The 71,386-nt window shown below is 37.6% G+C and overlaps 7 protein-coding genes across 11 annotated transcripts in view; 4 read left to right on the top strand and 3 right to left on the bottom strand.

The window, feature by feature from the left end:
- aatka (apoptosis-associated tyrosine kinase a) overlaps window positions 1-26,451 on the bottom strand; it is a 34,658-nt gene extending 8,207 nt beyond the window's left edge. The window contains exons 1-8 of one of the 5 annotated variants that reach the window (XM_028456239.1): window positions 26,103-26,451; window positions 25,902-26,023; window positions 10,493-10,626; window positions 4,483-4,624; window positions 737-816; window positions 366-484; window positions 191-278; window positions 1-88 (exon numbers count right to left, since the gene is read on the bottom strand). The exon at window positions 1-88 is cut by the window's left edge and continues 46 nt beyond it. In XM_028456239.1, the coding sequence (XP_028312040.1) occupies window positions 1-88; window positions 191-278; window positions 366-484; window positions 737-816; window positions 4,483-4,624; window positions 10,493-10,626; window positions 25,902-25,983 (733 nt within the window). In that variant the 5' untranslated portion in view covers window positions 25,984-26,023; window positions 26,103-26,451. Of the gene's footprint in view, window positions 89-190; window positions 279-365; window positions 485-736; window positions 817-1,025; window positions 1,555-4,482; window positions 4,625-10,492; window positions 10,627-25,901; window positions 26,024-26,102 lie in introns of those variants that run through there. The other 4 variants (XM_028456240.1, XM_028456238.1, XM_028456242.1 and 1 more) reach the window with 4 other exon arrangements.
- Window positions 26,452-34,174: 7,723 nt separating this feature from the next.
- tspan10 (tetraspanin 10) lies at window positions 34,175-36,790 on the top strand. Its single transcript, XM_028455785.1, has 3 exons — window positions 34,175-34,552; window positions 35,103-35,680; window positions 36,468-36,790. The coding sequence occupies exons 1-3, from the start codon at window positions 34,463-34,465 to the stop codon at window positions 36,772-36,774; spliced, it is 975 nt and encodes a 324-aa protein (XP_028311586.1). The 5' UTR covers window positions 34,175-34,462; the 3' UTR covers window positions 36,775-36,790.
- A 1,647-nt stretch (window positions 36,791-38,437) lies between these two features.
- Window positions 38,438-41,924, bottom strand: LOC114468737 (retinal cone rhodopsin-sensitive cGMP 3',5'-cyclic phosphodiesterase subunit gamma-like). Its single transcript, XM_028455787.1, has 4 exons — window positions 41,840-41,924; window positions 39,578-39,736; window positions 39,464-39,504; window positions 38,438-38,567 (listed from the first exon to the last, which is right to left on the bottom strand). The coding sequence occupies exons 2-4, from the start codon at window positions 39,730-39,732 to the stop codon at window positions 38,491-38,493; spliced, it is 273 nt and encodes a 90-aa protein (XP_028311588.1). The 5' UTR covers window positions 39,733-39,736; window positions 41,840-41,924; the 3' UTR covers window positions 38,438-38,490.
- A 1,868-nt stretch (window positions 41,925-43,792) lies between these two features.
- On the top strand, window positions 43,793-49,302 carry ccdc137 (coiled-coil domain containing 137). Its single transcript, XM_028455786.1, has 6 exons — window positions 43,793-44,083; window positions 44,920-45,071; window positions 45,165-45,387; window positions 45,480-45,562; window positions 47,898-47,977; window positions 48,224-49,302. The coding sequence occupies exons 1-6, from the start codon at window positions 44,013-44,015 to the stop codon at window positions 48,422-48,424; spliced, it is 810 nt and encodes a 269-aa protein (XP_028311587.1). The 5' UTR covers window positions 43,793-44,012; the 3' UTR covers window positions 48,425-49,302.
- A 1,906-nt stretch (window positions 49,303-51,208) lies between these two features.
- Window positions 51,209-55,801, bottom strand: LOC114468733 (G-protein coupled receptor family C group 5 member C-like). The gene is made up of 4 exons (XM_028455784.1): window positions 55,514-55,801; window positions 53,463-54,442; window positions 52,002-52,105; window positions 51,209-51,919 (listed from the first exon to the last, which is right to left on the bottom strand). Exons 1-4 carry the CDS (start codon window positions 55,555-55,557, stop codon window positions 51,788-51,790), a joined length of 1,260 nt encoding a protein of 419 aa, XP_028311585.1. The 5' UTR covers window positions 55,558-55,801; the 3' UTR covers window positions 51,209-51,787.
- A 3,297-nt stretch (window positions 55,802-59,098) lies between these two features.
- btbd17b (BTB (POZ) domain containing 17b) lies at window positions 59,099-62,066 on the top strand. Its single transcript, XM_028455558.1, has 3 exons — window positions 59,099-59,269; window positions 60,316-60,601; window positions 60,795-62,066. The coding sequence occupies exons 1-3, from the start codon at window positions 59,176-59,178 to the stop codon at window positions 61,867-61,869; spliced, it is 1,455 nt and encodes a 484-aa protein (XP_028311359.1). The 5' UTR covers window positions 59,099-59,175; the 3' UTR covers window positions 61,870-62,066.
- Window positions 62,067-64,477: 2,411 nt separating this feature from the next.
- The window catches only part of LOC114468348 (dual specificity mitogen-activated protein kinase kinase 6-like), a 19,541-nt gene continuing 12,632 nt past the window's right edge, over window positions 64,478-71,386 (top strand). Inside the window, exon 1 of the mRNA XM_028455189.1 lies at window positions 64,478-64,806. Within this exon, the coding sequence (XP_028310990.1) occupies window positions 64,788-64,806 (19 nt within the window). The 5' untranslated portion in view covers window positions 64,478-64,787. The remainder of the gene's footprint in view (window positions 64,807-71,386) is intronic.

Here is a 71,386-nt window from a genome sequence, read left to right as displayed (position 1 = left end):
TGTCACACACCATTCTCTGAAGGATCAGAGGGTCCGGAGTCTCAGAATCAGTCAGTCGATAAGTACGAAGGTAACTCTTGAGATCGCCCTGAGAAAAGATGAGGAGTTAACTCTTCTGTGTGTGTCTGAAACAAATGAGTCAAAACTGAGGGAAGTGGAAAAAGTTCACAATTATAAATTTGTGTCCTACCATAGGACAAAACTCCATGACAAGCAGGTATGGAGTGACCTCTGAGCACTGAGCCAGGCACTGCAGAAGGGCTGGATGTTGGAGAGTCCTAGAAAGTCACACACAGTGCACAGCAATTAACATGAACGTTGTTCTGTTTTAAACACTGCAGTACTGTGCGTTTCAGACTGTGTACCTGAATGGATGGACTTCTTCAAGGAATTGCATCTGATCCTGGACGCTGGCACTGGCCTTCAGTTCTTTGACAACCACCTGAGTAGTGCTGAGGCCTGCGTTAACCTCACCCAGCAGAACCTTCGAGGGACAACAGGAAAACAGGCTGGAATTTACTACAAACCACTTCCATTATGCAGATTTAAAAAAAGTCAAACTTAATAATCAAAGCAATGGACAAGCTTGGCTAGAGGGACACCATGCTTTTGGCAAAGAAAAGAAAACATCTCAAGTTACATTTTGAGTAAGATGGATGCAGCTAAAACAACTGTGTTGAAATGTTGTGTGAAGAATAATAGTGACTGAAGGTGTTTCAAGAAATATGAACCAAACCTTTCCGAACCAGCCATGTCCAATCTCCTTCAGATACAGCAAACTGTGGCGACCGATGTCCGAAGACTTCAGCAGCTGAACTGGAAAGAATCAATGACAGACGGAGGTATTGTTACAGGGCTAGGAAAGGAAAACACCGATATGTCACAACTTTGCTTTCCAAACACTCTCTGAAACCAATTTAAAGCAACGCTATAAACATACAAAACATTCTCGACCTAAAGTTTTTGGACTAAATGGATCTTTAGAAATGAGAAAACAAGCTGGAAACATCTAAACTCTGTAGTACCTCTTCGGATCGTCATGTTTTAGGATCCGAGATGTTAAAGACGGGTAAAAACAAGTTGATGGACCAGCGGAGCGGCCAGCCACTCTGGGATGAAGTGATGGTTCAGAATGTGAGAACCAAGAGCCCATGGTCTCAACCCCAGGCATCTTCACCACGTTGTGTGTTTGTGAGAAAGAACTCACGGTCACAGTATGTGTGTGAGAACCTCGGCAGGATTTAACCCTCCGAGCCCTCGCACAGCTGAACAAGCTCCCCATGCTGCTGCTCCCCTTCTGCAGCGAGATCATTCTCCTACTGGGACACACACAAACACACATACTGTCCTCGCCCCGGCCTGTCCAGCTGTCGCACACCAAATCCTTGCTTCTTATAGATGGTATGTTTGAATCTAGAGGATGGAGAAGAAAAACTATTCTCGATATACCAATCAGCCGGTGGGTTGATGCAGGTTGAGGTTGTGCCTATGTATCACGCCTGAAGTCCGTCACTCATGATGGTCGTGTGCAGTCTGACGAGCCAGCTCTGAGACGGCCAGTAGTGACACGGTGATGACATAAGGTCCACATAATGCCCCCCCCCGTCACCCAAGACAGCAGCATTCCTCACTCAAGCAGGACACAAACCCTGCTCTGTCCCATGCAGAAAAGACCTCTGTCACACACAGCCATATCTCAGCCCCCACACCCTGCTCCTCGGTCCCTGTGCATGCCACCACTCTTCCTCTGTCTCTTTCTATCCTGTCACAGAGACCTCACTGTATTCTGTCAATAATGCCAGTCCTCCACAAGCGCGTTCCATGAACGCCTCAGCCCAGGCTTAAAGCAGCCTAAAGCAGGCCATTGTTTGGTCTGATCACTGACACGCTCACGCCGTGTCCCCTGGTACCACCAACCAGACACACACAGGCTTCATTCTCCACTGGAACGCAAAGGCAGAGGTTGTCCCGGTGATAACAGATTTGGACATTTCCACCATAAACCACAGTGGTATTATATGTAGCGTGGTCTGTGTGAGCGTGAATGTGCATTCTTCTCCTCCTGATGGCATTTTAAGAGAGCATCCAGTGGGGTTTTAGGAATGAGACACACACAGTCACTTCACACACTAACATCACACTCTCTCTTTGATGCATCGAGTCCCAGCAGTGGGTCTGAAAGCTTTACACAACCTCCTGAATAAAAGATCAGCGCTACAAGTGGATAAACAGGGCTGTCAGATCAATAGCAAACACTGTACAGCATACTCACATGGATACATAATTAATCATTAATTTACATAAAGTACACCATTCATGATTACTGTACAAACAACATATTTACTATTTCTACTATTTATGACTTTCATTCAATTGAGCTAATTACGTGTGTGTGTACATTGAAGTTACACACTGTTGCACACATATTGTAGTTATGCCCATAATGTATCAATATATGCTTCACTTAAAAGAAAAAGAAACACATTAAGTAAAATCATCATCTGCACTAAGCAGATTTAAAAAAAAAAAAAAAAACAAAACTTCCACATTTTTAACCAAAAATAAATTCAGGGATCTTCTTTTTAGGATTCTCCTGTTTCTTCATGTGTTCCTCACCCTGCAACACCTGCACCAATCACACAGCGGTAGCTATGGAGGACAAAGGCGAGAGCAGGGATTGGCTGGAAGCCTCGTGCTGCCTAGACCAATCATTGGTGGCGCTCGCATCCTGGGATCTGACTGAACTCTTCTCCTTTCTGGCTGAACACAGAGCAGCACAGACTGCTGGCTGTGAGTCATACAGGGTGAGGGTGTCACAGCACACACACATTTACACACAGGCTTTTTTAAACAATCAACTGAAGGAGTATGAGCAGAGTACATCCCGCCATAAAAGGATTAGATTTTGAAATGAAATGAACTAAAATAACTTGGATGTATGTAAAGGCAAAACATCAAATAAAAGAAAACACGTTTTATGAGCACAGCAGGGAGCAGTTCGTTTCCTGCCTCTGCAGCAGACTATAGCTTTTTATATACATTGAACTATGCACACACCACAGTGGGCTGAATACTAAATATATTACACAACCAACAGATGTCCCTCAGAGAGAAAACTGTTGTGAGGGAGAAATTCCGTATACATTTCATCACTGGTTGCGGAATAAAACTTTCATGTGAGGAGATTTAGGTTTAATTTCTGGTTATTCGGTAATATCCAGGTCAAATGCAGCAGTTAATCCATCCATCCACTTTCTTTCTTTTTTTTTTTTTGTTGCTTATTTCAGCACTTAAATACAATTTTCTATTTCTAGACAATAGAATTGAAAACAATCAAATTTATAGTGACTAAATGTGAAATTGAAATAACTTTATATGAATACATTTATTGAAAGAATGTTTAAAACTTAACAATTTTGTCCTTAAAAAAATGTCGGTAGCACTTTACTGGAAGTTTCATACATAAAACACGTGACATACATGACACCGGTCATTAGCATAAAGAAGGTGTCATTAAGTGATGTTCGGTACCCTAACCCCTAATCCAGACATAGACAACTGGAGGCCCTTTTTCTAATTTTATGCGGCCCCCAAACTAAATGTACAAAATGACAGAAAAATACATGAAACAAGAGCAGGACTATATTAACAAATACAAAGAATTACAACATTGCAGGAAAATACAGAAAAAGACCAGGGGAAAAACACACAAACCTACTACAAAAATGAACAAAACAACAGTCATACACAAAATTACTCAGAAAAATATACAGAATTACAGAAAGTGACAACAAAAGTGCACAAAAAAAAATGACTCCGCAAACCCACAGTACTAACAAACAAGCAAAACAACAACAGAAATACACAAAAATCACTCCAAAAAAATGCAAAATGGCAGCACAAATACACAACATGGCTCCAAAAACACATATATTTTACAGGAAAAATATGCAAAAGGACAACAGAAATGCACAAATGCTTCACAACAAGCAAGACAACAACAAACATACACAGAATGACAGAAAAACACACAAAATTACTATAAAAACTATTTGTTCTTTCCTGTATTGATGCTCAGATCACTCATTATTCTAAATGCTGACATGAATGTTGATCAAACAAACACTTTTTTGTGGCCTCGCTGTGATAAAAGTTGCCTACCTCTGCCCTAACCTCACTAGATCCCTCCACCTAATCCAAAAAATGCCAACATAGCTCCAAAGGTGTCATAATTTAGTGAACGACACTTAATGACGGCCTCCATGACACCTTATTCATGCTAATGACAGCGTAATGTTAGCCTTATGTATAAAACTTCAAGTAAAATGTTACCAAAATGTCTTAGAGCTGAAAATGCTTGGTTATTTCATGTGTTTATCAATATATTTGCTCACATCTATTGAATAAATAAATAACTTGTGTTACTTCAGTAAAAGGGAGGATGATAGATGGAGTTGTTTGGATTGAAGTCAAGTGTCTTACTGGATCTGCCAGGCTGTTTAGAGACAGGCAGGGAGACCTCGGTGAGAGGAAGGATGTAAACCTCAGGGCCGTTCTTGGAGGAAGGTGAGGCCAGGGTGGACAGATCTGCCTGGTACTCATCTCCTTCTGTGTTCTCAAACTCCTGGAGCAGAAGAAACACACAGGGCTTAATCATCTGCTCACAGCCAGCCTTCCAGGCGCAAACTTGGAGACAATGGTTCAACTGTCAATGCGCAGAGGCACTTCCGCCTACCCGTATATACATAAGGAGTGCACATTGTGGGGTGCACTGTGTGGGTCACTGCTCTGACGCTGTGGGGGAGCACGCTAATGAATACTATTCAAAATGTACAGAAAAATCTTTGGTCTTTCTTTTCTTTGTTCAATCCTGGTGCTCACACTGGACCCATAGTAGAAATATTGTTCATTATTAATACACAAGGCAAAGAAGAAGGCCATAGTGAGCTGATATTTCACTACACATGTACCGCCTTGTCTCCTTTATTCCCGCAAAGACTGATAAGGAGGAGGAAAACTATTAACCTTTTCAATCTTTGCTTTGAAAGAAAAAAATGTATTCTACAGTCTAGTGCAGTGTCCCTGTGCTCTCATCATTGTGGAGCGTCTCTTCAAAGTCCAATACAGTACGAGACCTCATCTCAAACTGAAAGGTCACCTAGAACAGTGGTTCACAAAGTTTTTTGGATCAAGTCCCCCCTTTTCTCTTACTTTTGAATCCAGGTACCCCCTTACGTCTGACTACTACATTTTGCTCAGAATTCTGTGAAAAAACTACTTTAGAGCATAATGATGGAACGAATGAGTGATAACACACATTTTAAAAAATCTCATTTTGCACTCACGCAGACCTCCGCCAAGCATTTCCATCCATATTGTGATTTCCACCCTCTGTTGTTGTTTATATGCACTATTAGATTCATTGATAACCAAAACATACATGTAGCATTTGAAATAAAAATGATATTATTCATTGTCAAATAGTTATTAAAATATTGCAACCTTGTTACAAATCATGCTCTGTGAGGGCCAGTTATAATTTTTGTCACTGAGAGTTCCACAGTGTGGATGGGAAAATATTTGGCATATATACTGTATATTTACTTTTTTTTTTTTTTGGTAGCCAGAACATCACCAAAATGCAATCACCTGTTCCTTGTACCATTTATCAATTTTCCTGAAAATTTCATCCAAATCCGTTCATAACTTTTCAAGTTATCTTGCTAACAGACAGACAGACAGACAAACAGACAGACGAAGGGTGAAACATAACCTTTGCATTTTCTCATAATTACACAAAACACACCCAATACATACAGTACTGTACAGGGTTATTCTACCAACTACTCACAAATGCTACAATGAATCCAGTTGAAAATTTGCATAGATGTCCTTGGGAGGCTGTAGAACATGAATGTGGTGGAGTTTGCTGAAAACAATTTGATTTTCAATGAAATTTTGGCTTCTGACGACTTTACTGTAATACGCGATGTAAACGGGCATTCTAGTTTTAAACCGCTGATGGCGTTACCGCAGTCTCGTGTCTCCTATCAACGCTCAGAGGAGGTCGGCCTATGAAAATGACTCATTAGGTTACGTCACGACAGGAGCGCCGTTTTACCAGTGGGTGGGCTGCAGAGGCCATGCAGGAACCATTCTGGTAGTTGGCAGGCTCAGGGAGGACCAGTTTATAGATGTAGAGACCAGAAAAAAACGTGCTTTTCATAATACGTGACCTTTAACTCTGACTCACTTATCAAGTGAGCTGCAGGGAAAATGAATATTCAATATTCAAATGTCGAGATGGCTGAGAAAAGTACACTTGTGCTGTTTACCCTGTGTTACCAAACAGTGCTGTGTGAACATAGAATGTATTTATATGTGGTTTTCATTCAGAGGAACCATCTGCCACTCTCCTCTGAGTAAAGAGTGAAAGTGAGCACCTGGCTGTGAGTCAGCGCTGCATCTCCCCAGAGTGCCTTCAGTTTAGAAGGCATTTAATACCCAGCCTCACTCCACACACTCCGGCAGAAGCACCGCCATTCAATGCAATAATAAAGCTTTTTTTGGAGGTGCAGCAATGCATTCTTGGTGTCCCACTTGAGCGCACACTCAACGATGAGTTGTTGCCAAGGACAGAGATCCAAAGAGAAAACATTCCATCACTCAGAGATGTGAAGCACTCATCTTCAAGGGCAAGATAGAGTAAGTTTAAAGCGGATTATTATTTTACACGTGCAGGCTACATAAGACAATTTCTAAAATGACGAATACATTCTTTTTTTGGTACATTTAATTATTCATTTGCAAAGTTTGCATTCAATACTTGACCCCCCAGAGTGGTCAACAGTTTTCATTAGAGTTTTCCCAAATTCATTCGAAAAAAATATTTCTCTAATGAAATAGTTTTCTGTTACTTTGATTCTCACATATTTCCGTTAGTTTCATGTCACAGATGTTAGTTCTACCTCAGGTGTGTCGTATAAGTTGTCAGTGAAATGGTGCCAAACGGTTGGGACTTTAGGTTGGTTCTTCTTCTGTTGCACAATTCTTCTTCACAATGTAAACGGTTTTCTGGTACTGCAGCCAAAGTCAAGCAGAAAGCGGCGGCTGGTCTGATTTTATCATTAATTTACAAAAGTAAACGATTTGGAGTCAACATAATCAATTATGTCACTAATCACCTCTGCATTATTGTATGTTATGCAAATTGTGGTTGGCGCGAATCTCGAGACAGTCCATACATTTAGTTTTTTTTATGCCCCGCCTAGCTTGAACCTCAAACTCCGCCTATGCTAGTATTCTACATCTACACAAAACGTTTCATGACTTTTTTGCCCTTTTTTGGTTTTCTACAGTCAATTACGGATTATGTTTAGCAATTAGGGTTTTGCAAACATTTAGTCTATTTCAAAGTGTGGTATTTTTTTTGTGAAATTAGTTGATATAAAGCCACAAACATTATATATTTTATCTTTAAAAGTGCAACATAGCTTTAAGCTAACATCAGGCTTTGGACTTTGATATTAGCTCAAAACTAGAGCCGGACCAATTACAGTAAACGGTGTAGCCAACAAATCTGGCTGATTTTAGCTATAATCGATTTATTGACATCTGTCAAAAGCCCAGCCAATTAATGGGTCGGCCTCTAATAGGTAACTTTTTGCTGTGTGGAAGTTCTGTGGCGGTGTACTGTGCTTTTTGCATTATAAACTGCCACTTTAGAATCAACAGAAGAAGTTCATTGCTTATAGTAACATTTAGCTCTTTTTAAAATGCAGTTATCCATGTTTACTGTTTGCGATTTGTGGAACTTTCTTTTGTAATAATATTTCTTACATTGTATTCCAGAAGTTTGCCTAAAGTTCTTTATTTTAATTCAGTAGTGTTTTGCTTCTTTGTCTTAAATCATATTTTGGTGTTATAAAAATGTGTGTTCATGTACAGTATGTGTCCTGCGTATATCAGCTGATCTTATTTCATAGATCAGCTGATATATCAGTTATCGGCTTTAAAAAATATATATATGTATATATATATATATATATATATATATATATGTTTTTTGTATCTGCCCTCAGTTTAATCTCACACATTATACCTTAAGAAATGTTCGTCATCTGTCACTACAAAGATGTTTATTGTGTATTCTTTTCTTTATACCAATTGTGCATCTTCCACATATTGCCTCACAGGATGCTGTCAATCATCCTCGGGTGGTACATAAGTCGTAAATTACTTTCAATTAGCTCCGCCCCCGATCTCTATAATAACCAAAGGAGCAGTAATCTGTAATCTAATGTAATAAACCTCATGTGGGGACAAGAACTCATGATGGTTTTTCAGGAGCTCGTGTCCTGTTTGCTATTTCATTGGACAAATACAAAGCATACTGTATACTGTATGTTACTTTACACAGGTTAGTTAAATGAGGGAGGAGAAATCTGGTGTGGGACAAAGGGCTGGGCGATATGGCCCAAAATCATTTAAAATCAAAATCTGGGTTAAGTTTTCTGATGCAAAATGCCACACAGGCACATATATTAACAAACTGCTGCACAATATGTGCCACTTTTAGTTTTTTCTCCTCTAAAGGACAGCACGTGTGAGTGAGTCCTGTAGTGTTTGGGGAAGATCTGGGTTAGGATGCACACAGAAATCCATCTAACTGAGCTTTTTATGCTGTTAGAAGTGAAAGAAGCAACTCCTAAAACAAGTATTTTGATACAAAATAAGCTATAAAATATATATATATATATATATATATATATGAAATATAGGTGATATTTTAGTTTTCTATATCGCCAAATTAGAAAACTCGATATATCTTGAATGTGGATATATTGCCCAGCCCTGGTGGGACACACATACACTGTACATGGACAATAAGGCACAAAATGCCCACTAGTCTTAAAATGCCTTTTTGAGCCTTTTTTGATGTGATTTCTATACCTTTGTCTCAACATCTTCTGTCAAGTTTAACTTAGATCATTTGTTCTTAAATGGAGGTATGTGTCCAGCTTTAGTTACATTTTGGCATTTTTATTGAAGCTTACATGCATCTCAGTAGATGCATAAGTAGTATGACCTTTAAAAATAATAGATGAAATATACAGTATTAGTAGATAGTTTGGCAGGCTATGGGGTTCTGTTCCCTGTTGGTGACTGGGGTGATGTTCCGCACAGTGAGGCTGAGTCACTTTTCCGACCCAAAGCGACATAGAAATAAGAAGTGACAGCTCAGGACGGATAACAGCACTTAGCCTAATCACTTTCCCAACAATGAGAACATAATCCTAATGAGGACCTCGGCCTGCGTCGCAGCCATGTGCTCCTTTCAATGAGTTTTTACTTTTCTATTAAAAGTTTGCTTTTTGAAACCAGAAGTCAACCTCAAGTTCATTGAGTCAAGAGGCAAAAATCAGCTTTACAATCAGCACAATTTCCATTCTATTTACTACAGAAAGGTATATCTTTAGGTAAACAAATCCAAGTAAACTAACCAGGATGAACGGCAGCAATAGAAATTTTAGTATTTTGATTTTAACAGATTTTCACAATTAAATGCCTACATTCCCAACTAAAAATCTGTTCCTCTTTTGATCAAATTCATTAAAAAATCTATACGGTCCTATTTTGGGGAAAAGTGAAGGAAACATTCAGTGAGTATTAGATTATTGGCTCATTGTTATTCTGTCCTATTTTAGCATGGGGACTTCCTAACCAATAATATACATACTGTGTAATGATATTATAAACCAGGGGTCACCAACCTTTCTGAAACTGTACACTACTTTATAGGTACTGAATAATCCAAAGGGCTACCAGTTTGAAAATCACTTCTTAAATACTAAATGTTTATGGTTTTACTTTAATTAGAGGCTAAGATAATAAGGAAGGCTAGCAGTAAACTTTAAAAGTAGGAAATGTTCAAGTTTCAACATCTTTTAACTAATCGTATAACTTTTGTAAAATTTAACAATTATGTCATTTTTGACGAAAATCTAACTCGCGTTTTGTGTTATATATCGTATTATATATATACAACCCATACACCAAATCTGCAACATTTGTCACAAAGTTTCAGTGAAAATAAACATTTAAAGATGGATAATTTAATGCTAAAACTTTATCACTTGCAGCAGTATTTAACAGTATATACTAACTACATCTCTTATATGTATTTTTATTTGTGAGTTTGAATCCCTGAAAATGAATCAGACCCCTGTTATAAACACTATCACAGTATTCACTTCATCTACTGTTCTCTTAGTGAAATGTACAATTGTACACTTCATTATGCTCACAATTACACATTGAGACACATTCATCAATCATTCATTCCTATGAACAATTGATGGACTCCAGTTCCAGAGGGCAAACACAGTGCTTTCCTGCTGTGAAACAGATCTAATGACCACTACACTTATGTGCTGTTGATCTTGTGCACTCGTGCCTGACTGGTTGACGTAGCAGCACGCACTCGGCTCACCTTGAAGCCGATTTCTCCTTTCCTGCAGCAGAGGCACGCCAACATGAGGAACACAAAGGTGAAAAGGCCCGAGAAAGAGACGGCGACGACAGCCAGAGATGAAGGCCAGGACAGCTCGCTCAGTGGAGCCCCATCTGCAACAAGAGAGCACAGAGCGCTGAAAACATGCCAACTGAGAACGCTAGGGACGTTTAAACCCCAAAAAGGGATTAAAAAGAAAAGGAACTGTTTTTGGTTTGTGTTCAACTTTTTAGAATGTTTGATCAAAACCAGCACGACTCATTATCAACCCTCGTTGGTCTGAACGTAAAGCTGCTGAACAACAATCGTCACAACATGTCACAAGAAGAAAAAGGTTTAAAACCATACACATACATACATGACTTAAATCTAAGGATGTCCCGATCTGATCTCGTGATCAGAAACTGGGCTCGATCACATGGTTTCAGACTCGATCGTAATCTGACGATCAGGACTCGGATATATGTATATTTATTATCATTATAGGGGTGGGCGGTATACCGGTTCATACCAAATATCAGTATATATTTTTGTTATGATTTTTTAATATACCGTTGGGTATTTTAAGATGAGGCACTATTCATTTTTATATTAGACATTTTTATTTAATATTATTTAACCTTGCACTAAAATCTAACGTGAATTTTTTTTTGTATTTATTGCTTGATTGATCAAGCTACGTCACAAAAGTGCTCTGTTTAGGGTTAAATGTTAAAATAAGGTGAATAAAGTAAATAAGGGACATCCTGGATCTGTTTTTTTGCTCTTCTTTATGTTTTTAATGTATTATAGAAGTATCGGGTCGGGACTCGGTATCGGCCAATTCTCAAAATCAAAGGACTCGGAATCGGGGGCAAAAAAACCTGATCGGGACATCCCTACTAAAATCTGCAGATTTTTCATGATGCATGGCTTTAAATCTCAATAAAATATTGTAATCTTTGTTAAGATGAACATGTGTCAGCGATTTTTTGTTTCTTGACATTCTTGCACAGTCACATCCAGACAGTGAAACCAAACCATGGAGACTCTTCACGGTCTCAAGAACACACAAGTCAATTAACCTCAATCAATAGACTATTGGCAGCTATTTCATTACCAGCAAGCCTCAGAGGTCTGTAGGGCGTGAAGAAAAAAACGGCTTCTGTTTAAAAGTAGAAAAACATAATGACCAAAGCTGTCGGAGCATCTTGAAGGCATCAGAGTATCCTAAAATGTCCTCTAAATTTAAGATTGGAGGAGCAACTCAATTAAAAAAGTATTTAGTATCATTTATAATGATTTTCTATCACATTTTAAAGTGATTTCTTTAACACGTTTGGTCATATCAGTTCTGAGTTTTCCATGAGGGAGGAAGTGCCTGTCAAATTTGAAGGATTTCGATATCTTTCTATAGTGCAGTCAATAGATAAAAAATATTGTGTGATTAATTAATTATGCTCTGTGATTAATTATTCTAATTAATCTCTTTTTTTTAATCTCACTGAGAAACGCCATCAACTTGAGGTATTTTCATTTAAATTACATTGATGTGGCAGATCGAAACATTTATGTATAACAAAAGTGTCTTTATAAAGTCATTTATTGTTTGTTTTTAACAGACTTGAACCATTTCCATTCCACTGTATGTAGGACTATAAAGAGCTGCTGACATCACGGGAAATATGGATGTGTACTTTAGTCGATCTACAAATAATAGACAATGCAAATGAAATAAAACATCAGGTCCACATGAAGTGCTATAAGTTAGCACATCATAAACAGTAAGAACACTTTTATGATCAATACAATCAATACACCAAACATGTTGCGTTTTCTCTCCTTCAGATAATATAAAATGAATAAAACAGACCCATCAATCACAGTGCTGCAAATTAGCACATCAAAAATAACATTGTTCAGTAGTAGTAGGGCGACCGTGGCTCAGGTGGTAGTGGGTCGTCTTCTGATCGAGAGGTTGGGGGTTCGATCCCAGTACCTGACTATGTGTCGAAGTGTCCTTGGGCAAGACACTGAACCCTAAGTTGCTCCCGGTGGTCGACTAGCGCCTTGCATGGCAGTCCTGTCCCACTGGTGTGTGAATGTGAGAGTGAATGGGTGAATGAGCTGATATGTAAAGCGCTTTGAGACTGCTTCAGTGTGGGGATAAAGCGCTATATAAAATCAAGTCCATTTACCATTTAGTCCATTTAGTAGTAGTAGCCCCGCCCACATCCTCTACCACTGAGAGTGGTCGACTGTCCACTACAATCATTTATTTACTACCTATTTATTTTGTATATCATCTTGTCCAGCGTGGATTGGCCACTCGGTCTTGTGTGGTGTCCGTAGGACCGCAGTCCGTGCTAGCTGCTACATAGTTAGCATTAAGGTGGAAAAGCGTCGCTGGATGAGGAAGAGCTTTGATGCTCCACAAACTTGTTCTTGCACAAATTGCACACGACTGGGCTTCATGTTTCCATCCGGTGTGTGTTTTTTTAAAACGAGAATTAATGCCCACAAAGACTCAGGTTCTACCGTTGTAGCCGGTGCATCAGTATTAAGGGTATACCGGAAATGAATAAGGTTCCGCACTGTTTGGGATGCAAAAAAAAGAAGCGATTAATTTTTTTAGCGTCCAATTTTTTCCCGTCATTAATTAATCGCAATTAACACGTTAAAGTGACAGCCCTATTTTTTGACATGCATTATCTACATTTCTCAATCAATATAAATAACAGACTTTTGGAAAGGCTTTCCACAATGTTAAGGAGTGTTTATGGTTGAATTTTTGACCATCTTTGTTTTAGGCTTGGTCTCCCAACTTCATTGATGTTTTATCAGGTCTGTAATCTTTACAAAACCAGTCATTTCTTCCTTGCCAAATCCATACATGTCTAAATGTGTTCCCACAAAGTTGGGAGCATGAAATAGTCCACAACATCTCGCTGTGCTTTCACTAGGATGAATGGGCCGTGTCCAACTCCTGAGACAGAGTTGCGCGCTACGATCCGACTTCCAACAGATGTTTCGACAGCTGTAGATACTTGAACCGATGGTGAAAGCAGTGAAAGACACATCGCTGAATCAAAAGTCATGTTGACTGACTCATTGCTCACTTAAAGACACATCATATAACACTTTATAGGGAGACTTCTTGTGAAAGAAATGATTGATGAGCTTCGGGATGGGTCGATTGCCTATTATTCTGCTTTTTCTATGAACCGAACAAAACATCCTGGATTAGAGAGTGGCGTTTCTTCACCAGCTGAAAGTAAAACTGAAAGTAGGACAGTTGGATTCAAGCACTTGATTTATGCAGAGAATGACAGAGAATGGACTAAAATGCTTTTAGACTTTTGAGGAAAACATAAGCGTATCATGTCAAAAGTTCATGGTCCAGTTTGCCTGATGAGATACTGTAACTCTAGTGCTGTGAGTGTGTGATGATGCTTATACAGTATAACTGAATTTATTTGCTGAGTCGCCACGTTTGAAGCTTACAATGTGTGCAGGATAATAAATAGTGTGTCTACAGTGCTGTAACTGTAAGTCCACCTCCTTGCACTGGAATATCTTCGACAAATAGCAATTAAAGGAGGCTGCGAAGCAAAAAAAAAGAAGTGCATTACATTACAAACTGCAGCTGCTACTAGACATACTGCACACACAGGCAGGGAGCAGTAAAAGGATGGCTGGATATATAGAGGAGGAGAGAGTGTGCACGAGTTAGTGTGTGCGTTAAGCAAAGCCGCTGAGTTTTTCCTCCCAGGGCCATAAATAAAGCATGTGCAGCTAAAACAACTCAGCATCAGGTGCACCACAGCCTGTAGTGAATACAGAGCGGGGGACGGTTGGTGCACGTGCATTCAACCAATCATCCATCGTCTCACATGTATGAACAAAAAGCGGGAACGGCTTTTCTGTTTTCTGCACCCACAGACAGAGCTAACTCCCCTCGTTCTCCCCAGCGAATGCATCAACAACACACAACCAGCTCTAGTATTTGACTGAGGGACCTGCAGGGTGGGCGCTTTGCCAAGCTCCACACCACTGCAATCTGTCCTGACAAAGGGATGCGGAGGAGAAAGAATCAAGGGTGAGATGTGCTTCCTTCTGCAATTAGGCTGAATGCAGAGTTTAAAAAGTGTGCCTAAAGGAACATCATTGAGTAAGCAGCCAGCAGATGGGCCATGCACGGTTAGATGGTTGGCTTTGTCTTACTGCATTGTAAAGTAATTGAGCAATAAAGTCCCTCTCCTCGCCCAGATCTACACTTACAGCTATGTAGGGCATCGCTGGAAAATGGACAGAAAGACGGAATCCATGTTCTAATACTGAGAAAGCAGTACGACTCAGTTTATCTCTCTCTTTATTTAAAATCAGCCCCAACACGACAAGGAAATGCCTCACATGCATGTTTTGGGGCAATATCACGCATTTACAAGCTTTTTTTCCCCGGTAAATTTTATTGCCATGTATTGCCTGTAATGTAATGTTTGGGCCCCTTGCTTTGTGTCTGGGGGCAGTTTTGGCTCCCTGGTCTTTGCAGGTTTTTACTGGTTTTTTTTTTACATACGTGTCGGAAAGACACTGATTGACTCTAAAGTGTCGTTCGAAATATAGATTAAAATATGAAATTGGATAGACCAAGGAGGGGTTGATATGTGATTACAGGATATTCTCCTGGTCAGTTCTGGTCAGACTGACCTATGCAGGCCAGATACCATCGTACACTGATAGCATTTGTCAAGGTCTCTGCCAGAGGAGGCTCTGCTATGTTATGGCTACTAGGCTTTAACCGATCTAATCAGCTGTATCTGATCAGCCGATGTTTTGCATGTGATCGGCTGTAATGTCTTAATTCGCCGAGCCGATCAATTATGTCATTGTCGTGATGAAACTTTCTGTAAATGCTCCCATTGTATTGTTTTATCGTCTCATTTACACCCAAGAGTTGTTTCCTTTACATGACATGGCTTTATTCACTCACATTTGTGCACAAAGGTGAAAACCTATGAGCGAACGGCAAAAATGTCTCTTGGTTTGAGCGAAGCAGCTGAGTCCAGGACTAGTTCCCCGGTCTACTGGCTCTGAAAGCGAAGGGAACGTCTGCTGTTAGTGTCTGTGTGTGTTTGTATGTGTGTGCGTACTTGTTAAAATGGGGAGTCCGAGAGCGGAGCGGAGCACTTTCATACCGGACATTTCTGTCCGTTTCAGGATGGTGGCGGACACAGAAGCAGGCGTGTGTGTACGCCCCACCTCCGCTGTACACCTAGAGGTCTAACCTCGCTCCGGGGGACGAAGCTATCCTCAGCTTCGGAGTTAACCCCCTTCTTGCTTCACAGCAGTCATTGAGTATGAAATGGGACAGTGGTTTAATTCAGCAGCTGCAACGTTTATTTTGCCAATCATTCAAATCTGTTCCGGTCACACATGCTCCCTCACTTCGTACATGGTCGAGCTACTAGGACATTTGTTCGCAGTTAAAGGGCCACGCGCACACGCACGCACTGACAACAAATGTTGTGTTCATGTCGTGCATGGAAATTCTTCAACTCTTCCTCTCCCTCACAGTCAAGGCTGCGTTTAGGTCCTGAAACACGATACCGTTTGATTTTCTGTGAATCTGTATCAGGTAGTACCAAAGGAATTCGGTCGGTACCTAAAAGAAACAACCTGAATTCGTGATCTTTTTTTTTTTTAAACTCACTGATCGGTGATCGGCCCAAAAGTCCCTATCGTGTAAAGCCTCATGGCTAACGCTATCCGCAACAAAACCCTGAGAGCACTGAACACCAGCAGATTCACTGGGACACACACTGAAAGCCTGTTCACCTCCAAAAACCCTTTGACCAGCAACCCTACAGCTTGACACCGTTTTGTTCATCCACAACATTACGGTTAAACTATATTGATCGTGTTATGTTAAGCACTTCAGATTATTACTATGACTGCATTCAAATCTGAAAAGGCACTAAACCCTGAAACAGAAGTGGGGAAATGCCTTAAAAAGAAAATCTAAAGTCTTTGAAGGACAAAGCAAATGAAACCCCTGCACAGGCCCACGGAGAACATGCAAACCCTGTCTCTGTAAACACCTCGGTTATATGAATCAGTTGATTCTTTTAATTATCAAATGTTTCACGTAGCACTTAAATAATTATCATTCAGCTCAGCTGTAGAGTTATTTCAGTTATTTCACAGCTTGGAAACAAGAGCCCGTGGTTATTATTACCAATATGTAACGCAGGGTAACACAAATTTACATTTTAAATTTAACTTGAGATTACACTGCCAGTGTAAACAAGAAACGTGATAGAAAAAATATGGCAATTAAAGAACACCGTGGAAAGCAAAGCCAAAGCATGTCCTTATTTCCTTCATGTGTCATGATATGTGTGTGTGTGTATATATATATATATATATATATATATATATATATATATCCATCCATTTTATGAATATATATATATATATGTATATATAAATATAGTTACAGCTTAGTACATGTTAGTCCCTCATAATGAATATTCAGGATTATGATGGAATAATCACTTTTAATAGTTTATCCTATTAAAAAAAAAAACCATGTTACTTCCCTATTCAAAATGATCTACTGTCTATGTTTTTGGAGTGTGAGCGTTAGACAAAGAGAAGAGAAGTGTCATGAGACGATACAGTTTTCTCTTCTGATGTTTCTGAAAAAAAAAAAAAAAAAAAGGGAACCAAAAAAAGGTGCAGAGTTACAGAATTTGACCCAAGAACAAAAATAAAAAAGGAGATCAAGCCACGCACACATAATAATACACGACCACGCACAAGCACGCAGGAAATTTTAAAAATAGAACATGGGAAGGTACAGAGAAGACAGCCTAGCTTCTACACACATGTGCACTGTTGTCATGTTCGGAGGAGCAGAAAGAACAGGGAGACATTAATGGCAGGTTAGAACCTCCTTGACATTCAGTAATGATGGCAGAGCTGTGCTGGCCTGCAGAGAACCATGATGACTATCATTAAGTGGGACGAGAGCCCAACAATGACGCGATAGCTTGCTGTAACTGAAACAATGCATAAGACAGTTTCAATGCACATTTTTGAAAAATATATCTCGAAGAGCAAAGTTAGTGCAGAGTCAAGGTTTAGTGACATATTTTAAATTAAAATGAATATATTTTTTCCCGTTTTTAATATCATAATACAAAGTAAAGTTATCCTCTTGGGTCAAACGATCATTGTAGGTGTGTCCATTTTGAGGAGCACATAATAATTCCACACCTTCCCTTCATTTGCTGACAATATTAGACGTTAACTAGTAATTTAATGTGACGACTTAAGATGTGTCAATGGTGGTAAAGGGGTTGAACTAGTTTAAATATATATATATATATATATATAAAAAACATATATATATAAAACATATATATATATATATATATATATATATATATATATAAAACATATATATATATATATATATATATATATATATATATGTTTTTTGTTGTTAAATAGAATGACCTGCTGATGCAACAACTAGATAAATTATTTTTAACCCGGTTTTAATTATTTCAGAAACAGGCCGCTTCAGTGTTCACTGCAACATTTGATTCAAACAACGTCATTCAAGTCGTTGTGTTGATGTCAAAACAGGAAACATTAGAGGGGAAAGTGCTGAATGTGAATTTTTACTATCACAAAAATAAGTAAAGATGCTGTTCAGCAAAAACTCTGTAAGGGCTCGAAGCGATGAAGAAAATAGCACAGAAAGCAAAAATAGAACGCATCAGTTTTTAAAGATCAGAAACCGTTTTGTTTACTTTAATGATAAATGATCTTCCTCTCTTACTTTTTCATCTGTAGATACTCTATCGTCCTGTTTTTAGATCCCAATCAACCTTATTTGCTGTCCTTAAATGTAACTTTATTTAACATGAAGGGAAAAATAATTTCTCATAATTAATCTTGGCTGATAGTTTACAAATAGTAAAAATAAATCTGGTTCCCACAGATCTGCTAAAATGCTACACACACCATTAGGTGGAGACTTCAGAAATGAACTCTACTTTATTAGGTCTGTACATCACTGGGTTGGAATTTTTAAACAGGAAGTCAACATGTTGTCCTCAGTCATAGGTCAAAGGTCATAGCAACAAAAGCAGCAATGTTCACAGGCTGACATGGTATCAGAATCATGAACAAAATGTGTCAGACGAGACTAGGCCCGATTCTCAAAAAGATTGCTGGAACTCGCGGTTAGCGACAAATTGGGGAACATGCTGGTTTTAGAACATGCTGATTCCAAAAATCCATGAATTCCAAGTCATTTACAGTTTAAAACTGATAATGGACATGTTAGCTTAGACATTATTTCATGCTTGTGCCAAAATCTGTGACGCAAATGTCAGAAAACTCAGCTATGATGTACAGCACTATGAGGGTGTAAAAAAAAAAAGTGAGGATTTCACTCAGGGCCGGCCTTCCTGACAGGCAACACAGGCGGCCGCCTATGGCGCCATCTGCTGGAAGGGCGCCAAATTGAACCCCCATTTATTTATTTTTAAACTAATAATTCAAAAAGGTATTATAAATGTGAAACCCACCCTTTACAATCACTGTACATGTTTTCTCTTAATTGAATATTAATATTAAAAATCTGTAATTATACCTGATAATCTTCTGCCCATATTTATATTTATTTTATGTTAATTTTGATTTCACTGTTTTGCATTGCTTTTGGATTTTGCACCATTTTTTTTATTGTTCCCCCGAGACATTAGCACTATACCTGTAGGTGTTATATTGTATTATATTATTATTCTACATTTTAAAATAGGTTTTTTTTTTTTTTTTTCTTTCAATGGTCTGTTGTGACACACACTGTGTATAGACTTGGGGGGAAAAAAAACTTGATGATTTCATTCACATGTATTGCTAATATCATCCATGATTGTCTCTGCTCCTCAGATATTTTCCTGCACTGTAATGTAACAGGCTTTAAGGACATCCCAAATTCATTTGACTAAAATTTCAACAAATAAACCGACAATATCACACTCTGAATACCACCTGCTTGTTTGTGAAATGCTAAAGATTGGCCAAAATCTGCTGTTTTGGCAGCAATTTTGATTTTCAGTGTAAGAGGTAAAGGGCTCAACACATCTCACTTTTCTCATATTTATTTAACATTTAGATTTAACATTTAACATTTAGATATAAGATTAAGCATTTAGATATGATATATAACATTTAGATTTATATTTAAACATTTAGATTTAACATATTTAGATTTAACATATTTAGATTTAACATATTTAGATTTAGCATTAAACATATTATTTAGATTTAGATTTAAACATTTAGATTTAGATTTAACATTTATATATAAGATTTAATATTTAGACTTAGATTTAACATTTAGACTTAGATTTAACATTTAGACATAACATAACATATAACATTTAGATTTAAAATTTAGATATAGATTTAACATTTAGATATAACATATACCATTTAGATTTAAATATTTAGATTTAATGCTTTTTTTTATTTCTATATATGTGGTTAAATGTTGTGTTAAATGTAGGAAAATGTGCTAAATATGAGAAAAGTGAGATAAATAATGAAAATGTGTTAGCTACAACTTTTATACTAAATTTTTACACTTGGCACCCTATACTTGGGAACATTGATATTCTGAATCAGCATATCCAAGTTGACCAAATAAGCGTGGTTCCCCACTTTTACCCTCAAATGCTCCTAACATTCACCTTTTTGAGAATCGGGTTTCGTCCAGAATATGAAGTGTTTTGTATCCTCCAGAGCTGCAGAAAGGTCCGTGTGTTCATGCTGACCTCAGGCACCAAAACTACCAACAATGAACACTTTAAAACATCAGTGCTGGTGTGCAGGGGAATGAAAGACGAGTCCCATCAAATACATTAATAAAAATCAGCTCTATTGCACTGCGTTTTAAAAGCTATTTATATGCAAATATGAATCATTGCATGTCCAGATGATTTTTAATGTGATTTCCTAATACAAAGTTCAACTCTGTTGCCAATAAATGCGACTACATAACAGTGCTACACTATACAGGATGTAAGATTTGTGCAGCCTCATCTCTCCAATACCATAATATTCAACGTAAATAAGGATAAACATTTGAAAATTGTTAATTTATTTTATTTTATTTAAATGATCAAGTGCAACAGTATTTAACTCTAATAATCGCTGCCTACGTCTATCATTTATATTTATCTTTTATAATTTTTCAGTCACATTTTAGAGTTGATTGGTGACTAGTGTTCCACCTCACATGGTCCATATGTGGGCGACCTGGTGCTCTTGACCCCTTCCAAACATATTGTCCTCCCAGAGACTTGAAAGAACTTAGCTCAGCAATTATTGTCCAGCACCCTCGTGCGTTCATTCCTCTGGCTGCACACCACCAATTAGATGCATGTGCACACAATGCACAGACATACAAAAATGCACTTGAGTTGGTATTTGTACAATTGGTCTAGTGTTGCAGACAAAGGAAGACTTTAGCACATGAATGTGTGCATGCATGTGTTTCGTTTGTAATGCAATTATAATGGGAGAAATACTACTGACTCTTATTATGAGCACATTCCTATTTCATTATTTTCTGTTTTCTTTACGAGTCCTTCAAGTCCTTTCATTTCCAAACCGCCAAATAAATCACGTGCAACAGCACACATGCAAACGCTCAGTGCTTAAGATGCAAAGAGCGCAAACTGGCTCCGCTCCCCCTCGTTGCCTAAAAACAATCACGTTCCTGCTTTTTCTCGTTCCCCCAAAGTTAGACTTATGTAACTAAAGTACTGGCTGTTACAATCTCAGAGATCAATAATCAAGGAGTGGGCGGGGCTTGGTTGTACTGACTGATTCAGTGGGAGGAGCTTAGTGAGCAGGTCAACAAACGAGGCCGTGCAGCAGGATGTGTCCGTGTGTGTGTGTTTGTGTGTGTGTAGGTATATCTTACATGTCTAAGTGAAAGAAAATGTGTGTGTTTATTTGAGGCTACATCAATATTGAATTCTTATCGCGCACATTTCTTGCTACCACCTCCTCCAGACATGAGAGAGTGCTGAGAACAGCAGTTGACACATTGTTGATCTGAAATTAAAATAAATAAATTACTGATGCAGAACTCCAGAATTAGGGCTTTGCGATATGGACCAAAATTCATATCTCAATATTTTTTCTTAAATTAATAATATACAATATAAATCTCAATATTATTGACTCAAAAAAGTCTTACCAGAAAGACAATTCTGGGTTAAATTTGATGATGCACAATTCGTACCACTTTTGGCTTTTTCTCCTCTAAGGGACAGCACGTGTGAGTGAGTTCTGTAATTTACCTTTTTCAGTAGAAGATCTGGTTAACTTTTCTTTTTTTATCATGCTGTCCTCAGAAGCAGTGACTCCTAAAATAAGTATTTTAATACAAATTAAGCTATGAATAAAAATATATTGATACAAGCGATATTGTAATTAGGCTTTACACGATCAGGATTTTTGGATCGATCACCAATCACCGAGTTTAAAAAAAAAACAATCACTGAGAACCAATCACCGATCACAGATCTGATCATATGAATTCAGGTTGGTTTTTTTTAGGTACCGACCAAATTCCTTCGGTACTGCCTGATACAGATTCACGGAAAATCGAACGATACCTAAACGCAGCCTTGTGACTCTGAGGGAGTGGAAGAGTTGAAGCATTTCCATGCAGGACTTGAACATAACATATGTTGTCAGAGTGCGTGCGTGTCAGTGCGTGGCCCTTTAACTACTCGACCAGTGTGCGGAGTGAGGGAGCGCGTGTGAACGGAGCAGATCGATTATCAGCTGTATGCCGTTTTTAATGATTGGCAAAATAAATGTTGCAGCTGTTGAATGAAACCATGTCATACTCAATGACTGCTGTGAAGCGACGACAAGAGAGTTGGAGATGAAGCTGTGGAGGCAGACAACACTGGGACTACGTGAAGCCACCATTAGCATTAGCGGCGCACAGACATATTTCCTCATAGGTTTTCACCTTTGTGCACAAATGTGAGTGAAATAAAGCCGTGTCATGTAAAGCAAACAACTCTTGGGTGTAAATGAGACGAGAAAACAATACAATGGGATCATCTACAGAAAGTTTCATCGCGTCATTGATTGGATCGGCGAATTAAGACATTACAGTCGATCACATTAATTGCATGAAATGTAAAATATCGGCCAATCCGATATAGCCGATCAGATCGGTGTAAAGCCTAATTTTAATTGTATATATCACCAAAATAGAAATTTTGATACATCTTGAATCTTGATATATTAACAAGGCCTATGCAGAATGCAACACACATAAATCAAACGTAACCCACCTCAGACACACAACACAGCAAGAGATCAGTCGCGTATTTTCAGATGAAAGCAGGAAAAATTTACATTTTTACTGCAATTGGTCTGTCACTGCTGATGGCTTATATAAAGCCAGGGCGTGTGTGTGTGTGTGTGTGCAAACACTGTTCCTACATAGCCTGGGGTAATTAGAGGAAGTGCAGCTGTGGATGTTCAGCGATGCAGTTCAAATACAGACTGAGTTGATGCTTTTATAGAAAACCAGACTGTTTCTGCACATCTGGATTGTGAAGTTACCCGTAAAAATTAGGAATTGTGTTTCCTGTAATGTGTCCAATGTTGTTGTTTTTACGTTTTGTTTCTTTTTTATAAATCAGAGTGAATAATGATGTAAATGCGTATAAAGTTCTTCACAGAATACTCTACACCCACTAATAAATCTATGCTGTCTTTTCTAAGATTGTGTTCTGCCCAGTTGTGACATTTTATCATTTGTGAGTCCACAACGCAGGTCCTCAGCCTTATTGGTTCCCTCTCACACACCCCCCACCATCGCCTTGGCAACATCGCTTCTCGAGCCAATTACGAGAAAGGAAGGGTGGCACTCGTGAGGGTCTGCTTTTATATGAGAAACTTACATCATTATGGCAAGAGTCGTGATTCACACTCCATCATTAGACTGACAAACAAACGCCCTCCCAGTGCACCTTAAATAAACCAGCATCGCACATGCACAGCATCCATCCTGACCAGTCAGTGGGAAGAAAAGGAATCGGTCAACACCACGTAATCCCTGTGGGAAACGCTCCAAACCTGTGATATCTTGCAGGAGGAAAATACGCTGACGATTAAATTAAATGTGACCCATGAGAGCCACAGTTAGCAGACAGTTTAATTAAATAGGGAGCCATTTATAGTGTTTCATAAAAAGATACACTCCTCTGGTAGGTTTGGATCATATTACACATCCTTACACAGGAGAGTCATCTTAACACATAATACTTTTTTTTAGTAGCAATATTTGCAGAAGTGTAGTTTTTTTTTTTTTTTTGTGTCATTCAAATATTGATCCTGCTTGTTCCTGTGCGTGGTTGCAAGGGTGTACTGTGTCTGTCCCTGCTGTAAGGTAGAGTAAACCCTGAACAGTACACGTATAGATAGACACACACACACACAGAGAGAGAACATGCAAACTCCACACACATCACATATTAGATCATGACTCATGACGACAGGAATTCAACTCAGTGGCTTTTTGCTGTGAAGCAGAAATGCTAAAACTACAGTATATGTTTTACTTCTTATTCTTATTCTTCATGTATTCTATCCATCCATCTTCTGACCCGCTTTCTCCTTCTTTCAGGGTTGCGGGGAATTATGTATTTTATGATAAGGTAATAGTAGTTATTCTAATGTCCTGCATAAAAACAGGATTCACAATAAATTAGAGAAGTCAGAAAGCGCAAACCTCCACCAAGCACCAAATATCCTCTTTGTCAGATAGCGATTGGCAGTTATCAGGATCAGTGATCCTGGTCATGGTACCATGATTATTCACAATTAAAGGCTTGGAATATATTTCTATCACCATTAATAATGATACAGTAGGTCCTAATGTATGAGCAACCCCAATTTTTTGGAAAGATTGCAATTAAATGCACACTCCTGAACTGATCCGGATAAAAGGGTCATTGAGGAACCAACCCGACATAACAAAGATTGGTTTATTACAAACAGAGATGTGGATTTTATATTTATATATATATATATATTTAAACTAATCCAGAATCAGGATCCCCTCCAAAATTTAATAATGGAATCTTCCATTATACTAAGAAACACAAAAATGAAAGATAAATATGATTAAACATGACACCGTCCATGACACTATCTTTTTACGTAATCCACCTAACAGACAAACAAATAAACGGAGGTAAAAATAAATAAATAAATCTTTCAAACTTTGACTGAATTTAGTGAAATAATGTTTTTTCTCACTTGCAGAACACAGGGGTAAAATATTCTTATTGATTATTTCCACTGTGATACTGCACAATGCCTTCACATGAATGCTTGGTTGCAGTTTCAGGTATTATTATTATCATTATTATTGGAGTGGATTTCCACTCAAACAGCAATAATAAAACTAATATTCCAGAAGAGGCTTGAGGCAGCGCGATGTGACCAAACACCGTACAAGACAACAGGGCCAGGAAATCCAATTTCTGAGCTCAGACGACAACATGTTCAGGTATTTGTTACTACAGCCAAATGGAAAGGAAGGAGTCACGTAAAGCTTTGCCAGTGGAGGTTCAGCATAAACGTGTTGTATTATATCTAACCTAACTAAGCCTATCATGTCTTACATTTAGGCAAAAGAAAGGAGGATGGAACATTCAGCCAAAGACAAAGATGGAACCACTGACAGTGATGGTTTAGGAGGATTACCAGAGTGAAACTTGAGTGTCACTGGCCTGCTGTCATTTGCATTCTCAGCACATTGCATCCAGTGCAGCGGACTCTCTCCGTCCTGTTTACATTTGCACACTGTTATCTATTCTGTTTCGTCTCAGCCTGGGTTAGGGTTGGACTTAATGTACGTTGTAATCCAAATTCCTGCAGAGGGCCACAGATCCAGTCATGACCCTCATGCATGTTCCCATATTCCCCGTTTAAATGATGCATCCAAAGGAGAATAATGAACTGTGACCTCCCGCTGCAGATTGATGCATGTTTTTCATCCAAATGCAGTGCACTCGTCTGCACATGCTCAGCTGCAGGGATGCATGTGCAGGATGATGCAGATCCAGTGCAGGTACAAGTTTTAACCCCATTGTTACTGCTGAAGGTATAAAATATTCTTTTCTCAGCCAATCTGGGGGTGTTGATGATAGTTTACTTTAGACAATTCCATGTGCAATGTAGATCAAAGCCTCGAATCATTGATCAGGAACATTTGCAGCCTTTAGTTCTCTGCAGCTGACTGAACGCCCTTGTTGGTGTAATGCATCTGTTTGACCCTTACCTGTATCAAAATGAGAGCTGAAGGCAAAACTGGGATTGAATAAAGCTGTAGACATGGCAATCACATGAAGAGCAAAGACCATCCTCCTCCTGTCACTGCAGTACACATGAAAACACACACATCTGGATTCAAATTCCTCATCAGCCTGAAACAGGAGAAATACATTGGACACATATATGTATAAAGAAATAAATATTCCACCTCAGCAGCAGCCTCTTCACCTCAGCTCACGCAGATCTGGAGACAGATGTTGAGAGTCATTTTCCCTTTTACCACATCTGTATGACCACAGTATCCCTTTCACGGTTCCTCTGATCAGACTGGTGGGATTAGGAGCTCGTCGGGGGCCAGGTGAATCGATGGTGTGGGCTCCATGTCCACTGTGAGCTCCTGTGCAGCATGTGAGGCTGGTTGGAGGAGGATGAGGAGGAAGATGCTGCGGGCAGCGGTGCGCACTGAGCTCCCAGGTTCAGGGACTCCCAGCAGCGACAATTCTTCACCACCGTCAAGTCACACGCACTATAAATGTACTTCCGCTTCCAGCTTTGGAAACGCAGACTCCGTGACGTAACACTGGAGGAGGCTTTCACTGGTTTGAAACGCAGATCCGCGTGGCTTCCGGTCCGCTCTTGTTTCCACACGCACGCTTGACGCAATCTTTTGTGAGCGCGCGCGCGTGTGTGTGTGTGTGTGTGTGTGTGTGCGCGCGCGTGCTGCTGCTGCTATTTAAATTAAGTAACCAATATGAACAAATAATTACTTGGGCATGTGTAACGGTTATTTTCTTTTATATTGGCAATGGACTGGCACAAATAAGCATATTAATATTAATATTAATAAGCAATCAGGAGGTTTCTATAGGCAGGATCATTTGATGATACCTTTGCTGCAAAAAAAAACAAAAAAACAGACGTGTTCAGTTTTAGAGACAAGTCACATTTTTTCCAGAAAAGTGTTTATGTGAAAACCTTTTTTTACTTCAAAGATTCTTCTTGTTACATTTCTGTGAAGTTCCCGATAACTATTTATAACTAGAAAAGATTTTTACTTGAAATATTGAAAGCACTGATAGATTCTTGTTGTTATTGCACTATTGTTGTGATGTTCCAGTTAAGCATTCATTACTTGAAAACCTTTTTTTTTTTTAATGTTTTTTCTTTTTTCTTTTTTGTATCATATTGTTTTGATGTTCCAGATAAGTATTTATTACTGCTTTGATGTTCCAGATGTATTCAATTTTATTTGTTTTTACGTGAATGTTTATTTTTGTACGTATTATGTTTCACACAGCCGTCGTCCCTCAAATATTTCTCAAGTATTTCCCGGGGGGCGCCATTGAGTAATTTTGCCTAGGGCACCAAAAAAGCTCGGGCCGGCCCTGCATCCTAATATTAGCTTGGAATCTATCCTTATCTCCTTATATTATTCATTGTTTACTTTTGTTTTCACTTTCTTACAAAAAGTAAGTGGGTGTGGCTTATTGCCAGGCTATCCTAATATGCCAGAGATATGTCAAATGCTAATTGTTATATCATGTCATGATATCGTCACACATGTAGTTTGAAAAAAAATCACTGACTTTAACAATATGTGCACTGTTTAATGCAAACAGTCATCATTTTACATCTTACCCAGAAACACTTCAGGATATAATATTTACAAAAAAGCTTGAAAATACAGAGTTACAATAATGCATCACTGAATTTATTGTGTCTTCTTCCCACATTTGTGAAAGAAAGAAAAAGTCAGAAATAAGCATCGATATCTACAGTACATGAATCTCATATGGGTCGCCCATTGTAAACTTACGCATGCTAAAATAAAAAACAACTTTTTGCAACATTTAGCAACAAACCATGTTTAAAAAATGTATGTGAATTTTGACCAGATTTACAGCAGTAATTGTGAAATTTGTGAATTTACTTTTCTTGTAAAAATACATCAATGTTGAATATTAAATATTAAATCTAAATGTTAAATTTAAATCTAAATGTTAAATTTAAATCTAAATGTTAAATTTAAATCTAAAAGTTAAATTTAAATGTTATATCTAAATATAAATGTTAAATCTAAATGCTGAATGTTAAATCTAAATGAGCTTTTATTTTGGTACTCAGGTGAATTTGTATATTAGCTAAATATTGAGTTTCACCCCTTCTTTATCATTTAGATTTAACTTTTGGATTTTACATTTGGATTTTACATTCACAATCACAAATATTGCTGGAAATATGGTCAAAAGTAACATAAAAACATTTTTAACCATGGTTTGTTGCTAAATGTTGTGAAAAATAGCTGTTTATTTTGGCATGCACAGCTTTACAATCGACACCCCATGCATGATCTCATTCAATATTTACCCCAGACATTAGGCTGTAAGCAAACTGTATCTGTGCTCTGATCTAAGGTGCTTCCATGCTTTATGCTCTCCTTAGTGCCTGTCCCGTCCCATCAACCCTCTCTGGAGCCTTCATCTTCCCTTGAAGACAAAGTCTGGGATTAAGGTGGGGTCTTGATCTCTGTGTGAAGCGGTGAGAATTGGGGATTGTGCCATCCATCAGATTGTCCACAAAACCTTCCATTCTCTCAAACCTTGTGCCGAGCTTGACCAGCTCTCCTTTTAAAGAGTCAAATTGCAGGTAGAGGTCCCGAAGAGCTTCTGACAGAGGTTGGATCCTGAATAAGGCATTTGGAAAAAAGTAAATAATTTCAGAATGAAGGAAAAAAACATTGAACTGTACTTGTTCAGTTGAAAAATGCTTTCTATTGATGCCAAATTTCCAAAATGTTTACATGAACATGAAATACTGAAGCAACCAGATCTACAAAATTATAAAACACCCGGTGATCTTTTAAAAACAATAAAAGTTGTCTTGAAATGTATTTAATTTGGCCCAGATTTCAAAGCATGTTGCAGTTTATTAACATTTACACAGCAATGTTGACATTGGACGCAAACTTAACCCTCTTATTATCCTTGGGGTCAATTTGACTCCATTCAATGTTCATCATTCAAAAAACTATAGTTAACTTTTTTTTTTTTGCTTTCATTTATATTTCATGACTTTTCCTAATTTGATGGGTACAATTGATTACAAGTTACACTGTGCAACTTTTGGCCACTAGGGACGCTAGACCTGTAACTTTCACGTCAAGCGCCCCAAGTGGCCACAAGCGCAGCAGCACTGTCGCAAAAATCAACAAACAGTCAGTCGGGCCAGCCTTCCTTGTCTATTGAATGTGTATGCAGACAGTTTGACCTGTAACTTTGGGATAAGGATTGGCTCTAAGGGCTGGGATGCGAAGCGGGGCTGGGCTCACGTCGTGGCTGTAGGAGCTGTAGCCGCCGCTACCGGAGGCCCGGCGCTCGGCCCTCCTTGCCATCGTCGGCCACCTTCGTCGGGGGTCGGCGCGATGGACGGGGGTACCTGGCATCGCACAGGCACCGCAGCTGGGGAGATTCGCGTGTTGTTTTTCTTACGAAAGAATCCACGTTTAACTGAACTATCGCGGCAATTAGAGCACCATTAATCCAACACGAAACTACCATATTGTGCTTTTTTGGCTGAAAACAGAGGCTAAACTCGTTTGAGCAGCCCACAACAATAGCGCCAGGTTGGGAAATGCCCGTATTTTGTGATGTCATGTGGGAACTATGTATAACCGAGCCTGTGGTCATGTGACTGCCATAAAGTGAAATGTTCTCCAGGCATTCTCCAGGTCACATGACCTGGCCAAAGACGGTCCGTCTCTCCAAACTTACATCCTCGGTATTTCAAGAGAGAAGCCCCGCTCGGAACATTGATACTGTCAAGCGCTGTATATTGGCCTGAGGAATCATTTCAAATAACATATGGGTCAACTCTTTAGGTCAAAAAGTACACGGTGTGCCTTTAAGCATAAAATTATTATGACAATATTTTTTCAATCTTCTGAAAGCGTATTGCACACATTGGTGTTGCTCTGGGGTCAATTTGACCCCAAGCTGTTTTAGCTGTGTAGAACTTGTCTCTGTGTGTGACTCAGGTGTGACCGTACATCCCCACACCTGCAGGTGAAATTAATAAATGAATGTTTAATTCTAATTTAAAACTTTGGCCTGATGGTGGCGCTAGAGAACAGGCCAATGTTTCATTATCAAGGGGTTATTTATGTATTCAACAAAAAACAAATTGACACAAAAAGTTGTGCAACAACTTTCTGACAATCATTTTCTGGAGGCAAATATCCATGGGGTGAATTTGACCCCAAGGGTAAAATCCATTGAGTAATATTTGAGGATAATAGCAGTGTCAACAGCTCAGAAGAGTTTTAATGTAATCTGATGTTCACCATAATTTGTAATTATACATTACAACATTGAAGGTTTTGACAGCTTTATGGCCATGTGCAGTGCAGAACAAGAGGCACAGTGCCTAGTTTTGTTCTTGATCTTTGAACTGGTTTCCTTTTATCACTGTACTTTGTATTTCCTCCACATTCCGAGAATCTTTTTGCAAAATATTGTTATTTCTGAGTGTGACTCACCGGTTATATTCAGGGAGAACGGAGACGTGGTCGTTAATGAGCAGGCCCTTCACTTGGTTTAGAATAGCAAATTTCCAGTTGTCCAGGACCTGAGTCAAGTTGGAGCAAGTCTTGCCACTGGTGTGTTCTGCTGAATGCAGAAATGTACATGAAGTATTAAGAAAATGGCCATCTGGGACAGTTGATAAACACTTGTATGAGTTTGATACTAAAGTCTGTAATGTTATAGAAGCGGTGGCTCCAATCAAAACTAATCAAATACACAAAAAACACCTTGAAGGAAGACTGCAGAATTTGAAATCTAATTGTAGAAGAACTGAGCATAAATGGAGAACAACAAAACTCCAAATTCATCTAGACCTGTACAAAATGAGTCTGTGTGAATTCAATGATGGCTTGTTCAAAGCGAGGCAGCAGTTCTATTCTGAAATTATTGCAAAAAACGTCAACAACTCTCACATATTGTTTTCTATAATTGAAAAGCTCACAACCCCCTGGGATCAGATAGCCCCTGAATTACTGTCAACATGAATTTGCTGTTTTTTTCAATGAAAAAATACAATCAATAAGATCAAACATCAGAAAAAAACAGCAAAATATTAAAAAGCTTGAACAGCTTCAACCACTAAGGGATGAATCAGCTACATTGTCAGAGTTTATTACTATTGCAACAACACATCATCAATAGGGTAAAAGTAACCTGTCTCACAATGGTCTAATCTCTATGATTTCCGTATGATTGAGAAAAAGATTTTTAATCAATTACTGCTGATTTTAATGTTGTTTTCTGTTGCACTTTTTGGTCATGTAAAACACTATAAATTGCCTTGTGTATGAAATGAGCTATACAAATAAATTTGCCTTAAAATCTACCATCACCAGCTTTAATCAACAGTTTCAGGTTATTTGGGACTCTCCAGCATACTAAACCTTTGGGATTCCAACGTTGGCTTTCACGTTTCCATGTATGAGCTGCACACAGTGAGATCATGTAGATCATGGTCAGAATCTTCCTCATTTTTGTCATGTCTATCAATAAAAAGAAATACCTTTAGTAAAATCAAAGAAGTGGTAACCAAGTATTAATGCTTCACATAGATTACATGATAAAAAAAAAAATCCTTATTATTTTTTCTGTATTATTTAAAATCTCTAAAACTGCAAACAGATCTGCCACACAGAAAAGTTACATACAAAAGCTGCATTTTCTTACGATTACTTCAAGGTTCTTCCCTCACCTGCTCTCATCCACCGCAGTGATGCAGGGCAGCCAAATATTTGGATCCTACTGGAACACGCTTGATGCACTTCATCCTTTTATCCATCATATCCTGAAAAATAACCTAAACTTAGTGAGTAGGAGGTTCTGATAGGCTCCTCCCTGCGTGTAATTCAGCTGCTGTGGACTGGAGTAGGGCCACTCGCTCCCATCAGGCTGTGGGGCAGACGAGGTGTGTGATGTAATACAACAACTCCAGAGAAACATTCCTACTAACTCCTGTAATACAATCTGCTTAACATCTGCTTGATAGCAAACCCAGCCAGTGGAGTTCTTTTAAACTGACAGCTGGGATTGCAACTTTGAAGAACAGGCCACAGAACACTGTGTTGTTGCAATAGTAACAACACAACATTAGCAGAGTAAAACTGGTGTGTTGTTACTATTGCAACATAACATTATTATTTGGGAAACACTTGTTTAGCCCATAACAGAAGTTACTTTTACATCATGGAGGTGGTCTTTGTAGCATTAGTGATTAGCCAACAACAAACATTTTCATCCGTTTCAAGATAACTCTCTCTAAAGAGATTCTGTTAATTGTGATCTCTCTTAAAAATCCAATTCATTTTAATTAATCTCTAAATAAAAAAACCTTTATTATATCTTTGTATTTATAATCTATTTATATCATATTTTTGTATTTGAATTTATAATTACATTTTAAATCTATTTATATGATACATTTTTGTATTCATATTTAAATTTATATTTTTATATTCCTCTTCAGCCCCATCGGACCCGCCAGCAGGGACAGCTCCATCTTCCCTTGACTTTCACGGGTCTAAATGTCACACATTCTATACCTCTCCAAAATCCTAAGAAACTCAGTTTAAACTGTAGCCAACCCAAAGTCAGAACAAAAGACCACAGCACACACACCAGGCCATTATATTCAAAGAGAGAAAAGTCGACAACTCCGCAAACTCTGCCTTTTTCACTTCTCTGCTTCACAACATAAATACAGAGCTCTATCACAAGAGCCTATGTGAAAGTACAGGCTGAGCTGAATCCAATGATATACAGGTTGGGTATGTTAATTCACAGCGTTGATCTCCATACATTAGTTCAATTTTTTCTGCTTTTTTAGCCTTCCCTATGGAGAATTGGCTTTATATTTGTACATATGTGAAGCTCTAGTTTTTTTTTGGGCGGACTACAGATTTCTGTTTTTAAAACATGATTTATTGTCACTCAATATCATATATTTCCAAAATTTCACATTATCTGTAACCACTTAGAGTCCAACTTCAAGCTGAACAAAAACTTGCCATGTAGGTCATGTAGAAGTTTGTTTTTTGTTCCGTCACATCAAACCCTATTAGGACAGATGTAAATCTATTTGAAAGCTTTATTACATTAAAAGGACAGTGCTGCTGCCTGCAGACTAAAAATTATAGCGGTATAAAGACAAGCCATCGCTCACTGCTCCTTTGATGCTGAGTAGCACTGCCTGTCTGACAGTGTGAAACATCAAAACATCTGCATCATCTGTCCTCAGTGCTAACAACTCAACAGAAGATATCAGAGAGAGAGAGATTTATAAAGAAACAAAGACACTCAGTGAATGTTTTATACCTTCGTTTATTACCAGAATAGTCAACCTATCATTGTACCCTGTAGATGTCTGAGTCATTTAACCTCATGCTATTACTCCGTCAGTGTTTTTCCCGCATCTGGAAGGAAATGTGTTGTTCCACATGGAGCAGAAAGAAATAAGTGTCGATATTGTAATAAAAAAACCAAAAGCAAAGAAAAAAAAGTTGTTTAATATTTTCAAAAAGCTATTTCCAGCGAAAGCATATTTTTCTGATCAATCATTAGTCAATTCTTAACCACATATGTAACGTACCAAAGTGTTTAAGAAAGGTCTTTCTTTCTTTCTTTCTTTCTTTCTTTCTTTCTTTCTTTCTTTCTTTCTTTCTTTCTTTCTTTCTTTCTATCTTTCTTTCTTTCTTTCTTTCTTTCTTTGCTTCTGTAATAAGTTCCTGAAACATCGTTTTTAAAATACATGTCTTGGTCACATTGAATATTACTATTTGTGAAATGAAGTATAAAATGTTCAAAACTCTGAATACTTTAATTTTCTTTTACAATTACTCTTACTCCAAATGGTGCTCATAGAGAGCTGAAAATACATCAAGTATACAATGTGCAGACATATACTATACTGTATATAAAACCTAATAGCAGGACATATATTATTCGTAAAAACATGGAAATCTTTGATAGGAATAGATAAATCAATGAAGTTCTTCATGGTTCTGATTTAATCCCTCCATCCAGAGCAGTTCAGTTAGAGAGAATCAACACGACTTTTCCATCTTTTTGGTGCTTCACAGCTGTTCTTTCACCTTCTGCTTGTTATTGACTCACATCAGCACATGTGCCTTGGACACACCCTTTTTATTGGCTTTTTAGGACTTGCTGAAATATGCTAACTTACACAGACTCAGAGAAAGCCAATGATTTTCCCCCTTCCTTCCTTTCATGTTAGCTTTAAAAAACCAAAATCATTTGTTTTTTTATGCAAACCGACTCACTTCAGTGGAATTCTGCTACTGCGTTATGTGTCCTTTCATCATGCTCTAAAAACCATCTAATCCCCTCACTGTGACTCTCACATGATGAAGGAATCCACCCCTCAGCCGCCTGAGGGCACACAGCACGCTCACCCCACCACTGCACAGTGGCAACACTTCCTCAAACATTTGTCCATGAGCTTCAGAGCAAATGCTCTCTCTTGTTGGGAAAAATGAAGAAATACTTGATAGTGAAAAGGTTTCCCTGGCCATGGCTGAAGGGAAAGACTGAGCAGGGTGAGACCAGTCCACTTTTACCAAAGGTAGGTCGATGTTTCACATTTGGTTATTGGTGATTTGGCTCTTCTGTAATTCTTCAAAGCAAGTATTATCAGAGGTGTAAAGAGTATTGATGTATCCTACTCAAGTAGAAGTACAGTTACTTGATTCAAATTGTGCTCAAGTACGAGTAAGTCCTACATAAAATACTCAAGTACAAGTAAAAAGTAGCACAATTAGAAATTACTCAAAGTAAAGGTTACTAGTTACTTTCACTCCCCCACAATTATTTTTTGTAATAAATCTTGCCACGGTTCCCTTGCATACAGTAAACATCTCATGTATGAATTTTAAAAGGAAGAAACCAAATCTTGCACAATTAGAACTTCAAAATGTACAATTCTTTTTAAAGTAAAATAACACCAATGGATTCAATTTAAAATAAAACTAATTCTCAGGCTCCAAGTATAGATACATTTATAAACTTTAAAAGAGAGAAATATAACCGGCATTCAATGCTGTACAGTAACGTGACTACTTGTAATCCGTTACTTTCACCTCTGAGTATTATATTATATGTTTGTCTCTTTAAAGACAGGATCTTCAAAGCATGAAGATGAGGAACTCGAACATGTCACGGCTGGCCTTCAACCAGAGACAAACGATGAAGAGAACCTCAGGACAACCCAGCTTTTCTACAGATACTCCCTCATGGACCATTTCTTAAAGTACCTCTTCATAATATGCAATCTTGTTTTCACAGTTATGGGCCTGGTGGTTCTAGGGCTAGGGATGTGGGGCCTGATCAGCAAAGAGTCCTTTGCTCAGGAGAAGATCAGTAGCATAGGTACCGACCCCATGCTGATAGTCATGTCTCTGGGCTTTGTGCTCACCATGCTCTGCTTGTCTGGCTGTGTCGGTGCTCTGAGAGAGAACTGCTTTCTGCTGAAGCTCTTCTCCTTTGCTGTGCTGACACTAATCGCCGTCCAGGTGCTGCTTGGGATTTTGGCTTATAGCATGCAGGGTCAGATCGGAGGCTACCTTCGGTCGGGGATGTTAGCTGCCATGGTGCGTTACCAAGACGACCTGGATCTGAGGTTCATCACGGATGAGATTCAGACCAACCTGCAGTGCTGTGGGGCTGATAACTACCGTGACTGGGAGGTTAACATGTGAGCACAGCATGAATAAAGATAACGATTATCAGTCTTAATCAGACGTGTAAAGAGCACTGATATATCCTAGTCAAGTAGAAATGCTGTTACTTAATTGAAATTGTACTCAAGTACAAGTACAAGTAAGTCATACATCAAATACTCAAGTAAAAAGAAGCTCAATTAGATAGTACTCAAGTTACTAGTTACTTTCACCCCAACATTTGTTTTTGGTAATACATTTTGCACAATCCATAGGAAGAGATGAAATCTTGCACAATTGAAACTTAATTTTTTTTACACAAAGGCATCTGTATGAAATAAAACATTTGTCAAAATGTACAATTCTTTTTAAAATAAAATAACACTAATAAATTAAATTCAAAAATGAAAAACATTATCAGGCTCTTAATATTGATACATTTATGAACCCTAAATCTGAGAAAATAACCTCCATTCAACGCTGTTTTGGTGAGGTGCATTACGTTTAATCTGATTGGTCAGGTATGATGTGATGCATTTAATTATTGCCTGGTCATTTCATTTTTCATGTCTGTTGATCACTTTAAAACAAAAAAAATTACAACATTTGGTTGTAGAAATGTAACAAATAACTTCTTTTAAAACATACTTAAGTACAAGTAAAATTACTCATTTAGAAATATACTCAAAAAAGTACAAGCACCCATCAAAGCAACTCAATGACAGTAACGTGAGTCCTTGTAATCCACTACTTTCACCTCTGGTCTTAATGTACAAGTAAAAACAGATCCACTGCCTAATGTACTCTGATTACTTTGCTCAGATATTACAACTGCTCAGCCCCTGGAGTACTTGCTTGTGGTGTTCCGGCAACATGCTGCGTGGATCCTTTGGAGAACGGCACAGTGTGGAACTCTCAGTGTGGGGTCGGAGCCTTGATGCTGGATGAATTCTCTGCCCAGAGTGTCATTTTCCTGGGTGGGTGTCTGGGAGGAATCTCTCGCTGGATTGAGCTGCACCAAACTCAAATTGGAATAGTTTCAATCGTTGTTGTTGGCGTCCAGATTCTGACATTGTTTGTCTCCACACGGCTATTGGAAAGTATCCAGTGGCACAAAGCCTACACATAACCTGCAGGGATGGATTTAATAGGGTGTCATTAAATGTATCCTGGATTTCATTATTCTTGGTCTCAGCAGCTTATTTAGTTAGCAAAGCTACGATGACAGCATCGGTTTTTCAGTAGATCTGTGTGATTCATGTTGATGAAATAGGAAGCTACTTTAAACTAGGAATATATCTTTAACATTTTTACTTTTTAGGAATTCCTATTCATATCAAAATAGGGTCTTTCTTTTTGCTATGCTTGGCTATGCTTGTCCATACTGTGCAATGCGTAGACATCCTACGCATACGCCTCCCAGTGCGTAGAAATTCTACGCGTCATTTGCCCAGTGTTTTCAATGAGGCATTCAGGTCATGTGACCACTTGTCAGCTCGGTTTCAGGAAGAAAAAAGATGTTGGACATTCGTTAAATTTTCACCGGAAATTGCTTTATATTAAGAGAGTTTGTTGCTTTAGTTTCATTTTGATGACATTTCTAGTGAGAAATGTACCCTTAACTTTCATAGTATCCCTTCAGTTTATGTATACGATCAGTTTGTTTGTTTCAACGTACATTCATCCTGCTTTATCTTGTTGCTATGGTGTTGCTAAGGACGCTTAGAACGCGCCGGAAGTGATGTATGATTTCTGACGTGTTTAGTATTTGAAAACATACTGATTACGCAAATTATTTATTTATTCTGATTATTATTACCTATATTAATTTACATTTGAATATATTGCCACACCTCAAGGCTAAGGGTGCATTTCTCACTAGAAATGTCGCTAGCCAAAAACTCTGTTAATATAAAGCAATTTCCAGTGAAAATTCAACAAATCTTCGCCACGTTTTTTCCTTCCAGAAACCGAGCTGTCAGGTGGTCACATGACCTGATGTACGTCCCATTGAAAACAAATGACGTAGAATTTGTATGCCCTGAGAGGCATATGCGTAGGATGTCTACGCGTTGCGCGGTGGACAAAAATGAGACTGGGTTGTAATGTCACACACACATTTTTGTTTGAAGTTGGATTAATTCATGCCTATTTTTGGACAGATAAAAATGAAATGTAGTTCATTGAATTCCAAGATTTTGTATTTTTATGCACTGGCAAAAAAGCAATCTTGCTTTTGACATTAAAACAGGAAGATAATAATTATAAAACTATATCACATTGTCAGGGCTATCACGCTGCATATCACACTTAACTACAAGCCATATATATTTATATATTCTGTTGTAAAACTGCCATTATTATTAGCTGTAATAGCTATAAATAGCTATAAATATAATAATAATAATAATAATAATAATAATAATAATAATAATAATAATAATAATGCAATCCATAAAATAATTAAGGAACACAACTATAATACGTGTAAAATCACAAGCTTTATTGAGAGTGTTATCAAATATTAAGTGACATGTGATCACCGACCAATCACGTGTCAGTCACTTATGGCTCCACCATTGTCAGAAACAATCAGGCAATTATAGCTGAACTGAGGTTTATGGTTGTGTAAACAGAAGCTTGAGAATCTCATAAAAACAAACAATATAAAATAATTTGCAGAGAACAGCATTTACATTCCATACATACTGTATGTTTTACACAGTACGTCTGAGGATTACTAGGCAAAGAAGTTTGTGTTAACAATGTTGAATCTTCAAATCCAGACTTAAGTCCCAAGCTGTTCTGATCGATGGTAGAAAAATGTATTACACAGTGGAGGGAATCAGATGATGCCGTACTGAGCAAGCTCGTGTAACTCTAGATGACTATAAGCTTCCCAGGGACAGATGACTGTTATATCTGGAAAAGAAAGATCGTTTGTTACAAAAGGACAATGTGTATCAGGTGCCCACTGTAAAGTTGCGCATGCTAAAATAAATGGCATCTTTTCACAACATTTAGCAACAAACCATATTTAAAAAAACGTGTGTGAATTTTTTTCTTGTAAAAATATAATGTCAATGTGAAATCTAAATCTAGATGTTAAATATGAAATCTTAATCTAAATGTGAAATCTAAATCTAAATGCTAAATGTCAAATCTAAATATTAAATGTTAAATCTAAATTTTACATGTAAATCCTAAATGTTAAATCTTAATGTTAAATATTAAATGTAAATGTAAATTCAACTTTATTTATATAGCTCAGAATACAACAAAGTCATCCCAAAGTGCTTCACAATATAAAATTCATAGTAAGAAAGAAAGAACCTAACAAGATCCACATGAACAAGCATTTAGCGACAGTGGTAAGAAAATGATAAATGTTTAATCTAAATGTCATGGGTGAAACTAAATATTTAGCTAATATGCGAATTTGCCGAAAGTACCAAGTAATAGCTCATTGACGCGAACAGGCGTTATCCGCGTTCTATTCAGACGGAGTGATTGCGCTTCACATTTAGAACAATTCATATTTAGGTTTAACATTTAGATTAAACATTAAGATTTGGATTTAATATTTGAAATTGAAAGGAAATATCACAAATTTCACAAATATTGCTGAAAATCTGATCAGAAGTAACATGAAAAAAATTCACATATATTTTTTAAACATGGTTTGTTGCTAAATGTTGTGAAATGTTGTTTTTTTATTTTAACACACACAACTCCACTATCAGAGCCCCATATTAATGTGTGATATATGTGCAGGGTTTATTGAGCAGATGATACAAACTGTTTCTACTCATGCTTACCAATACCGAGGCCTTCCATTCCAGGGATATCCTCACCAAAGCTTGACATAAATAAACAATACAAGCAGTGTCAGGGGAACCTTTAGCACAGTTTATAAGTCATCAGAGGCTTACCCAATAACTCCTCTTTTGGGGGGCTTGCTCTTGAACTGCCGAGTGTTCCTCTGCTTGAATTTTGGAGGGGCTTTGCGTGGAGAGCCTGGTCCTATAGGTCTGGTTGGAGCTTTGCTGCTTGTCTTTGACTCAGGTTTGAGGGTATCCAAATTCATCTTTCTGTTCCCAAAATGTACAAAGAATACATTATCATGTTGTCAAACATAGTGAAAACTTTGGATACCTGAACTAAAATGTTTAACGATAAAGTCACACCTCAAGTTGGGTTTTCATGCATAATCAGAGATTGGATTCAAATGATATTATATTCTGGTTATTTAAGTTTGTCCCAAAAACTAATGAACTTGTGATGCAATTAATGGTCATAAATATAAGAAGGCCGTGAGAACAATCAAACATGCAACGTCAAATTGCTACATATGGGTGAGAAAAATGTGCATCACAATCTGCTGTATATATGGCTGAGATGATGGGTGCATTAAAAACAGCACGCAAACATTGAAATTTGACAAAACAACAGCAGAAGTAAGGCTGTGCACGTGCAACTTGACTAAGGCAGTATAATGCAGTTAACCTGCATATACTTCACCTGGTGTGTAAAAATAATATTTTCAAAGATTTGTTATTGCAGGTATCATTAGAATTGGCTATAAAATTGAAGGAAAAGTGATTCAATGCTTCTTCTTGCCGTTAGGTGGCAGTAGTTGGCACAAAAAAATGATGCCTTATGCTGGGCAGAGGTGGGTATAACTGTTATGAAAGTGGGGGTCAAAAATGTGTCTGTATCTGATCAGAGGGCCACATTATCAGCATTCATGTCAGTGATCTAAGCATTAATACAGGAAAGAACAAAGAGTTTTTGTGGTTATTATGTGTATTCTTTTTGTTTTGTGTGCTTTGGTGTCATTTTGTTTTACAACGTTGTGCTAATTTAGTGTGTCTTGCCTTCATTTTGTGCGATTTTGCTCTTGTCTCGGATATATTTGTGCGTGTTTTTTTTATGTCAATTTGAATATTTTCCTTTTATTTTGAAAAAATTGTGTTGTTGCTTTGTGTATTACGAGTCATTTTATGTGTGTTTGTTATTGTTTTGTGAGTTTTTGTTGTCATTTTGTAAAACAGTTTGTTACTTTATATAATATTCTCTTATTTTCTCTCTTTTTTTTCTTCGTTTTTCTCTTTTGTTTTGTGTGTTTTTTTGTCGCCGTTTTGTGCATTTTTGTTGTCCAGCCTGTTTTTCTGTAATTTTGTATGTTTTTTAAGACATTTTGTGGGTTTACTTTGGTGGACACATACAACTACAAAGAGGGCCGCATGTGGCCCCCGGGCCGCCAGTTACTCACATCTGATGTAGGGCCTGCTATTCATCACAAAAGGTTAGATAGCGCTACAATTCACTTTATTTTGCTGGAAAATTTTGTTTTCTGGCATCTGCGTAGACACACTCAGCAGAAATGTTTCAGCCTTTCACATACTGTTTTTTTGGAACAAAACAATGAGTTAAATATAAAAGTTCGGCATCAAAACGCCTTATATTTAAGCATAATGACTTCTTTGTTTTTTTCCATAAAGTTTAAAGTATCTGCTAATGAATTGCTACATGTACGACAGCACACATTTAGAGGTACAGTCTGGATTCCATACCTTTATGGTTCACCGGGGATTAATATTGCAACAAAAGGGGCCTCTGCATGTCGTGGTGATCATGATTCTATAACTAAGCATTTAATGCACAGCCACGTATCAACCTTCAGGATGTATGTAAGCCTTAAAGCGCCTTCATAATCAGATTATATGAACACATGCTGAATTTGCTTCTGAACATAGAGATGTAATACGTCAGAAATGCTCACTCAGATGAGTATTTCAGTATAAATTAAAGAAATGTATCTGAAAACGTTGTGAATTATTGAATTATCCAACGCTGGCTGAGAAAATCAGACATTTGAATTAAGTGCTAACATAAAATAATCATGTAAAGACATCAAAACTCCATATTTTGCAGTTAGCAGAAACGAGATATTTCTGTAAATAGCTGCAAAGTATGAGACTAGTTTGCATTTCTCTTTTTGCTTCCATTTGTGAAATTAAATATGATGGTGAAACTGTTCTCTATATTCTCCCTGATGTAGAGCTACAATAACAATCTCCTGCAAACGTTTTGAATACAAAAAAAAAAAAAAAAAAGAAATATAAAGTGGAGCGACCAATAGCTACATATTTTTGGTCAGTGAATAGAAGCCATACACATCTGTGTTTTACCTTCTGCTTTCACTCCCAGTTGGAGGTCCAGTTGAAATGTGTGGGTTGTCTGGTGGAGATCAGAGCTGCTGCTGCTGCTGCTGCTGCTGCTTAAACAATGAGTCAAATCTAGTGACGTCCTTTTAAACACATCAGATCTCTGAGTAGATTATGATGCTACCAGGCATTACACACACACACACACACGCACACACACACACACACACACACAAGCACAAGCACAAGCGGCTCATTGACATTTTATTTGGAACAGTACATTACTGAGGGATTGGGGAGGATAACACCACCCTGCACCTGAGACGGTCTGAGTATCTAACCCATGACTGCAGGGTAAAGAGTAAAGACTCTATGCAAGTTCCATTATATGCAGATAAAATATTATTAATGCAGTGAGAATACAGCTGCATGAGAAGCTAATGTTGTGATTTTCCACAGTCATTCAGCTGATCAATCCAAAGGAGACCAAATAGAACATACAGCACTTAGGAGAGCTTTGTTATTGAATTTTAAAGTTGATCAGGCACGATCAATCTTACAGCAATGTATTTTATGTAAAAGTATTGGAAAACGTAAAAGTATTGAAAAAAAGCTGTTAGATTTCTAGATGACATATCCCATAAACGTTTTCTTTGTAGTGACACATCTATATAAACTCTCTAAAACACGGGTTCTGAACTAGTCGCACCCTGGAACCCACACTTTGCCACGGTCATTAAATCGCGACCCACCTTTTTTTTATTTAATTTTTAAATTTTTTTTGGGAATTCAACCAGCCACGTTTAGTTTTTCAAAAATAGCTGTTAAAATCACACATATACAATCTTTTTTTAAACATACATCTAAATATTTTCCTGTGCAACATGGCTGTCAAAAGAAAAGTTTATTTCAAAATAAAAGACAATTCCAACCTGAGAGAAATCAAGTATATTTATTTATGTTTGACCAGCTGTCCGCGACCCACTTTTGGATCCCGACCCATCAGTTGAGAATCGCTGCTTTTAACTACACCATCTACACGAATGGGTCCCAACCTCTTTTGAACTCATTTTGATATCACAAATTTCTGGCGACCCCAAAAACATTTTTATTCCTTTTAAAAATGAGTTTTTTATCATGTTTGTTGTCCTGTGTTAAAGATACGGAATAACAAAGATATGTGACAAATTGTGCCAACTCAGATATTTTTATAATGTATTTTATTTTAACTATATTTATATTTGAGAAAGTAAAAGTACAGAATACAGTTTTTTAAAATTGTGTGTTGTGTTTTAATTGTAAGAATAATTTAATAATGATTCAATTAAATTCAACCTTATACAGCGCTAATTATACCATTAGTCATTTTGTAGCTCTCAAAAAATGTATATAATAATTCAATATATGGATAATAGATAAGAATATATAGATTTAATGATAATAATTTAATAGTTGCATTTTTAAAATCTTTTTAGTCAATTACTAGACATTTCAGGCGACCCCAAATGAATTCACAACCCCAAGGTTGAAAAACACTGATCTACACACTTTCGACAAACAGAGAAATGTCATAGTTCAGGTTTGTATTGATAAACAGTACATATTCAGTGTTCCCCTGCAGAAGAATAGCAATAGAAAAATAACTCAACTAACTTCTAAAAATTGGTTTTCTTTCTTTAAAATTAAACTGTTGTTTCAGTAAATAGCAGAAATATATATATATATTAATTTTGCTTATTAATTAATTAATTAATTCATATTTATTTCTATATATATTATTTTATCTTGCTATTTATTTCACATAATCACGCCCCAATGTGACGTCATACTAGCGTAATACCTCCCTTAGCCAATCAGTGTCCCTTTGGAGTAAAGATCGTCTAAAATATGATGTATCACTCAAACCTTAAATAAAGCCACCAGTGTGTCTTTTATTTCTTATTTTATTAGAAATATATATATATATATATGTATTTTAGAAGATAATTTTATAAACAACAGATTAAAATTTATGCATCAGGATAGTGAAGAATGTGTGAAACTTGTAAATTAAGGGTTTAAACCACAATTAGAAGAATTTTTTTGTAGAGGAAGAAAATCTCAGAGTGAGACCTCACTGCCTTTTAATGGTTGAATGCTTCGTGTCTGCTGCTCCACGTGTTTTAAAACTGTAAAAATACATTAAAATGTTGTAGCGATGGGTAAAACCAACAAGAACAAAACTAACCAGCCCGAGAAACCAGTAAAGAAGAATGGACTCCAGTCAAGGTAATAATAAAACAAGATTTATGTGCAAAACGCAACGAGTTAGCATCAGCAGCTAACTGTTTACATGTTTACTGAGTTTAGAGAGACAACCTATGAGTTTAAACTTTATTTTAGCCGAGTCCAAAAGGCCACAATAATAGTGGTAGAGTCACATTTTGTAATGTATTCTGAAATATTCGTATTTTTTTTCTTATAGCTTAAGCACATGGACAATATTACAGTTAGAATAAGTCTTCCTCCAAATAAAAGATTAGTTTTTCATTAAATCTCAGAAACAAAGCGTTTATTTAACAGTTTAACTCCCCTGACATGGAAAATACAGTCAGCTAGGTTTATTTATTGTCTATTGATATGGAAACGTATGAATAGAATGGTAGTCCATTCATACGCAGCGAGTTGGCCACTTTAGGTGACTTGATAGGTGCACCACGTGACTTAAAGTTCCGTCAGTTTTATTTTTAGCTCATAGCTTCCCCGCTAACATTTTTTTTTTTTAACCCTAACCCATAAAATACCGTAAAATGTTTTTATTTTTTATTTTCGTACATGTATTTTCATAGGTGGAATTTGCCTTGTTAAATATGTTAAAATGAAAAAAATATATATGACAAAAGTAGGAAGGAATAAAATAACAAAGTTATATTCAATGAAGTTAAATGTCATTGGACTATTTAAGCTTAATTGGATTAATCATATTTTTTGCTAATAATTTGTTTTGAAAAAGGACGTATGACTATACATTTGATTGATACCAGTTTCTTTATTTCAATATTTTTTTATTTAATTGAAGGCTAAAAACTAAAACGCATATAATTTGCTCTGCTGTCAAACATCAGCAATACCAAGCTGAGGAAAAATGTGAACCAGAAGAAAGGAGAGTCCAAACATGAGGACCACATCAGCCACATCCCCTTCAGACTGAGAGAGATCCTGAAGAGCAAAGACGGAATGAAAAATGGACCGTCAAAGGCTAAAAAAGTCAAAGCTGGTGAATAGAAACGTTGTTTTTATGTCATACATCCATCCAATCCAAAAAGAGTTCATTGTTTTCTGATTTGACTGCATCGCTATATTTCCACAGTCATGGCTCCTCGCTTTAGGCCAGAGGAATCCCAGGTTGGAGACATCCCAGTTCCACATTTTAAGAGAGGGAAGAAGGAGAGTGAGAAAGCCTACAAGCAGCGAATGGAGAATGAGACCAGTCATGTCCTCTTTCTTACTAATAACCAAGTGGACAGAAAGCCTGAGCTGAAGGCAGAGGAGCAAGAGAAACCTGCACGAAGCAAGTCTATCAACAAGAAGGAGTGAGTGTGCACAAATTATTTTATTTTTTAATATTTTTTTTTACTGTGAAGATGCTTCTCGTTTAAGCATAATTTCTGTCTTTTCATGATAGGCATGATAAAGGACGACTACAGAGGCTACAGCTGAGAAAGCTGGACAGACAAGAGGACAAACTGGAGAAAGACATGTTTAAAGGTAAAACTATTTCCGCCTTCATTCATTTGTATAATCAGTTCTATGATCAACTCTAAAGCTGCTATGAACTGATGGATTGTGGAAATGTACAATAATTACACATATTAGAGCTGGAATGTCAATATGATTATGATTTTTTTTTAATTTTTTTTTTTTTTACCATCACCAGCCCTCCCTAATAAAGGGTAAGAAACACTTTATTATAGGGAGGAAATAAAAGAAATGGCAGTGTTACACTTAAGTGAGGGGGAAGGGAACAGGGAGGAGAGACTCAAGGTAGGAAATAGAATGGGTGGGGATGAGTTGATTATTTTAAAGTGAGAGTGAGATGTGATGTTGTAGTTGTGCATATGGTGTGAAGCTTAGGTATAATGGTAGTGGCTGTGAACAGAGGGAAGGAGTGAGTGAGTGGTTATACCTAAAACAGGTATTTAATTTAAACCCACTACTTACACATTGTATATTGTTATCTTTCTTTACTGCTACTTACCCGTCCTGTACTCTTTGTTTGACTTGGTTGTGTATGAGTATATTTAAAGTTCAATAAATGTTAAGAGTTCTATTGGTGTATTTAATTTAATTTCTAATATATACTTTTATATCATATGAGTGTTTCAGTTGTCTTTCATAATCAATGTGCTTTAAAAAAAAAAAAAAAAAAAAAAAAAAAATGAATCGGCTGAATTTTTTAAAAATCCCATATTGGTCCCGCTAAACACAGGAGCAAAGAGTGGAGAACAAGGGTCCGAAGAGTGTGATGAGAACAAATGTTGGGACGTGCTTCCAATTTCCATTTCAAATTTTCGCAAATTCTGTTTTAGACATTGTCGGAAATTAGGCCCTCCATTTAGCCAAGAAGCCGACTAGTAAAACATAATCATTTTTAATTAAGTTTCATGTGTTTACCAGACAAAGCTGGCCGCATTAGACAGTAATGTAACAGTAATGTGACTATTGCACCTAAATATCCTGTTTGTACTGTTCTCAGTAATTATTGATTAAATCAAGTCTGATTCGGTTTAATTATAGGAAATCAGAGATATTTATCAACCATAACTTTATGTAACTCCTTATTAGCAGTGGCTTATATTAAACAGTAAAAACACTATTGGAAATAAATGAATGGCATACAATACCACTAATAGAGTGACCGACATGCACAAATATACACATGAAATATCAGCCCATGATTTATTAGTCTACAGCTATTGTAGCTTTTTTTCAATATGTAAATGCTATTACTAAAGCACATTCTAGGGCTGATGTATTCAACTTCATTTGTTTTTTGAAGGAACCTGTTGACTGTCATTTATTTGCATTGGTAAAACCTACTGTGTATCTTAATCTGTGCAAATATCCAAGCTGTAATTACGTTTTTTTATCCATTGCTAATAAAATTGCCCCATAATATTTTTAATAATTTTTTACCTTGTTTCAGGTTAAACCCATCTCCACTTTCCTGCATTTTATCAGCTTTTCCTAATTTTCTGACATACTAAAAGTCCCAACATTATGGCAGTTAAATGGATAAATTCTCGTGAAAATGCATGATTATCTTCTAAAACATGTAAGTAAGGGTAGGTTTCATATTGTCCATCCATTTTCAGATGGAATATCTGAAGGCCTAGTTACGATCAGCAGAATGGAAATGTTTAGCTAGATCTGGGGGTGACGTACCAAACAAAATAAGAGCTTCATAAAAAGCGAGGACGCCTGCAGTAACTACATTCCTTTGATTCATGACAAAGTTAAAGGTACCTTTGGTAGCTTCTGGTTAACAGAATACTTTGTTAATAATAATGCATTTTATAGAAAGTTATTATACTTATATATATATATATATATATGGTACATTTTGAGAAAAATTATCTAAATCTACATTACTTTAGCACTACTTGCACATATCAAAAACTTCAACGTTTGCCCAGCACTTAATAGAAATTATTTGATGTGTTAGGAACTTCTGCAAAATGAGTGAGAAACTTAAACATTTGAATGTCAAGAAAACAGATTGGCAAAGGAAAGGAAGTTAATTAGAAATGATCAGTCCCAAAGACCTTCTGTTTAATTTAAGTTCAGGGCACACATTAAAAAAACTATTCAAACCTTTTATTTGTAGTATTGTGTTTAAAATGAGAGATTTTTCCAAAGTAAAAAGGTAGGTTATCAACCATATTACTGCTTGTAGTTGTTAGAAATATCTCTATCTCTTTATTATTGTGTTTTTTTTTTTATTAATTATAAAGGCCGGTCTTAAATACATGTGAAAGATTTACATGTTCCAATCATCTTTTTCAATCATTGTCATCATGTTTTTTTTTTTTTTTTTTTGCAGATCATGTTCCATTTGGTGAGGTTGCAATGGCCCCACCATCATTCAGCTCAAAGCCCAGAAAAGCTCAAGTCAAATCTCAGGTAACCATTGCATGCAAACGCTTTAGCTGTTAAAAGATGATCAACTTTCCATTAGCTACTAGCTGTACTGCTATTTATTCTCCTACCTTTTTATTAATGCTCTCAGCAAGTCAAGCTGCATCTTTAAAAGATGTTTGAGTCAAATTGTCAATTCATTAGAATTGGCCTTTGTTTAAAGAGATCAAATTGTCACCCTTCACTTCATCTGTATAAATACAACCCCATGGTTTGTTTCTTTTCAATCAGGCAGCACCAAAAGAGCTCCTTCTAAACTCTCTGCTTGGCCATGCTGTGTCTTCCACCACCAAGCCCTCCATGGCTAAACAGAGGATCATGGAGGAGGAGCGGATACGAGCGGTTGAAGCCTATCGTTTCCTGAAAAAGCAAAAACAGCAGCAGCTCGAGGCCAGGACTGCAATAAAGAAAAGAGTTGGAAAGCAGCTCTGACATTGACCTTTTCTAAATGTAAATGAAGCAGCTGATGAACCCGTCAGTGTCGGGGGCTGATATTCAGCAGCTGCTCTTTGTGTTATGAAATAAAGCTGCTGGAACAGGGTGTGGTTTTATTCATTTCCATACCTGCCTCAGACACACAAACCAGTATTTGCAATAACAGGTTTTTATGTGTGACCAGGAGTGAGCAATATTTGCCTGAGTGTTTGCCACATAATGATCAACAAATAAACCCTAAATGTTTGTTTTCTGACTTTGTTAAGGATTTATATTAAAACATATCAGCTTTTACTCGTGAATATGGATGTTTTTATTTTGTGGTTGTCATTTGTGACTTCTCTCACTAGGTGGCAGTATTTCTGTATCAAACCACTGTTAATCATTCTAAATTATTTGCCATAAATAAAATGTACTGAATTCAAATGTAAACAAAAACTGGAATGTGTATCATTTGTTCTGATTTTCATAAGGTGTCACTACCCAACTTCAATTTAATTATATATTGTTTTGTAGCTGGAAATGAGATTAGATAAACTGCCTTTTTCCAAACTGTTCATGTTATTGTGGATGGATTTTATTTAATTTTTTTGTGGGATTTGGAAAGACTTTATTTTGGCCATTTTGTTTCTGAGCGAAAATGTTCTATTAGCGCATAAGCCGTTTTCAAAAGGGTTGACGTTTATTGAAGGCTATTTATTTGTAATCCCTGAAAGCTTTCTGCTCTCTGAGCAGCAGCTTTGTTTGAATATTTGTTTCTGAGGAAAACTATACAAAGCCACATATTTGCCTAAATGCTGTATCACAGCAGCTGGGAGCTTTACTCTATTACTGATCAGGTGAATTAGAGAAAAATAGATGTATTGCACATTAAATACCTGTTGTCTGGTTTTTCTGTACGTTTGTTCTTTGATGACAATGAAATGTATGAAGTAGGAGCAGCTGTATGTGAAGGAGTGCTGACTCCATTCAGTTGAGAGCATTTAAGTGTGACATTAAGGGCCTGTACTACGAAGCTAGATAAATATATCCTGGCTTTATCTCCCTTAGCGGGCTTCACCTAACCAAACATTGTCAGACAGAAGCTGTACTACGAATTTTGATCACAACTCGCTAGGTTAAGCGAGTTGATTCCAGCCTGGTTACGTGCGTGCCCTTGAGACAGACGAGAAGATTACAGCGTCAGACCAATCACATTCACGGAGTAACTGTGGAGAGCAATTTACGTCACAATTGAGGAATAATTCTTCGAAAATATGAAGATTTCAAATCCATAATTCAGACCAGAAACAACACTGTTGCTGCAGTCAATTAATGAGTATTAATGCTTAAATAAGTGAGATTATAAACGGACACTGATCAGTTTCACTTTCATTTTTACCTTGTCCATGGCTGTGATGCTGTGCTCATGCAGATCAGCCTAAATCATAAAGTGGAATGTATTTATATTTTATATTATCTTACAGAACTGAGGCTCTTTGCATCACCCCAGAATACATGAATGAATGAATTTATTTATCTCGGTGCACGCAGGCTTTATTAGCTGACTTATTTTACTTATTTTATTTTATCAGTCCATCAGATAAAAATCTCTATACTTCCTATGGGATGTTATCGGTAAATGAAAGGATTGCATTGATGCCTAAGTATTCTCTCTCTCCTGTCAGCGTTTTCACACAATAATCCTCCTTTTATAGGACAGGTCATTTTCTAAGGGAACTGATTGGTCAGGAGGCGGGACTTTAGTGCTCTCTCAGATCCAAGCCACAACAAAATCTTGTCCCGACCAGGTTAGTCGTTCAGCCTAAGTTACCATGGTGATTTAGCTCTGTAAGACGTTAGCTGGCTTTGTAGGATGGCACACACTGATTAAGAGGAAATCTTGTAGTATAGGCCCTAACAGTCCTGGAAGCAAGAGGCTGTTTTTCAGAAAACAAAACAGATCAAAGTTGGTATTTTAGATCAACTTGGTTACATGGGCTTTCTCTAACTGGTGGTAAATACAAATTACATGTAAATATAATATAATATACATGTAAATAATCCCTGTATGTAAAAAATGGTCCTCTCATTGTAAAGTTGAAACATTTGTGTATATATATATATATATATATGTATATATTTAAAAAAAACGACAACAACAGTTGACTATTATAATCCATCTTGTTAATCTTGGTTATGTGCACACCTTAACAAATTGTTATTTTCTAAAAATGTTTGAAAAAAACAAACTAGGATCATACAAAACCTGTTACAGAAAATAAAGTAAAATATAGCTAAATGAACACCCATATATAAAACATCATATTATAAAAAAATGACATTTTATTCTATTTATTTTATCTTGCCACCTTATACCCAAGGCCACTTTATGGTTATGGGCTTATCTTCCTGTGTGATAATAGATGAATACAAAATATGAATGTAAAGATTAATGAGGCATTTTTAAAGTAAGCAAATGGCCTTTCACAACACGCGTCCTGGATAGAACCATTGTTATCATCAACTTCTTTTTACTGGTATGACATAATGAACTATTTCATACACTAAATAATTTTTGAAAGAACTGCACCGTCAATCATACTTTTGGTGTCAGATACATCTTCAAGTGTGCCTCAAAGAATAAGGCTTCTCCAGTAACCAAAACTCATTCACAATCTTCCTGATTGAATTCCTTCAACGAGCAATGACATTTACACTGTAGCAAGATGAAGCCAGCTATTTGTGAAAAAAAAAAATGATTTCACGATATATTGTGATTTTTTGGGTGCCGATTTAAAATTTTTTTTTTTTTTTTAATTGATTGAAAATTTATTTTTCTCATACTTTTCAAGTCAGTGTGTTCAGTGACATAGAGAACATATGCACAGGCATTGTATTTTCATATGATCTGTTCAGATCAGTGTTCAAACTGACACAATAGGATAAATTTGTACTTATTTTTGCGCATTGTCAGTAACTCAGGGTACTTTATCTTTTATGTTCTCACTTACAGTGGTTACAATGCTTTCAATGTGTTGCAATGGTTACTTGTTGACTTTATTTTATGATGGCAATGTGTAACACTGCATTTTCTTTTTTTCAGTGACAATGTGCAAAAACACTAATAATTAATAATAAATAGGATTTTTTGAATTTTTTTCTGATGAACATATACAGCAGTATACATTGATTATTCATCTTTACGTTTAATTTTGATATTAACTGGGTAGAATACCGCAATACACCGTGTTAATGGTGATAATATTGTATCGTGACCCAAGTATCGTGATACGTATCGTTGTGCAACATCCTTGCCAATACTCACCCCTAAATGTGATTAGATTAAAACTTGTAGCCTTTGGCAGATTGATTTTCTGGTTAAAATAAATGTCCATTATAGGTCAGTCCTTCAGAAGGAAAAGACCCGGCCAGGTTAGGAAGGGAACTGCTGCTTAATGAGTTGAAAGATTGAGTTCTTGCTCGAGGTATCACCATCACATCTTGGTCCATCTGCAGAAACATAGGGAGGTAATGGCATGAGAAGACTTTTTTTTTTGTTTGTGATACGAAGTAGATTTGTTAAGGTGCTCACCTTTCCCAGACCCTTGGTGACCAAAGCTATTTCAGTGGGTTGGTACACACAGCTTCTCAGCTGACCATTGTATGCGCCGTAAGGAGACACGGGCTTTGAGGGCCCTGTTAAACATACAGAGCAGTTTAATCTTCATAGCCTGATGCTTCTGTCTATAACTCCTGTCAAGAAACCTTATTTTTACATGTCAAAAACAAAACTAAATGCAAACATCTTATACATTTTTTTTCTGATAAAAACAAGACCAAAAAGTTCCAAATGACTAAATTCAACCGTGACAAATTATTTTTTTTCATCCAACACGATCTTATGGGAAAACATCACCCGGTTACGAAAATAATAGTTTCACTTTTCGTGCATGCCACCACAACTTTTGCATTTTTTTCGTGCTGCGTGACATGACTTTCAAACTCATTGTGTTTTGATTGGAATCTGTTTTTGCAAACTGCGTCTTATTACAACACTTCATTTAGGGTTTGGTTTAGGGTTAGGATGATAACGCCCATTCAAATGCATCGCTTTGCAATCCCCACAAGGGAGCGCTAGAACATTTTGTGACGCACAGCATGAGTAAAAAATCTTGGCTGTGTTCGAAATCGCGTACTAACGTACTACTTATACTAAGTCTGACGTCAAAATGGGTAAGTAGTGCGTTCCAATTAGATAGTATAGAAAGATTGTGCACGCGAGAAATACCAGGATGTATACTATATCAGGACATTTTTGAACAATGCACAGTGGGCACACTAGCGGAACGTAAAATCGCCCTGGGACCAGCTTCAAGATTAAAGTCAAGCATCCCCTTTTCAAAGCAAAAGCATCTCTTCTTGTCTTCCATTCGTTTTTGACCCTTTTGTAAATATGGCTCTTGTTTTGAAGTTAACCAGAAGTTTAGTCAGGAGCACAATGGCGGGTCTCCAAAGTTTTCAAAATGTCAGCATGAAATGTGTTTCTTTGATTTTTTTGGATCAAATGACCACATGTTGATATTTTTCTTGGTCACTTTCTGACTTAAAATGCTTTCAGAACTTTCAAAGGTGGCGAATCAATGGCAATATTTAGCCTCGGTGTGCTTCAGGTTTTTGTCGTAAGTTCGAAATGCATCTTTTGAAACTTGGAAGTATACTTCTGTGGGAACGATCACCATCCTAATCATACTAATAGTAATATATAGTAGACAGTATATACTCATTGAGTGTGTAGTTTGTTAGTATGCTATTTCAAACACAGCCTGTGCCATGCATTATGCAAAATATGAGGAAATCGTGTTGGCACACACAAAAAAAGTTATTCAAAGTCCATTTCATCACAAACTTCTTGAGACTGGGCTGTTTTATCATGTAGGGCCTAATATGAAGGGGACCAAAGGGTAAGAAGGCTATGGAGAAGGAATGCTACCAAATCAAATATTTTTCTTTAGCATTATTCCAAAAGTTGACCTAGTGTCTGTCTATGTCGTACCTGTTGGAGGTTCATCCATTGTAAAAGCTTTATTCTCTATATACATGTTCTGGTTCTGGTAAACCAGGTTCCTGGTAGGGTAGACCTCATCTACATCATCGGGCATCTCTTGATCTGGGTCTTCCTGAGTCAGGAAGCAGGTTTCTGGAATTGCGTAGAGGAGGAGAAACACCCAGGCGTTGGATACCAGAGCTACAGCCAGAGTGGGATCATCCCAGCTCGGAGTCCCAACAACTCTGTTTCCCTTGACGTACATGACAATCCAGGCAACCCAGATGGCCAGGGTGAAGAGCCCAGTGACCAGGATAAACACGGCGTCCCTGCGCCATTGTGTGTGCTTGTGTGTTAAAGAGGGCAAAGTCATCAGGATGGCAGTGAGCAGCAGAACCATTACATAAATGAGTGCCATCACAAAGTCCTCATTGACAATATTGCAGGCCAGTTCTGGAACAATGACACCTGTGGGTGGGTTTGTGACCACAGTGATGATTAGCCACTCAGTGTTGATGATCACCTCCACAAGCCAAAGGCCTAGAGCGCCCAGGCAGAACATCCAGCTCCTGGGGCCTCGGCCTCTCCGTTCAAGGAGTGCCAGCCAAAGCCCGTGCATCACCAGGCAGGACAGACAGCCTGAAAACAGAACTCCAAACAGAAACCTACGTACAGCACAGGTGGTTGAGTAGCGGCCGACAACAAAGGCGAATGAAAGTCCAAAGAGTCCCAGAGTGAAGACTAACATGCCAGCCTGCAGGGCCACCATGCCTTTTCTTCTTTTGTCTGACACAGATGGTAAACAAGCCATGAGAGTGATTAGCAGAACAAAGGCAGTCAGCACTCCAGCAGCTGCCACGGCTTCCACAACAATCCCCCAAACTGTTGTCAGATCGCACAGGTTGTAGTAGATGGAACTGATGGTGGAGCCGCATCCATAAGGAGCACCGGTTGATGCCATTGCTGCAATGTTCCTAATGAACATAACGCTGCAGAGCAAAATCCAAATCATCAGACTTATGCAAATACTTACAGGCATTCAAACTTCCACTCATGCAAATGACTCATGTTTCACAATAAAGCAGATTTTTATGGTGCCTGTTTAATAGATTCACATGTATTATAGTACATTATTGTTTCCCATTCGTTGACAGAAAGTTTGTTTGTGGGGAGTCAAATTATACAGGTCTGGGATTAATTAAGTTTGAAATAACAAACTGAAAGTTATATTGTCAGCAATAATTTCCAAAAAATATGACAAAGACTCACTAAGAACAAATTGGTGAGTTCAGAATCATTGAAGAAGAAGGAAAGTTACCTTCTATGCTGTATGCTGATGATTGAGAAGTGTCTTAGTGCACTGATTAAATCAAATTGAATAATAAAAAAAAGCATCATTATTTTTCTTACTGAAAACAGGTGGAAACAAGAAATTGTAAAAAAATAAATAAATAATGATAATAGAGTTCAGTCATTTTCCTAACTTTTACATAATGGCTTATTAGTGCAAATTTACAAAATATTTTTTTTTAAAAATGATTGATTCCACTTGTGTTTATAGGATTAAAGATGCACTTTAATATTTGAGTGTAGGCTAAAAAAACATTTTAATAGGATAGAATTGATTTGCCTAAATGTTCAACCAGCTTAATGTCAACGTTGGACTCATTTGTTTTGCAGGTGTGATTTATAGTTTTTTTTTCTATTTTTATTTTTTAAACTAAGTCTAATAATAATATCTCTGAGAGACAATTAGATTATTAGCATTTTGTTTTTATTTATTTTTTGCTTTGGTTTTTAATGCTGAGAAACAATAATGCTGTATATATACAAGTCGTTTGGACAGTATTTGAAAGTCAAATGAATTGTATGCTTGGGTGCTTCATTTTTTAGTGTTTCACCACTTTAAGAGAACATATGGTAATGTTTTACTGGTGAGCAGATACAGATATATGTGAATTAAACACAGAACAACAACAAAAATAATTATTACGCAAACTTACATGTGTTAAATTGAAATAATGTGACAAAGGGAGAGCTTTAATTTGGAGATCTCTTACCCAGCTGGATTGGTGTGTGAGCAGGTGGCGCTGTCAGATGTCATCCAGTTTAGTGAAAACTAAAGAAAGATGTTTGTATTTCTTCTCTTCCTTATGTCCCAAACAGATGATCAGAGTCACTTGTTGTGTGACTGCACCTGTTGGGATGAGCCACTTGATTCTCCCAGTTAGACCATTACCAGTGCTCAGATGTTTGGACAGGTTTGAGTCTCCAAATTCTGCACTTTCCCTCAGAGTCAGCAAAGCCCACTCCACCTCTTTATGTGAGCCTCTGGTTCCTGCAGCTTTGCATATTCTCTGAGATTAGTGGGCGGCCTACTTATTTGTATGTTTTACAGTCCAAACAAAGGGACCTCTCACCTCTACAGTAAGGCTCTGCTGCAATGACCATGTTGGACATGCTGAGATGTGGAGGTAGATTTGTATTTTAATTGTATTTTTTAAAAGGTATTTTGAATTAAAATACAAAAAAACAAACTTTACGATAATAATTAATTAAAAAAAAAAAAAACACCTTTTCAACCAAAGAAAAAAATGTTTGAATGCAAATAAATATTTGACAACAAAAAAAAAAAAAAAAAAAAAAAAAAATTGACATTGAGCACTATTTTATTTGATTGAAAACACGTTTTTATTATTATTATTTTTTTTTTTTAATTAATTAATTAATTTTTTTATTGAGGCCACTTTCTTTGATTGGGCAATAAAAACACAAATCTACCACCCTACTGATTTACCTACACAGCTTTTTACACTTAAGTTTTCAGTGAAACTCTAATGTTGGCCTGTTATAATAATATTTTTATAGAAAAAGTGACCGTAGATACTGTTAAAATACAATGAATGTTTCATTCATTCATTTAATTATGTGTTTATTGACTGTTTGTGACATTGCGTGCATCTAATTAAACTTCACGGGTGGACTTGGAAAAATATTGACTGGTTTTACCACTATTGAATTCAAAGGATAAATGGTCATTATAGGACTAAGCACCGCCATCTAGTGACATGAATGGTTATGAGCAGTATTATTTTATTTATCTGTTTAAGCTGAATAATTTATGAAATTCCCCCAATCAGATAAAAAAAAAATGTATATATATCACGTTTGTACAATATAATACAATGTTTGTACAATATAATACAATGTTTGTACAATATAATATGTTTGTAAAATATAAATATATTGGTTGTACAATATAATATCACGTTTGTACAATATACTATATTGTTCGTACAATATACTATATTGTTCGTACAATATAAGTATATTGTTCGTACAATATAAGTATATTGTTTGTACAATATGCTATATTGTTTGTACAATATAATTATATTGTTCGTACAATATAGTGATCCAAAACATATTTTCACGCTTCCGTAATGATTCAGTTATTGGTTTTCTTGTTGTGGTTTTCTTTAGCAATTCAAATGAACCAGGATTGAGTCATAACAGACATTTCTCTTTTACATCTACAGAGCGTCACTATGCAGAAGCCTCTGCCCAACATTCCAGACTGTAAATAATAACATGAATATTATTATTATTAGTAGTAGTAGTAGTAGTAGTAGTAGTAGTAGAATAATTATTAATAATACTATCAGTCATTCAAAAAAGACAGCGTCTCTTTCCTCCAGTAATGTAGATTGACTGCTGTGCCTCAGCAGCTGAATGTAAAAGTGCAACATTTTTGGTTATAACAGACTGGCCTTTAACAAAGCATAAACCTTTGAAGTCTGGATGGCTCACATTCTACATTTGTTTTCAGTGTTTTTCTGTGTTATAAAGTATAATTACATATTTCACCCTAAAGAAATACTGTTTCAGAATAAAAATTGTTTCTGTGCAATAACTATATGATTAATTACACATATTTATCAAAGGAGTCAATGCGTGCATGGATGCAGAACTAGGGTAAGGTCTTTGTCTCTGTGCAATGGTAAGGTCACCTTGCAGAGTGAGCGCTGGCATTCAGCCCGATTAAACATTTTGTTTATACTGCGTGATGGAGCCCCCTGCGGTGCATTGATCCTTCAATGGATTGTGTCCCTAGGGCTGCTCTTACAAACCTAGCAGCATGTCAATGCATCTCTTTGCATTTTGCTCCCCATTACATCCTTAATGGGAAGTCCAATCAAAAGGAAAACTATTGTGACCTCAACAAAGGACATTTTCAAATCCAAAGATAACCTGTGATTACTTTTACAAACCAACCGGTTGTTTGTCATGTATCACATAAAGATTCATTTGTTTCATATCAAGCCAGAGCGCCAGGCAGCAAATTTTTATTTAAAGTGACTGCTGCTGTGAAAATGTAACATTTATCAGATGATATTACATTTTCACATCCCATGTCTGGCATGTCTTGTACAATTTGTTGCACAAAGTTTCACTTGAAGACGTCGGCCAGACTGGTCTCTTTTAAAGGCATATCAGATTTTCACAGATTCATAATTCAATAAGGCTGAAGCCTTACAGAACATTTTATCTCCTGCTGCACTTTGTTCTGCATCCAGCAGCAGCAGCCGTCAAGGTTTCCCTCCAAACTAAGCATGCTTTTAGCACATTTGATTCATGTCGGTATCATGGTTTGTATAAGTCAACAGTATTGACATTAATGGTTATTTAAGATCCATAGCTACTCTGTCCTTCTAAGAACATTTATGATAAATCTTTTTATGGATTGACCCATCTCTGAAAGACAATATCAGTCAACTATCAAGCTAAGTGGTAAATATTGGCTGATTTAAACCGTATTACAAACATCTCTTTGAACAATGAGCCATTACTTGCTGCAATGGTTTTGTAATTCATAATCAAGATGAACCTTGGATCTTACAGTAGGGTTTTCTCTGATGTGTGACCATGCTATGGCCATGGAGTTGCTTTAAAGGCATCAAAGCATTTTACATTGATTTTGACAGCTCTGCTGTGGGTGCTGCTGCATATCTGGATAAAATCTGCATCCCTCAGTGGAACTAAAAGTCTGATTGCCGTTTCAGTTTGAAGGCATATTTCAAATTGATATCAATTCATTTTTAGCCAATCAAATCAGAGCCACATTAGTGAGATTAGCATACCATCAGAAAAATAATTGCACTTAGAAAAGCTTTCCCTTCCTGGGAATGAATTATAATCTTTGATTGACTGCTGTTGATTATTCATAATAGAGCATTCATTAATTTGGGACAACAGTCTCAATGGCAGCCAGCTATATTCCAGAAACAGTGAGTGTACTATACTGAGGTAATGATTCTTTGAGTCAGGAGACATGCAGCGACTGGAGTGCCATTAAAATATAGAGTGGGGTCTATATTGATTCTTAATGGTACAAACAACCAATACACACACACATCTCCCTTTGACTTTTAAAATATATTTAAAAAAAAAAAACTAAGCTGAGTCCTTGTTTGGACTGATTCCAGTGATCAATGCCACGCAAACTCCCAAAAGGGAGAAAATCCAAATCTAAGCGGTCGCTATAGCAACGCCCAGGCCAGATTCCACCAATCAATGGAGTCCGTGGGGTTGTGAGATGTGCCAGAGAAAGGCCAGCGTCCTACATAAAGATTGCAGGACAGGGAACCGGGCAGCACACGGGGAAACGCACCTTTCTGCAGAGGACCAGAAACCATACAGGACTGGGAACAACTGGGAAGAGATGATGTACCTCTGTGAAAAAGAGATTCCTGTCTGGGTCTATGTGTCCATCCTGCTCCTCTTTACTCACACCCAAACTGTCCCAGTTAGTGGAGGTAAGAAACTGATTTATCTATTTTTTTCAATTTATTTTCACAAATGTTATTCCTAATGTAATTATTTTAGGAAAAGAAAAACTGAAGTTAGACATTCTGAGTTGGTCTCTTTCAGTCCAGCTACCCCCGTACTTTCAGTGTGTAGTAGGACACAGCATGAATATGCGGCTCGTGCCAAGCCTCAGGGCAGTGGATGGGTTTTTTATCTGTTCTACTTGGTGTGTCCTCGTCTGTTTGACTGCTGGCTGCAGAGAATAAAGGAGCTAGTCCATTATACTGAGGCTTTATGTCAACCAGATCTGACAACATTCCAGGAGATGTTTTACCTTTCTTGTGCTGTAAAAAGAAACTTTGCCATCTCGTATCTTTTGTTTAGCTTTCCAAACTTTCATGTGGCATTTAAAAATCTTTTTTTTAATACTTATTTTCTTGTTTGTTTGAATGCATTGCTTACGTATGTTTGGGAAAGTAAGTGATGGAACAAATCTGATGCACTATCTCTCCTCATGTGTAATGCATTCTAGGATCATTCACAGATACTCCTCCTCTCCTGCTGAGAGACTTTTAAACTAGGGCACTTAAAGACAGTGGCAAAGTAACGGCTGTGTGGGCTCTGAAGGAAATTCGTGGTCCAAAAGTGTCTTATTAAACTCTCAGTAGCTGGCCAAAAAATCTGCTGATGGCTGTGGAAAGAATGGCGAAAACAGCAGATTTTCTTGTAGTCTGTCATATTTATGCAATATATGCCACTTAAACTTGTACTCAAGACAAGCCCTCTACGAGGGACATGCCCACTGAGGACAAGACACTTAGTTTAATGCTTTCTTTAACTGAGAGAGGACAAAAGTGCAAGTGGAAATCTGGTATTGGTTCATAATACTGTAATAGTAGAATGAGGATGTGACTTTCCAGAGCCATATTACATGGACACTTCTCTAAAATCCCTATTAACAGCTGATGGGATTTATACTGTCAAAACATGCAATGAAACTATAATATGTAATTATTATTCTAACACTTTGTCTCGTGACTTTTTCCTCCCGTAGCTGCTCTGAAACAGGAGGCAGCACTAGACAATGTTGCCACAGTGCTGAATCACTCAATGGCTTTGGTGAACCGTATGGAGAACCTGCTGACCTTGGGTAATGGCAGTGATGTCACTCTGCGGGTTCAGACCATCCTCACTGATGAGGTAAAGGTGATCCAAGCCCACAGCCTGGTTCTCACCCTGCAGAGTGACGTGTTTGAAGATCTGCTTCTGAACCGTAACAGCAGTGCAGTGGTTTTGAGGGAGACGGCCGACTGTGCAGCTGTTTTTGACAAGTTTATCAGGTGATTGTCATTCCCGATTTACTGTCTGAAAAGTGAACTGATCCATTCATCTTGTGAATGTTCTGATTTTTATTCTTGTTATTTTAAACTCTCACTCTCAAACCTACAAGCGTGGGTTTTTTCATGACTCATGTGAGAGTGAAATACGCAGAGATATTGTCTATTTTTTAAGGTGCTTATCTTTCTTTTCCAGGTATCTTTACTCTGGTGATATCTCAGTGCGGCTAGATCAGGCGATCTCTTTGCACAAGCTGGCCAGTAAATACCGCGTGTCGGTTCTACAACAGGGTTTGACCCAATACATGATTCAACATCTGTCCAGTGATTCCCCTACAGGCCACGTAGTCAGTTGGTACACCTATGCACTACAAATCATGGATCTGACCCTGCAGGAGAGCTGTCTGCAGTACCTGTCCTGGAACCTGACTTCTGTGCTCCAGAGCGGGGAATGGGGCTCCATCAGTGAAGATCTATTGCTCTCCTTGCTCCAGCGCTCTGACCTCATTCTGCAAAATGAGCTGGAGCTTTATGAGGCCCTGGAGAGCTGGATTAGCCAGAATAAGCCTGCCAGCACAACAGTGGAAACTGCGCTAAAGGCTGTTCGATATGGTATGATCCCTCCTCAGCAACTCTTTCGTCTACAGAAGCAATCCGCTCTAATGCAGAGGTATTACGAGACGATCCGCGATCTTCTCTTTCTGGCTTTCCAATTTCACTCTGCCTCTCCAATCCAACTGGCAAAGTACTTTGATGTAAACTGCAGCATTTTTACGCCCCGTAATTATTTGTCCTCCTCCTGGGGTTCGCCCTGGGTTATCAATAACCCAACCCGCGATGACCGCAGTTTCAGTTTTCAGACCCAGCTTGGACCCAGTGGCCACGACTCCAGTAAGAGAGTGACATGGAATGCTCTGTTCTCCCCACGTTGGATCCCACTCAGTTCCAGGTCCAGCTACACTGAACTCGGTGCCATGCAGCCCACCCGTACCGAAGCAGGTCGACCTCGCATCATAGTAACACCAGCTACTTCCAGCTCTGACTTTGCTGGAGTGAGTTTCCAGAAAACGGTAATCGTCATGGCAAAGCAGCAGGGAAAAGTCGTGGTCCGACATGTCTACAACTTCCACCAAAGTACAGAAGAGGCTGGAGATTTCCTTGTTGATGCTGACTTACAGCGTCGTGTGTCTGAGTACCTCATTGATAGTTCACTGTATCTGCACGTGGTGATCAAACCACTGTACCACACTCTTCTGGTTGCCAGGAAGTGAAAAGAGGAATTTGCTATTGCTTCACCATCAGTTATACACTTCCACCGACATATGCATAATCCAAAGTAGACTCATATCACAACATGGGTATGTGTCAGATCTGTAACATCAGAATTGTTAGTGCATCAGTGTCTTCCAAATATTTATCAAAAAATGGTATCAGGATTTTTATGATCAGCTTTAAATCCTTGATCTAAAACAATAAAAACAAAAACTTCACAGTACTGTATTCAACTACTTTATAGGAAGCCAGGGAATCTCCTAAATGCAATGTTATTTGCAAAAGTTAGTAGAGAAATTTAGTTTTAGTTGTTCATTGATAATATGTTTCAATACATTTTATGCATGTTTTGTGTTACAATATATGGCTTTCAGTTCCAGTGTTTATATCCTGTTTGATTTTTTCATACCAAAGTGTGTAAACATTATGTGCAATCCTATAATCTATGTACCTTTGTATAGTTCAGTTGACATAGAGTGTGAGACTGTATAATTCCTCCTTTGTTAAATTATTACTTTTGTTAATTTTTTGCTATCCATACAGTTTAGCTGACATTTAAAAGAGATATTTTATCTTTGTAATTTTTCTATTCCTAATAATCGTAATAAAACCAAAATAAAAGTGCTTATGTGGTGTGTGTTTTTTTTTTTTTTTTTTTTTAATAAACTGTAAAATAACATAATGTGAGTCATTTTGACTGTTCAAAAGTATTTTGTACATTTTGGTCTTGATAATGAAGTTCTTCAAACATTTGCTTAGGGTCTAAAATAAATAAAATAAAATAAAAAAAGAAACAAGTGAATGACAATTTAGCTCGTATTGGAACCAGTAGCATAACTTTAAGATGATGGTTTATGTGACCTAATATTAAGTTGGTGGGGTCGGAAAGGGATTTCTGTATATATTGTTGTTATAAATATCGGGAATAAAAAAATAGGGTTTGACAATATTGGCATATTGAATTTTGGCAAGAATACATCAAACAAAATTTTAGAAACTACTCTATATCAATTCACTTATTATTATTTTTCTTGTTATTATTATCCATCTATCCATTTTTTGACCCACTTAGTGATTTTTCAGGGTCGCGGGGGTCTGCTGGTGCCTATCTCCAGCTCTCATATGGTGTTAGGTGGGGGTACACCCTGCACAGGGCTACAGACCATATCAGGGCAACACACAGACAGACAGACAGACAACCACTCACACTCACATTCACTCCTACAGGCAATTTAGACTCCAATCAACCAAACAGTCATGTTTTTAGATTATGGGAGGAAGCTGTACCTGGTAGAAACCCACGCAGCACGGGGAGAACATGTAAACTCTACACAGAAAGGACCCAAGTGTTCACCCCAGGGCTTGAACCCAGGACTTTCTTGCTGTGAGGAGGACCTGCTAACCACTAATCCACCGCGCACCTATTATTAGGGGCCCAAGCCCGCGGGGCCTGGGGACCAGCGGTGCTAGGAACCCTATTGTAATCGCTTGGCTTTTTATTATTATTATTATTATTATTATTATTATTATTATTATTATTATTCTAATTGTTATTGATAATATTAATAACAGATTTTCTGTCTAATAAATGCTCGGTGAAATTATTGAATGACTTTTCTTTAATTATTTTACAAATTCGTTCCAAAAAGGAGAATAAGATTGTTAATTTGCAAAGGTGAAGGTAACGAATTGTACTGTTTTTGAGTTGCTTTTATGGGTACGTGTACTTTTTTGAGTGTATTTCTAAATAAGTAATTGTACTTGTACTTAAGTATGTTTTAAAATAAGTAAAGTAATTAGTTACATTTCTACACCCAACCATTATTGAGTAAATTATTATTATTATTTGTTTAAAAATTATATGATGACATTGTGAAACTACAAAAAAATTGAAATGACCAGACAACAATTGAATGCATCACATCATAGCCGACCAATCATATTAAATGTAATGCATCGCGCCATGCAGCATTGAATGGAGGTTATTTTCTACATTCATAAATATATCTATACTTAGAGCCTGATAATTTTATTATTTTAGAATTTAATTAATTGCTGTTATTTTATTTTTTTAAATAATTGTACATTTTGACAAACCTTTTATTTTATACAGATGCCTTTGTGGAAAATAATTTAAGTTCCAATTGTGCAAGATTTGGTCTCTTCCTTTTTAAGTTTATACATTACACATTACTGTATGGGAACCGTGGCAAGATTTATTATCAAAAAATAAACATGGGGGGTGAAAGTAACTTGTAACTTTTACTTTGAGTACTATTTAATTGAGCTACTTTTTACTTGTACTTGAGTATTTTATGTATGACTTACTTGTACTTGTACTTAAGTACAATTTAAATCAAGTAACAGTACTTGTACTTGGGTAGGATATACCAGTACTCTTTACATCACTGTTAATTTGTAATAATATAATTAATAAATGACTAATTGGGCAGAAATTACTGGACGGATTTTGACGTAAATATATTAAACTAAGAGTAAACTAAAAAGATTGGTGACTAGTATAACCGTTTTAACTGCGCTGACTCACCTGCGGGCCCACACGTTCAGAACAACGTATCCCACAATGCCTCGCTCGAAAGCGGAAGTGCGTCATGACGCTGTGGAGTCGTTCAGCTGTCAGACTTTGGCCACCCCGCTGCAGGTTTTGTTAGCAAACTAAGGCGAAGTGCGCCGCTTGGGTAAAAGTTGTGCATTGGTTGGACGCTGGATCGTTGGACGCCTGAGTTGCTGGTTGAAAGACGGCTTTTGCACGTAGAGCGACCGCGGAGTGTTTCCACTGCTCACCGTGCAGCAGCAGCAGGAGCAGCAGGAGAGTAGATGCAGGGAGGGAGGGAGTAAAAAAAAAAAAAAAAAAAGTCTTTGTGCTTCCCTTCCCCCTCATCAAAGCAAAGGGGAAATGTCTCTGTCCAAAGGAGGTAAGTGCGTCTTTTTCCGTGTGTTTTGCACGAATATTCGTGCACGAGTGCTGAAAGTCGAGCGGGATTTTAATCTGGCTCGAAGTCATGTAATCTGGCTGTGAGCAGAGCTGCATGTTGGAGAGGAGAAGTGAGCTAGCCAGCGGTAGTGTCTCTTCTGCTTTTCTATCATTCTGAGAAGTCTCTACACATCTCACTGACCTGTGGACACTTGTTTATTAACCACCCATTCACTCCAATGGGCACTTTTAAACCAATGCGCGCTTTAAAGTTCTTTTTTTTTTTTTAAAAAAAAAAAAACGGCTCACATGGCACACCGCCATGTAGTTGGCTAACACCATTTCCATAACAATAAAGGAGTTTTTCCAAACCACTGTTATCTGCTAACTAGTCCTTCAGCTCACGCTCCTTGTCCTCCGTGTTTCCCCAAAAAGCTTCTGGGCAACCAGTTGTTTGTTATTCTCCATCATTTTCTCTTTGCTGCCAAATGTATTGGGACACCTGCCTTTACACAGGCTCTATGGATGCACTTACATGTTTTAAAGCTTCCCCCCTTTTTGGGAAAAGCTTTCCACCATGTTTTACAGTCTGTTTACGGGAATATATGACCATTATGTTAGAAGCACATTCTTATGTGGTCAAAGTCTCCATTAAGTTGTTTTTCTCAGGTTTGCATAACTCATCATTGGTGTGCAGAAGAGAAAGTAGTCATGCCTGGACAGTTTTAACCATGTTGGGAGCATTAAATTGTCCAAAATGCCTTGATATGCTGACATTCTTAATTTAAGAGGCCAAACTCAACTTTCCCAAATGTTGCACATCCAACACTTTGCATTGTGTTTGGTGATGCAAGAAGATATCATAGATCACTTAAGAATGTATGGTATAGTATACATACCTTAGAAAACCAAATGCATGTTAACGTACTTCCCTTTGACTCAAAGAAGATCACAACAGATAAATGTCTTTTTTCCTGCCTTTTTTAAAAATCCAATCCATGTGTTTTAAAAGGATATTCCGCTCCTTTATCTGTTTAGTTTCCTTCTCTGACCAAAAGTATGGCTGTGTTCGAAATCGCAGACTGACGTCCTACTCGTACTAATCTGACGTCAAAATGACCATGTAGTGCGTTCATATTAGATAGTATGAAACAATTGAGTACACGAGAAGTACCCAAATGTATACCTTATCGAACCGGCTTCAAGCTAAAAGTCAAACATCCCTTTTTCAAAACAAAAGCCTCTCTTCATGTCTTCCCTTAGTTTTTTTTTTTTTTTAACGCTTTGGTAAATAGGGCTCTTGTTTTGAAGTTAACCTGGAGATTAATCAGTAGCACAATGGCGGGTCTCCAACAATCTCTGAAATGTCAGCATGCTGTGTTTCCTTAAGTTTTATGGACCAAATAACCACATGTTGATATTCTACTAGAGGTGTCCCGATCCGATATTAATCTCAGATATCGGTCCGATATCAGCAGAAAACGAATATCGGATTTTAACGGACCGCATTTAAAATCAACCAATATAAGCTCTCCGATAAAATTTTCAGCTCCAGCACTTCTATCCATAGGTGACCGTGGTTCACACTCCAACAAAGTAACCTAATGTTGCTGACTATTGTTCTCTGTTTGTGTAATATCACTTGATCAAGCCTTGTCTAACATTCCACACTACAAATTAAGTAATAAAAGTATGTATGATTCGTGCTGATATTGTATCGGTATCGGCCGATAGGCAAGGCTGCAATATCGGTATCATATCGGAAGTGAAAAAGTTGTATCGGGACATCCCTATATTCTACTTTGGGACTTTCTCGCTTAGAATGTTTTCAGAACTTTCAAAGGTGGTGAATCAACTGAGATATTTGCCTCAGTGTGCTTCAGGTTTTTGTCGTTGTAGGTTCAAAATGCATCTTGGGAAACTTGGAAGTACACTTCAGTGGGAGCGGTCATCATCCTAATCGTACTATTGGTGTATAGTATATACTCATTGAGTTTGCAGTGCTTGGAACAGAGTGTGACATTTCAAACACAGTCTATGTCTTCTGTGTCTTATTTGCCATCAAATCGATCTCTTTCTTCCAGTGGATGGTTGAGGAGGAAAAGCTGACGCATACGCAGAACGCCGTTTCGGATCCGAATTTAAATAAAATGACTACATGCACTATGAGCTTGATTGTCAATTACATTATCTGGGTGTGTTAATAGAGCTACAGATAGTCCAAATTCAGCCAAGCTAACCTGTTTGAATGCAATTTCATCTAACAAAGCCATTGTTCAGTTTTTCTAAAACTTCTTGTAAACCCCCTGAATCACACCAAGGTTGAATTCACTAAGTTCCTGTTTGTAGAAGCATTTTGAACTGCTTAGTTCTCACATTTATCCATGTGAAATTGATTCAAATACCTGAATTCAAGTATCTACTAGAGCTATCTCATTATACCTCTGCTAATATAGTGATGGCACGTTCTTCCACCCTATAGCAACATTTATTTTTAAATCAGTCCGTGATGCTAAAGAAAGCTCAGCACTATCACAGGGTTGGCTCAAGTCAGTGCTCTTCGTTTTACAGTATATTGTTGGATAAAACACACACACAAGTTGGAAAAATTAAGGTTCCTCCTTTGCCCCCCCCCCCACACACACACACACACCCACACACACACACAGAGCAGGATGATGTCAATTTACATTTCAAGTTCACCGCTTGTGCGGTTACACAATCATAGTAGCGTTACCATGGTGGGGAGTACACACCATTGTGAGAGGCCGGTGCAGATTGGCTGCCTGCTGTTCAGGCAAATCGCAGCCTTTGGCGCACTCACTGTGGCAGGTTTTGACTTGCAGCCCCATACCTTTTTGCTGTGTCTTTGTTGACAGTTTCCATTCTGTGAGCAGATACTTTGGTAGCTGCCACACTGGTTCTCTGCTCTGTCAGCGTGTGTAAAGCAAAGCAAAGCTGAATGATACACAGGAGAGCAGTGTGTGTGACATTGGGACTGTGTCAGTGGTGAACTGGGGTTAAGTGCATAGGAAGGCTGTTCATTGCACTGCTGAGTCTTTGCTTGGCGATTGGGTTCTCCTTACCACTGATAGGGCTGCGTGCAAGATTATCAGTGCATTAGTCATCATTGTCTGTATATGGGCCTACTCTAAAGCTGGAACTCCCTGATGGTGACTCGCTGCACAGCTATTGACACTTTGATCCCAGGCACAATCCAGAAATTCCTGTTCACCCAACATGTGTACTGCTGTTCCCTGCCTGGGTATTTTCCACACAACATCACCTGCTCCTTAGGAATTTATGGATTTTCCTTTTAGATGCATTCAATTATTCTCGACTACACTGTCAATCATGTCCGTCAGCGACTCAGCGTCTTGTCGTTTTTGCAAACATGGCAGCTGGAGGTTGATGTCATGGCATTAATGTGTCCTGAGCTGCTCAGTTCAGCGCCGTGCAGCTGCAAGCCTGCCTCCATTTGCCCGAACGTGTAAAGAGAGCACGCCAAATCAAGTGACATCATATTTCCCAAAGGGTCCTGACAGTTGTTGTATTTTGAGCAGACGTGTCCACTTTGACTATAGCTGTCATCTCACTCTTCAGCCCCCGAGCCTCAGGATTTCTGCCCAGTAATGCATATCCAAGCAGTTTGCTTTCATTTTAGTTAAGTCTCAAACTTTAACTCTGTACTGAAACTTCAAGGATGCAAACTTAGGGTTAGGTTGGCGATTAGGGCGTACAAAGCAACTTTTTAACTTCCGATATTGATCTGGTGCCATATCAGTAGGTATCTCATATACTTTTATAACTTATTTTGTTGTGTGGACATTAATGCTACAAATGATTTGATATTGATGAAGTGATATTACTCAAACAGAGAACAATAGTTAGCAACAGCAGGTATACAGCAGAGTCTGGAACGGACTGCTTGCATCAGAGTGCTTAAATGTAGGCCGATATAATCGATACTCTCTTTTTTTGTTGTTGTTGCTGTTATCGGACCGATATTTGATATCAATATCGGATCAGGATAAACCCATTAAAGAGATGTTTGATATTACCTTTTTGCCGATATCCCGTTTTGTCCACATTTATTTTCCAGTTTTTGATATTAAAGCTGGGGTACTCAAATTATTTTCTGTAATTAAAAAAAAATCTTGTTATTAACATCATATGATCTTTCGTAAAAGTAATCATTTCTGAAAAAATCGTACATCTGCGTGCTGTCTGTGCCTTATAATTAAGTATTTTATTCACTAAAACCCCGGAAGACAAAATCTTGGTGGTCACCCCCTTCTGCTCCAATCACAGAATTTAGAGAAAGGAGGGGTGAGCAGAGCCCATGAAGGAGCCTGCTCATTGGCTGCCGCGATATATAGTGAAGCGCGTGCACGGTGCTAACACGTACCCGTGACGATTACATTTATTTTTGGCAACAAAATACGAACTAGGAGATGCGTGGATGCAACTTGACTGTCAACCTATGCGTGTGCACATTCAACGCTCGTGCGCGACTTCGTGCACTTCCAGAGAAGGGGACTGGGAGGGATTATCAGAGTGGGGGGTGGGATTTATGGTTTGCATTCAGCCGTGCCCCTCGGTCATGGTTCAAGATTCAGGTAGTGCAGCTTTAACAGATACTGATATATCCACAGATCCCCTCCCCCTCCAACCTAATTTTAGGTCACGTTATATTTATCTCCATGTAATTTACACTTTAAGTCTACTTTGAATTAGTGATGCACTGAAATTCCAGCCACCAAAAAACGGCCCAAAGTGCATTTTCGGTTTTTGGCCGAAACACTTTTTTCACTGAAAAAATCCGACTGAAACAGGATGTTGTGGTGACACGAGAGGTCAGCACACATTCTTGTCTGGAAACGGGCCAACTTGTCCGCAGACTCACGGAGCGGCTGTATTTCAATACATCTGAGCACTAAAGGGTTTTCTGAGCAGAGTTGACGGCACACGTAAGTGTGATTTATGTTTCTGTGTCGCGTCGACACCAGTTGCATGTCCCCCTCGGTCAACACGAGGGACCACACTGGTGCCTGAAACACGGCTGCGTATTAGCATTAGAATCTGATTTCAATCTGTCAGAGCATGTTTCTCATTTATAAATTAGGACTAATAATTTGCATAGTATTTTAATTTCGGTGTTTTCAGTTTTCGACCTTGGCTTTTTCATTTTTGATTTTCAGTTTCAGCTAAGAATTTTCATTTCTGTGCATCCCTACTTATATTGTGACACACCACTGGATGTATTCGACCTAACACGTCATCCGTGCGAAAAATAAAACTACCGTACATCAACTTTAGTTATAGAAAAAGTGCCAGATTATTGTTTTTAAATATTGTCTTAAAGAACAGCTTAATAATGTTTTCCATACCCTTCCTTAGAGAGGCCTGGTGGTGGTTTGTTTTGGTGGTTTTTGCAACAAAATAACATGCATTTTTGTCAAGAAAAGATTGAAATAAAAAAAAAATATATATATATATATATATATATATATATATATATGCCAGGAGAGAAACCAATTCTTTTATTAACCAATATTGCATTTTTTTTTTGTCAATTATCAGTGGGTCAATAAGATTTCCCATTTCTTGTTTTAGTAGCTGCGAGACAGCCACACAGATTGTTGCATATTTGTGACTTCTTAAGAACAGCTCTGGTATGTCAGATATTGAAGTACTGCACCCACGTGTTTGCAGGCAAGCCTTATTTTGCTTTTTGACCCTTGTAACTACTGTAGTCTTTGAGAGTCTCAACACAAAATGGATGATTGAGCTTTTATTGATGGGATTGGCTTTGGAATCAAAATTCTTAGATCAAGCTGGAAGACAAGTGACATTTTTCCTACAAGCTTGGGTTTACCTTGTCCTACTTCCTTCATGCTGGAATGGCCTGACTCACTCTCTCTCTCTCTCTCTCACTCACTCACTCACTCACTCAGCCGACAAACTCTACAACTCACTGTTGCAACGCAATGTTTTTGAAGTAGATACAGTTTATTGGAGCTAACTCTAAAGTAAACAGGGACGTCTTTGCATGTTGAATCCGAATTGAGTGTTTTCTCAGTTTAATCTTATCTTTTTGTGGTTTCATTTGTGACCTTAAATTCCCAGCACACATGACAGATAAAGGTCAGGAGAAGCGTGCTGTTTCTCCTCTCGACCTGCAACTTAAACAAACACGAGTCCTCCAAATTAAAAGGAATTTTTTTCTCTCCCCCTTCTGTTGTTCCTTGTGGGATCAGTGCCAGTGTCATTCTGGCAGACGCACGCAGCCTCGTGTGGGAAGTTCCAGGGCTTCCGGTACACAATGTTTATGAATGAAGTGATGTCGCACGGAAAGTTCTCAGAATGTTGCATAATTTGTTAAACCTCAGAACTTTGAAAACATCACAAAATTTGAGATTGGCAATGGATTATTGCACAAATAGATGACTTTGTCAAGTAAAAACAATTGATTTAGAGTATGTCAGAGAGAGTAGACTTCCTAACACTCCCCACTCCTCTTCCTGCTCCTTTTGAGTCATCATACCAATGTTGATTAGTCACTTAGTCAACCATCTTGC

The sequence above is a fragment of the Gouania willdenowi genome, chromosome 8 (assembly GCF_900634775.1).
Source record: "Gouania willdenowi chromosome 8, fGouWil2.1, whole genome shotgun sequence".
NCBI lineage: Eukaryota > Metazoa > Chordata > Actinopteri > Blenniiformes > Gobiesocidae > Gouania > Gouania willdenowi.
Note: the sequence above shows the minus strand (reverse complement) of the source record. Positions and strands in the feature narration are given on the sequence as shown.

Bases quoted from the DNA above. Each gene is read 5' to 3' on its own strand.
- btbd17b (XM_028455558.1), top strand. From the start codon at position 59,176: ATGATGTACCTCTGTGAAAAAGAGATTCCTGTCTGGGTCTATGTGTCC. The intron at 59,270-60,315 runs GTAAGAAACTGA...TTCCTCCCGTAG, and splicing joins AACTGTCCCAGTTAGTGGAG to CTGCTCTGAAACAGGAGGCA. The intron at 60,602-60,794 runs GTGATTGTCATT...TTTCTTTTCCAG, and splicing joins GTTTTTGACAAGTTTATCAG to GTATCTTTACTCTGGTGATA.
- LOC114468737 (XM_028455787.1), bottom strand. From the start codon at position 39,732: ATGAATTTGGATACCCTCAAACCTGAGTCAAAGACAAGCAGCAAAGCT. The intron at 39,505-39,577 runs GTAAGCCTCTGA...ATTTATGTCAAG, and splicing joins CCCAAAAGAGGAGTTATTGG to CTTTGGTGAGGATATCCCTG. The intron at 38,568-39,463 runs GTAAGCATGAGT...TTTCTTTTCCAG, and splicing joins AATGGAAGGCCTCGGTATTG to ATATAACAGTCATCTGTCCC.
- tspan10 (XM_028455785.1), top strand. From the start codon at position 34,463: ATGAAGAAATACTTGATAGTGAAAAGGTTTCCCTGGCCATGGCTGAAG. The intron at 34,553-35,102 runs GTAGGTCGATGT...GTCTCTTTAAAG, and splicing joins CCAGTCCACTTTTACCAAAG to ACAGGATCTTCAAAGCATGA. The intron at 35,681-36,467 runs GTGAGCACAGCA...TACTTTGCTCAG, and splicing joins CGTGACTGGGAGGTTAACAT to ATATTACAACTGCTCAGCCC.
- ccdc137 (XM_028455786.1), top strand. From the start codon at position 44,013: ATGGGTAAAACCAACAAGAACAAAACTAACCAGCCCGAGAAACCAGTA. The intron at 44,084-44,919 runs GTAATAATAAAA...GTCAAACATCAG, and splicing joins AAGAATGGACTCCAGTCAAG to CAATACCAAGCTGAGGAAAA. The intron at 45,388-45,479 runs GTGAGTGTGCAC...TTTTCATGATAG, and splicing joins AAGTCTATCAACAAGAAGGA to GCATGATAAAGGACGACTAC.
- LOC114468733 (XM_028455784.1), bottom strand. From the start codon at position 55,557: ATGACATCTGACAGCGCCACCTGCTCACACACCAATCCAGCTGG. The intron at 54,443-55,513 runs GTAAGAGATCTC...TTTGCTCTGCAG, and splicing joins TCACACACCAATCCAGCTGG to CGTTATGTTCATTAGGAACA. The intron at 52,106-53,462 runs GTACGACATAGA...TATGTTTAACAG, and splicing joins AATGGATGAACCTCCAACAG to GGCCCTCAAAGCCCGTGTCT.